The sequence below is a fragment of the Mytilus edulis genome, chromosome 11, assembly GCF_963676685.1.
Source record: "Mytilus edulis chromosome 11, xbMytEdul2.2, whole genome shotgun sequence".
Lineage (NCBI taxonomy): Eukaryota > Metazoa > Mollusca > Bivalvia > Mytilida > Mytilidae > Mytilus > Mytilus edulis.
Window position 1 is genome coordinate 31,874,519 of NC_092354.1, and position 66,026 is coordinate 31,940,544.

Below are 66,026 nucleotides of genomic sequence, written 5' to 3' on the forward strand. Positions count from 1 at the left end.
CTTTTGATTATAAAGTAATTGATTGATTGATTGTTGGTTGCTTAACGTCCAGTGGCAAATATTTCATGCATATTCAGGACGAGAACAAGTTAACAATAAATACAATAAGTAGGTTGATACGATAGAGGTCATCTGGGATGATGGTCGAGGAAATTTGGACTGCCACTGGAAATGAGGGTATATTGGATAGGGACAGAAATTTTGCCTTGCAACAGGCCACCTACGGACCCCTCAAAAGAGTTGTTGCAATGGTTCTTAACGTGCAAAGAGCGTGGCACACTCTTTACACGAGACATCGGATTTAACTTCCCCTTCTGACCGGACGTGACTGCAAACTTGATACATCCCGCACAGCCAAACGGACGCCCCACTTCCTGGGAAGAAAATTACTGCATCCGTGAAAGGATATTTAATGAATGGCTATTATTTATTTTGATTTTATTGAACCATAAAACTAATGTTTGACTCTTCACATTGAATAATAAATTTCTATCAAAAATAAGGCTCAAAGAACTTTTAATATTATTTATATTAACAAGCGTACACACATGTTGGCGTATGAATACTCAACGTCAGAGTGGGGGTGTCGCCATCAAAATTGACAATATTGAAAATAAAACTAATAATTTTAACCAATCAGAAGACAGTAATAACACTAAATTTATTTATAAAGTGATAAAATTGTAAAGTTTTAAGGTAGCACAATTCAAAGATGTTTTCACTCTCAATCATACAAATGATAAGAATGAATAATAACATACCATATAAATGCAAAGCCAGAATTAAAATAAGAGTATTCATGTACAGAAGTTGTCGTTTGTTGATGTAATATATACGTGTTTCTCGTTTTGTTTATACAGATAAGACTGTTGGTTTTTCCGTTTGAATGGTTTTACACTAGTAATTTTGGGGCCCTTTATAGCTTGTTGTTCGGTGTGAGCCAAGGCTCCGTGTTGAAGGCTGTACTTTAACCTATAATGGTTTACTTTTTAAATTGTTATTTGGATGGAGAGTTGTCTCATTGGCACTCACACCACATCTTCCTATATCTATCCACGCTGAAATGTCTAGCCTTCTTAACTAAACATTGATATTATGTTGAAAGTCCTTAATATAAAGACCCCAAGGGTGATTGGGGTAAAGAAATATGGTCACTCGGTCTTCTACCGTTTTCTACTACATGTTTATAATACCAATGAGGGTAACATTTGTGTTTTAAAACTTTATCTGGCATGGAACTATAGTCTCCCTTAGTTAGAAGACGCCAGTTTGTGGGGGAAACTATCTCGCATGATTTCAGAAAACACACGGCTATTGCCATGGGCATACACAACGTCGTGCTAGTAATCAAAAGTACCAGGATTCTAAGGTATGTTCACAATAGAACGTTTTCTCATTTAACTGTTGTGTTCCCAACTTAATTTCGTGATGCGGAGTCGTCCAACCCCAGACGGTATATCTATACGACCAACTGTAATCGTACAACTGTCGTTAACAGGTAGTTCTTCGTTACTTTGTAACATTTTGATTATTTCATCCATCACCACTGAGGAGTGCATTTTATTCAGTTCACGTAGAGAGACTACGATCGGATCTGTCAATCCGTTGTGCTCGATTATCACACGAGCGAGACTATTATTGTCTGAATCTTGACGGACCTTATTCAGAATATCATCGAACAAACAGTGAAGATCATCTGTGATTTCATACAAATTCTTATTATGTAATTGACTGGTAAATTTAGCCTGAAAAGTCTTGTCAATGGCTCCAGTTTTAGCGTATGTACGCTCCTTTATTTGACTAAATGTGTACGCAGGTTCATTGTCAATTCCAGCTCCATACTGAAATGAAGGACCTGCTTCTGTCTGGGATGAAAAACGCATTTTTTTGTTTGTAGACGATTCGTTATTGGTGATTTTTTCATTTAAAGTTCTACGTCTCGTTTTCGAGAAATTTAACTTCTCTGGCGTATGATCCATATAGTTAACGCTTGAATGTGCATCATCAAATAAACTTAAATTGAATTATTCTATTATGTCATGTTCAAGTTTGTGCAATTCGTAGTTTACGTGTGTGCTAAACGCCTTGTGGCATATCGAACATGTAAGATGAAAGGAGTTTGCTTCCCTTCTTAAATGATCTAATCTCGAGATGACGTATGTATCGTCAATTAATCCATATGTGTTGGCAAACGTCAATAATTGAAGTAAAACAATTGATGATATCCTCCAACACTGCGTTGTCGTCCATCTGCAACAGGGTAAAGGATACCAATCAAGGGTGGACATCTGAAATTGAATCATTATCCTCCAGTCTATATTCCTGATTTAAATAAACCCACAAGCTTTTTATTTTTCTTTACTCATAGTTTGGAATAAAGTCTTACCTAGCAACTTTCATTTCTGGATTCACAAATACTCTTTGGTATTTGTTGATGTGTTTCTGTGTTATGTATAAGTGTAAATAAACTTCAGTCATTATTATGTAACTGTTTTGATTATGATACCAAGATTTTCACCAAAGATGAAGAACAGCAATAAATAGTCTATTCTACTCTATGAGTATATTTACATTGGAACTGTGTATTGTATATCTACAGATCAGATATCCTGTAAACACCTTAGTATGATAAATTATTCCTATAAAATCTGTCTGCGGTGTCATTTACTTTGAAAAACAAGTGGGATAAGAGAGGGGGAAAAAAACCAAGAATCACATTTTGTATATCAAAATTCATTTATTACATAAAGAGAAAGAAAAAAAAAATGTTTATGACAGAAAAAAAACCAAAGTATATTCACATATTCATAAAAAAGAGATATCATGCTTGTAAATAAAGACATTTCCATGTCTAAATACTTTATACTGTAGTGTACTTTAATGCTATAATATCGGTAATTTGTGTAGAAATGATCCATTTTTAAACCTATTTTAAAATATTAAATAAGAATAGAAAAATATATGAAAAAACATTTTGAAATGTGTTTCTTTTATCTTATCATTCACTATTTTTAACCGATAGAACATGTTAATATACAACAACAACACATTCGATAGTGCATCGACAATAATATTTATAGAAAAAAACCTTATTATTCAAAGTACACCAGGTACTGATTCATTCATAAATAAAACAAATGTATCTACAAAAATCTGGTGAACTATGGGGGAAAATTAAAATATACAAGTTCCACAAAAAACAGAAAAAAAAACTGTTTAAATTATTAAATGGGATTAGAAAAAGCAATGAACAAAATTTGAAAATTTATACCGCAAAACATGCAACAATGAATCGACAATAACATTCATAGAAAAAAATTACACTTATCATTCAAATGTACACTAGGTACTGTATTAATATAAGGAATGACTGTAATATTTTTTCTGTCTATGAAGAAATAACATAAAAAATGTGGTGCACACTGAATAACGTGCTTAGCGGGTTATTTAGCAGTGTGCACCACATTTTTTATGTTATATCAAATAGACAGAAAAAATATTAGTCATTTCTTACAATTTAATTCTAAATTCCATTTTAAACCGTAGACAACCATGAATGGATGTTGAAGACGTCACGACCACATGACTAAATTATGTCTATGGGCTCATAACAAAATAACGTCAGCCTATCAGAAGATGTGTTACATCCAAAATTAAATTATTCATATATAAAACCAATGAAAAAAAAACCACACAAATGTATCTTCAAAAATCTGGTTAACTATGGAAGAAAATTTAAAAGATGGTTTGAATTATGTTAAACGGGAAATGAAAAACATATAAAAAAAAAATTGAAATGTGTTTTCATTATCTTTATTTTAACCATTCACAATTGATGACTGTGAGAACTTGTCATTTTACCACAAAACATTCAACTGTGCATCAACAATAATTATATTAAAAAAAATATATACTTGTCATTAAAATGTACATCAAAGATACAAAACAAGATTCACAAAAATTAAAACAAAGAAAAACATAGTTACACACAGAAAAAATTATTCAAGGTTACATTTATATGATAAGATTTCACATAATTACTACAGTAACTGTAAAACAAAGGTATTCCTAAATAAAGTCAATTGGAAAAAAGCGGTTTACACCAAGTGTACATAATAAAGATGTTGGGGTGTTGTGTGTATATTTTTTTAATTTTCTCAATGTAATAGACAGTAACTCTGTTGAAAATTTTTCTCTTACTAAAATTCATACTACATCCTATCTAAATAAATGTAACCTTAAATAAATTAATATAAGTGACACACACTTGCATAAAATACATGTATACATATATTATACAAAAAACTTCTACAATATATAAATTATATCTGTGGTTATCATAACAGGGTTTTTTTTTAAATAAAAAAAGATATTGGACATTTAATTATCTATCTCATTAACATTTGAATAGCATTATAAATATTAGGATATTACTGCACTAGGATAAATAATTCTTAAAAGGATAATCTCACTTTTTCCCTGATCTTTTTGTCTGCAATTTTACCACTATGTATGAATGTGATAAATAATTACATAGAATTATACAATGAAAGGATACAAGAAAATAAAAAAATATTTTTTCTTAAATTATAGGAAAAAATTTTCTTCAAATTGTCAACAGGCAATTTCAAACTAAACATGTCATTGACGTGCTTTGACTTAATTTTTTTACACTTAACAAGGTGCTTGTTATAAGAACCACAGATATAATTTATATTCTAAATTTACAATAAAATTTAAAGATGCCCCACATTGGGCATGGAGCCCCATTGATAACCGGGAGTTCTTTCTGGTGCCATGCCTTGGGGGGTTCGGAGAAAGGTCCTTCTTCTTCCTAGTCTTTGTCTGTTCTTCCTTCTCCTCACCCCCTCACTATCATAACTGATATGATAGTGAGCACCACACCCACCTCTACACTGGTGAGTTTTTCTAAAGAAAAAAATACTTATGATTATACACTAGTGACTACAGAGAGTTTAATGTTTAAAAAAATAAACACACAACTTTAAATAAAAAATTTCATTTTTTTTAAATGAACTTTCTATACTAATGTTTTGCATAAAATATGTTTCTTCTCCCCACCCTTTGCTTAACACTTTTAAAGCTTGTGTGTTTCTTATAAACCAAGAATATGCATTGCATGAAGGATTATTTTAACTTATCTTGTGCTACTTTGAATGGAGAGTTGTCTCATAGACATTCATACTACAAATATTTTTTATATGTAAAGTACCTTTGTTTTCACAAACCATATATATATAATCCCATAAGGAAACTTTTTCTAAAAATCTAATTTATCTCTCCATTTAAGTGTTGTCTCTACATGTTCAAACAGTGCAAAAAAATAGTATTTTCCTGATCACTATATATATATATGACTAGTTATACTAGCGAAATGAGAGTAGATGAACATTAAATTAGATCTTTAGTTTTCTCATTTGAATTGTTTTACATTGTTATTGCATGACCTGTTATAAATCACTATGTGGTATGGGTTTTACTCATTGAAGAAGGGTATATATGCTGACCTACAGTTCTTAATTTCTGTTTTATTTGGTCTCTTGTAGAGAAAATTGTCTGATAAGCAACCATACCACGTCTTTTTTCTTATTGTCTGTTGATGTTTTTTTTTAAATTCTTTTTACATTAATAACATACCAAGAATTGACTCCTCACAGTTTGCAGTGGTGGGTAGGTGCTTATCATGGTTGTCTTCATGTACCACAGGATACCATTTCACTTCTGGTTCCTCCTTCTTATCTTTTACATCATTAATCAGTTACAAAATAAATAATAGGGAGAAATTAATACATGTTTTCATGTACTCATGATACACTAGAACAACCGGATGTTTAAAATGTAATCCGCGGTAACGTTTCAAAACATATGTAATCAAGTTCATTGATAAATATTACTTCTTTAATTATTTAGTTTACTTAACGAATTTCCATTAAAAAAATTTAAAATAATAGTTTTAAGAAAACAATCTTGAATAAAATAAGTTGAATGATCGTTGATTGCACCTCCGAGCTTTTCCGAAGTTTATAGAAGCGGAGGGGGGATCATCTCAAGGTTTCATGAGGTGTTAATGTAACATGTCATCAATCTTTCGAATTTTGTTTAAAATTTTGAAAACTTTTACACACATCGGGCAGTTTTCTATCATCGCTTGTATATTTTGACAATATGCTTATAATTTGTAAGTAAGAGAAACTTTATTCCCAATTTCGAATTTGGAAAAAAATAATCACAAAATATACTGTATCCCAAGCCATCTATTAGAAATTAAAAATCGATTTCGAATAAAACCTTGAAACATAAATATTCTTTTCAACAGGTAGGGGTACAGTATGATTATATGGACAAGAAGGTGGCAGGGTGTAAAACAAAAGAAAAAGGGGGGGGGGGGGGGTTAAAAATTGATCAAAAAATAAGATACAATACATACTTGAATAAAGATAAAGATTCATAATAAGTCTTACTCCTGATCTGGCATCCTGATGTGGTAATGTCATGGCCAGGGTCCACTATCAGCCTTGTAAAGGTTGACCCACAGGTTACATGCGTGATTGGGGTTCTAATTCTGACACATTGCACCCCCTTTCCACATGTAAGAACGGTTCTCGAGCTTCTCACACAGTGCATTGACCCTCTTGGACAATCCTCATCCTGTCTAGTAGTGTTGAGAGATACAATTAGAAAAATGGTCGAGACAAAAATAGTGAGGCGCGCCATTTTCTGTGGTTTCTGTAAAATACTAGGTGGGGCCAGTTTACACGAGCCACGGGTAATAACGAAAAACCACGAGATATGTTGTTTTTTTAGCAATAGATATTTAATAAGTATTTTTTATATATATGATATGATTTTTAAAATAAAATAAGAAAAAAGGATTTGATTATAGAAAAAAACCATTCCAACTTTTTCCGACTACTTTTTTTTGCACTGAAAAAAAAATGACCCTGAATGACCAAGGTCACGTACTATAATTAAAACGCTCTAATTAAGCATGTTTTAATGCGTCTGTTTAAGATAGATTGTCACGACCTTTTAATGAGCCAAAAGACAGATTGAAAAAAAAAATGCATGACCCATAAATTAAATTTAATTTTGGTTGATGTTCTTAATCTGTCATAGATGTTTAATGACAAAGGACATGAATGACAGCCGGGTGATATAATGAGTGCATATCTAAAAAAAATTGGATTGACTATAAATACAGCTGAAAAATTACAGTATTTCAAATTAAATAAAAACTCCCTGTTCAGAGAAAAGTAAGTTCTTTACATGATGACGATATTTATTTACAATCTTAAGAATTTCTCCTTTTTTTTGCTGCAATAATTTAATTTAGTACTGACAGGATAGTTTTAATTTAAATTAATTACCTTCAGATGTGAAATAAATAACAACAACCAAAAACAGATTGTGTTTATTGATCTTCTTACGACTTCTTCGATTTTCTTATAAAATATTGTTTGTTACAATTTTCTTACTCTTTCTAATATCTGTGAATGAACCATTCGTGTTTCGATGTGTATGAATGTCTCACTGTTCGTAGTTCTGATGAATCTGACCGGTATGAATCTGTCTATTTCAGATAGAAGAAAAATGGCAGTAAATTTTAATACCTTTGATGAAGATTCCATTTCAAAGTGGAGCAAGTAAGTATCTACCTGAATTTTCCTTTGTTGAAATTATTTTGCACACATTCATTTTACTCAACCAAAAGTTTCATTAATAATTAATTTAAAATTTTGAACGATTGAAACAATTTGTCTTTTCAATATCATACAATATATTTCAATAAGTGATGAATGATTTATCTTTTTATTACTTACAGTTCACAAATGAATAGATTCCTCAAAGACATGCCAGGATTTGGTGAGGAGGAGAGAGGGGTTGAGAGTAGCCCCATTCATTTCGGGACAACTTTTCAACCCAACGTTTCGTAAGTTTCTTTTCTTTTCTTGTAATTTTATATGTCAATATGAACATCAAGTTTATTCTCGCCTGAATGAAAATGTTTCTTTTCAACATGCAACGCATTACTTCTTCTTTCGTTTCTTTTTTTTTCGTTTTCGGATGATAATAGTTATCAAAAGTACCAGGATTATAATTTTATACGCCAGACGCGCGTTTCGTCTACATAAGACTCATCAGTGACGCTCATATCAAAAGAGTTAAAAAAGCCAAATAAATATAATTTGTATTTATTATCGTAAACAAAAAACAAAAAAGGATTTGCATACATTTTATCTTATGTTTCAACATGTATGTTTTCCAATCGTAGATATTCAAAACTTCTTTTTTTAATTTTTACAGTACCGGGAAAGGGTTCTATGATAATCGGATGTTTGATGGTGAATCTTCTTCTTCTTCTTCGGCCCTGTAAGTTTTGATTTACATGATTTTTGTTTATATTGTTGATTCGGCTTGTTTAAATGATTATAATTCCTAGGTGTAAAATTCCTATAACGCTTAGATAATTAGTGTGTACGTAGCATGAACTTTCCTAATGAATACTAGTACACTGGCGAATTTAGTAATGTATTGGTGTTACTGTTCTTTTTATGGGATGGAACAGGAAATAGAAGAGTATTAAGACCTTAAAAAAAAAAACGTTTACAATTGATCCTAAGTAAAAAAAATAACAAGGTGTCTCAGATTAATATCTGTTGTAGAGTTGTTCTGACTCAGGCGTACTTAAATATATGTATATTATTTATTTATATATGTAATTCTTTTTTTAGAAAAGATGGTAAAAACAAGAAAAGAGGGAGGGAAGAAGAAGAAGAGGAAGATGGAGAAGAAGAGAAAGAGAATAAGAAAAATATGTAAGTTCTTTTCCTGAATGAATACTAAAAGATTAAAATGTTACATTAAAATACGATAAATGATCGCTATTATTTGGATAAGAGAAAGTATGGAAATTAAAATGTTTATGATACAATGCAGAATAAAATAAAACCTCTGTTTTTGACTGATAATCACGTATTATCTTTCAACGTTGTATGTTATAGAATATAAAAGAATAGACAAAAAAAAACTAAACATCAAAAGTGCTTTATTATCATCAATGATGTAAAAATAAATTTAGAGTTATCTTTCTTTCTATATGTATTTTATTTCTTTTCAGGAAAAAGTGTGATGAACACTTCAAAAGTGTAAGTCCCATGAGCTAGGGGGAAATTTCCTCCCAGATTGATAATTTGAAGAAGATAAAGTTAGAGATGGTGGAAAGTAATACGAGAATAGTAAACCTGATTGAGGGAACCATCACACAGTTGAGGAAGGAAAAGCCAAGAAGAGTGCTGTTTTCGAATGTTCTATAACTCATTAAAAGATATATAGACAACTTTGTTATTTTTTCTTTACACGCATAATATATTGCGTAAATTTTATAGTGAATGGAGAGAAAAAATCTAGACAAATTAATATTACACTTACATTATCCTCTAGGGATTTTAATATTCTTTGTATTTTTTGTGCAGAACCTTCAGCTATTTATACGGTTTTAGCATTTTAAAAATTGAGGATTAGAGGTGTTGAATCATTGAAAAGGAATGCGGTGCTTAGATGATTTATTACTTGCAGTGTCACAAGTGTTAATAGGTCACCTCACGTTTTTTTTGTGGTCTTAATGTGTGCTTTTCTATCTGTTTTCTGAAAACGTATTAAAGAGTGTTTAAATCGAGAGACCTACAGATGTTGATTGATTGAAAAAGATGTAGTGTCATGATGATTTATCACATGTCGTGCCATGATTTTAGGAGTGGTAGTTAAGAAGTTAAAACACACGTCACGTGTTTAAAGTTTTAATGTGTGCTTTTGCATAATTAAAGCCTATTGAGGAATTGTTTGTGCAGGTGTTGCGGTTTTATTATATGCTAGCTTATATTTAAGCATTCCATATTTTATGACCCCATGTAACCATCTCATTTCGTATATACCCAAGACTGTGGATGTTCACTCCAAGTAAGCTCCTATGTTTTATGACCCCACATTTGTGGGTGTTCAGTAACTATCCTATATTTTATGACCCCAAGTAAGTTTCCAGGTTTTATGACCCCACAGTTGTGGGTGTTCAGTTACTACCCCTTATTTTATGACCCCAAGTAAGTTTCCAGGTTTTATGACCCCACAGCTGTGGGGGTTCAGTAATCATATACTACTAGGGTAGTAATGCCCTTTACCATCAGGCGTCAAACGGCAATTTCAGCTACCGTTAGCATCAAATTGATTTAAACTTTGCTATTCAACTTCGTACTTTATTTGGCCTTCTTTATATTTTTGGATTCGAGCGTCACCGATGAGTCTTTTGTAGATGAAATGCGCGTCTGGCGTACATATTAAATTTAGTCCTGGTATCTTAGATGAGTTCATTTACCGTGATTCGTGAAAATATCTTTATCATGAATCGTCAGAGGTCTCAACTAATCATCAATTTCGTTATTTTTGGAAAAAATTTGACGTGATACATCATTTCATTTTTGTATTGTCTAAAAGAAAGTGCATATTTTATCATCATGCAACAAAAACTACCGTTAATGGTTATTGGCAAGAATTTCTACTGTAATTCGTCATGAATACCTACATTACCACTCTCTATCATATGCATGACATAGTGAGCAACTCTTTGTTGCGATTTGCACTTCAAGTGGTCAATGAAGGATAAAAAAACTTAATTCATATAGTCTTTTTCACCCCCTTACCCCCTCTAAACTTAATTTTTGAAAAATTGATTGACCAATATGGATATATATATAAAATCGATGGCAATTAAACAAAACTTGCTGCAATTTTGACACTCCCCCAAGCAATTTATTTGAATTAAGTTTTTTATCCTTAATTGAATTTTTGATGTCGTTCCTTATACATTGTGTTTTACAGATATGTATATATGCAATGAATGCAGTAAATCTTACAAGACTAGAAAAGGTCTTCAAAACCATGCATGTAATATATGCCAACTATGTAGAAAACCTTTCCATCAGCACAAAAATTGAAAAGACATAATTGCAAACAACAGGTGTTGAAGGAGATGCTGAAATGCCAACTTTGTAAAATGGAATATTCTACAGAGAATAGACTAAGATCTCATAAATGCTCATGTGTTCAATTCTTTTCTCAACATACCAAAAATGTTCCAATCATATCTGTCAACATGCAGGAAAAACCTTGAATACAGAAAATGAAACAAAAGATGAAGTCAAGAATAACACTAAGAAGACAGATGAAGTCAAGAATAACACTCAGAAGACAGATGAAGTCAAGAATACCACTAAGAAGACAGATGAAGTCAAGAATAACACTCTGACGACAGATGAAGTCAAGAATAACACTCAGAAGACAGATGAAGTCAACAATAACATTAAGCAGACAGATGAAGTCAAGAATAACACTAAGAAGACAGATGAAGTCAAGAATAACACTCTGAAGACACATGGAGTCAAGAATAACACTCTGAAGACAGATGACGTCAAGAATAACACTAAGAAGATAGATGAAGTCAAGAATAACACTCAGAAGACAGATAAAGTCAAGAATAACACTCAGAAGACACATGGAGTCAAGAATAACACTAAGAAGACAGATGAAGTTAAGAATAACACTCAGAAGACAGATGAAGTCAAGAATAACACTCAGAAGACAGATAAAGTCAAGAACAACACTCAGAAGACAGATGAAGTAACATTAGATAAAAATATAACAGAGAATGCGACAACTGCATCAAACAGCATACAAACAAACAAAAAAAGTGTTTCTCTATTTATAAACAACACCAAACAGATATAATCAAAACTTTTTTCACAGGAAAAACACACATGATAATTTGGAAACAAACTAAATTGAAAAAGAAATGAAAACCTTACATGTATATCATAATTCAGCTTTAACACATACAGATAACGTAAGAAGCACGGGTTCAAATCAAGATATTGCTGCAGTTGATGTTATTCATGAAATCTTCCAATTAAAACCGATAAACTTGACATGGCAAATGAAACATTGCACAAATTTAGGGTTTAAGTATGAGAAATCATCATATCCATTGTATGATTAACTGCGCCAAGCATAATTGGAAATCCTAAAGACTTACAGAAAATTATAGGTGATGGAAACTGCTTTTACAGAGCCATTGATTATGCTATTACAGGAACTGAGACAAATCATATCAAAATAAGATCTGCAATAGTTAATTATATCCATCAGTTAGGGACAAATCTTCATTCCCTTCTACAAACATGATTTTCTTATGTACTGCAAAATCAAATAAATATTCCAGGAAGTTGGGCAACAGAAGTTGCGATTTTTGTAGCATCTAATTTATTAAGAACTCACATTTTCACCTAGGTCAATACTGGCAATAACTCGTAAAAGTGGACCAAATTTGATTCAAACTACCTAAATCCAAATATTATAACAGATGAAACCGGTATTTATCTAAACCATACAAATGGTAATCATTATGATATTGTTTTGTCAACTTCAACAGTACATCAAACATTATCCTGTGGACATTTTGATGAAAAAAAGGGATCAAAGACAACCAAAAAAACAAAAATCTGAAAAAATTGGAGAAAAGAAAATAAGGAAAAAAGTATATGAGAAAATTCATGCAAATGAGAGGACCCTATACAGATTATGCAGAAAGAGAAAGAATAAGTCTTCAATATCGAAAACTAGAAAGTAAATTTAAACATTTTGAAGTAGACTACAATAAAAAGAGAAGGACTGATCGAGAGTTTGTTGCATTTGAGAAGGAGCACAACAAAAAAAGGTGGACAAATCCAGAATTTGTTGCATATCAGAAAGAGCACAATTCATTCATGATAACACGTGGTCCCACAATAAAGTGCACAGATGAATTGAATAAAAAAAGTTATAAAATTCGTGTTTTCATGATCCTAGCTAAAAAAAGTAATTATAAGTATTGAATGTTTCTTTTTGTAACCTCATAGGGTTGCAAAAGCGTTGACCGTGTGCACATTTTTAGAATGAAGCGCTTACGCTTACGCGCTTCATACAAAAAGTACTTCGGTCAACGCTTTTACACCTCAATGAATTTACAAAAAAAAAAGCATTCAATACTTAAATGCAGTTGTAAATTTTTAAAGCAAAAAGAGTTAATACTAACTTTCACTTTTTTTGGATGTTCATGTACATTTTGTATGTATTTATTTTTCTCAACTACATGCATTTTTTGGTATATTTTTAATGATATATATGAGTAGTCCAAATAATTATTACGTCTGGCAAGGCTTTTTAAATTTTATTCTGGGACACCTTCCTATGACCACAAGGCTATGTTAATTTTTTTCTGGGACGCCTTCTTAGGAAGCCTTCCTACGAACGTCTTAGGAAGGCGTCCCAGAAAAAAATAAAATAGCCTTGTCAGACGTCATTATTATTTGGACTAATACATGAGATATTGGATATTTTTATGCATTATTTAACCAGTTGAGTCTTTTACAGGATTGTTTGTTTAATGCTGTTTAAACATTACTGAAAAAAAAACACCTTAAATTTGCTAATTATTTGGCATGAAAGTTTGATTTATTGAAAGGGACTCATAGTTTTCCATTTAATTTTAATAATTGTCTAATGGTTAAAACAATAGCTTCGTTGTTTACTTTTATACACAACAACATATTCACTTTGGTTTCGTTGTTTACTTTTATACACAACAACATATTCACTTTGGTTTCGTTGTTTACCTAATATTCACTATGTACTTGGTAACAGTTATTAATTAATTGAATAGACAATATTATAATAAATATTATTGGAAGCCGAATTGACGTCAAATAGGTGCCGATTTGACTAGATGCCAATTTAACCAGGTGCCGAATTGACTTGTACGTTTCAATTCCTCTGCGATCGTTTGCGATATTTTCTTGAGAAAACCTATTTTCCATCATCAAAGAGAAGAAGAAACTGCTTGAAATGATTCCCGAACGCTTCGTGATTGTTAAAATAAGTTTAATTCACTCAAAAAACAATTTTAAAACTTGCGATGTTTAAACAGGAAGTTTCAAAAGCACGTGTAAAAGAAGATATTAACCGGTGAGAGTGGAAATCCGTACATAACATATATCACTATAGTACGACTTTTAAAGCAAAACAGTTTCATCCTTTTGTAAAACAGTCTTAAATATACCTATCACATTAATGTGTGAAGGGTCTTAAGCTTATTCAAACCATATAAGTCGGTATGAAACACCAAAACGGAATGATAATAACCGATTACGTTTTGTAGTTTACAAAATTCTGAAATGGTTCCTGTCAAACTACAACACTTTGTTCGACTGTAGTGGAATACAAACAGAAACCAGTTAGTTTGTAAACTGGTTCCTGGCTGATTACTACACAATGCTCATGCATAATGATAACACAAGCACATTCCAGTTTGTATTGAAATTAGTAAATACGAAACCAAGCGCGGTAGGCAGAGAAATCAGGTCGGCAGTTATGGAACAATGACTGCGTCATTTTCCAAAAAAACAGCAAGGTTTATTGACATGTATGTATCTTTCAGGTTGCCGGATATAACCGTTCTGTCAACAAGGGGAGATAAAACTTATAAGGGGTTTGCGAAGAATAGGTCCGTTCGCCCTTATGTCTATTCGTCCTTATATACTTGTTCGCCTCTTTTACGCTCCTTTTCGTGTCTATTCGCCTTTATTTACTCGTTTAACTATTTTTCACTCGAAAGAACATCTGAATCATTATCAGTGATGACAGTACCATGCATACGTCATTACGTTAAACAATTATTTGATGTGATAATCTTACACAGAAAACTGAACTGAGTAAGCATTGATAAACTCAAATAAAACGATGGATAAAAGAATACTAATATATTCTTATAAATTATATCTAAATTGAACATAGATGTAATGTTCCTTGGTTGACTTAATCATTGATTGTAGGTTGCTTAACGTCCATTGGCAAATATGCCATGCATGCTTAAAGCAAGTTAACAATAAATACACGAGTATTATTGATTATCAGAAGCAGTCTCTGTTAACTGACTAACTAAAGGAAGAAACCTTATTTTGCAGTCTCATTTCATGCTTCCGCCGCAGACTATGTTTATTTAATTATAAGTCAGCCGATTATGACACGGTCTTGTAATGAAGGGGAGACATGACCACGTAGAACCCATGGCAGTCCTGAAATGGTTTGAATTTCATGTATGTCTAGACAAACTGGTGACTGTGAAATTAATGAAGAAATACCGATGTTGTAAAGACGATGCATGGAAATCTTTTGACCTTATTTATTCTCTGATAGTTGTAGTCCTGAAGACGAAAAAACAAAATCTAAGCTAATTTCATGTGCAAGACTTAAAAATGCACGGAACAACATGCATATTTGTTAATAACGACTTCTGCGTTATCGCCAATTAACATTACATATTTGCCAAAAAAAAAGGTCCTTTTTTAAACAAAAAAATAAATGTTTCTTTTACACCAATATTTATGGAACTATTGATAATTAGTTTCAGTATATAGCTTTCTTCTCGTACTATTATGCAATCATGAAAGATACAATTGTTTTAATTACTGGTATATACCTCTTTATATTACTTTCTTTTATATGAAATTAAAACAAAAATTACAGACATCAGACTAATATAATAGAGGGAAATGTATTTGTGTTTACCATGTCAATATGCGAATAAAGACAAGATTTTAACCCTATAATTTCTTATGAATCTACATCACTGTCCCATGCTGATATGAATGAATATTTGCCTACAATACCTCTAAGCAAGCTAGTATCAAGTATTCACCATTTTACTTCATGTATTGATTGATTTATTGTTGTTTGCTTTACGTTCAGTGGCAAATATTTCATGCATATTCAGGACGAGAATAAGTACACAATAAATACAATAGGTAGGTTGTTACAATAAAGACGATCTGGGATGATGGTCGGGGAAATTTGGACCGCCACCAGAAAAGGAGGGTTTATTGGATAGGGACGGAAATTTTGCTTTGCAACAGGCCACCTACGGACCCCTCAAAGAGTTGTTGCAAGGGTCTTAACGTATCAGGAGCGTGACACTCACTTTACACGAGGCATAGGATTTAACCTCCACTTTCTGACCGGACATGACTGCGAACTTGATACATCCCGCACAGTCAAACGGACGCCCCACTTCGGCAAGCGTTTTAGTGCCGGTCGTGAGAAGACCAAGTGACCATATTACTATACCCCAGTTACCCTTGGGGGTCCTCATGTATTTATTGATTGTCGGTTGCTTTATCGCGGCGAGAGCTAATTCGAATATTTTTACATTTTACTGTACATTTGATTTTTTTTTTTGATAATTGTATATGATGTAACCTTAAATCGGTCATTTGATCAAGACAATTTTCTAACTTGTATTGACACATATATTTGTAGAAAAATTGAAACAACCATAGCTTTATTCAAAAATTGAAACATTTTCTAAGTATTTTTTTTTTCAGTAAGTTTGACCATATTTTTGAAATTCATTCAGATTTTATTTATATTGATGATTTTTCAATATTTAACTGTACATTTATCAACTTTTTTGTGTACACATTAATACTTCTGATTTATATTTCATTTATTAATAAGGCGATGGATAGCAAATTCAATTAGCAACAAGCATTATTTTTTTTGCATTTGGCAACATGTTGCATGGCAATTGTTTAGCATGAACACATAGATAGGAAGCTGCTTTAATTGTACATAAGTTAAACAAAATTGTTTAGGCTCAATATATTGTATTTTTGTCAATTTAGAAAGAGGAACCAGAAGAAGATATGCCAGTTCCTTTTCAATCTTCACGGTTTTCTTCTCCAATTGCATCAGGACCATCATCTTCTCCAATTCCACCAATAGTCCAGAGAATCTGAGGTTTAACCTCAAACAAATTGCAACAGAATTATTTTTTCATGAAAAACGAAGATTACAGCTATATTATTAACATATCAAAAATCGGCAAAAATCGGACCACGGCAAAGTTGTATAATTTATGAGAATTAAAAAGGTAAAATTCCACTGAATTTCATGCAACGTAATGCGCGCCATACGTCAAAAGGGAAATAACTTGTACACTGCAACTACAATATGTCAACAAGCGGCATTTGTTTTTGACTTGGATTTGACCCAGTGGAACTTAAAACTGGTGAGTAAAGCTTGACTATTATAATAAATGTATAAAAATAAATACATTTATCATGTTTTGAATCTTTAAAAAAGTATTTGTTTCCCCCCAGTTGCATTATTTTGCCGTATTCCCCCTTCACTTGTCATTTTCAATTCCATCATTTTTTACATTGATTTATTACAATAAATCATGTTTCCTAGTCTTGGAAATTGTTTTAAATGTATAATAACTGTTTACCAACGTTTTTCACTGAAAAAAAGACATTTCTAAGGGAGGTTACGTTAAAAATAAAAAAAAGTATGGAACGCCGTTTGTGACACAAAGAATGAACGAGTAAAAACAAGTATTTGTATTTTCATTCCTATAAATGCTTTTGTAGTAATCTTTGTTGTTGTTTTTAAGTATCTTATAATGACCAGCTGTACGCACTGTGGTGTTAGGCGTTCTATTATCGTTGGTTGGCCGCCAGGAGTACGGTTTATGGATCATATATAACTTATGTTTAAATTTACCATTTTTTTTAAATTTTAACAGTGTGGATAACATTGTTTTTTACTGTTTACTTTGCAAATAAAATATGAAATACCTTAATTGTTTTTAATTAATTTTAGTAAATTTGACCACTTTTTGGATAATTCATTCAGATGTTACCTTCAATTGACTATGTGTATAGGATAATTGTAAATAATACAACAGCAAACCTGTTGAAGGTATATTGATAACTTTTCGACATTTTACTGTAAATTTGACCATTTTTTTGTTAATTGTAATTGCTGTTATCTTAAAGCGGTCATTTGACCAAGACAACATTCTTATATGTATTGAGAATTGTATTAGATGTTACCTTACATCGGTCATTTGACCGAGATACTTTCTAATATGTATTGACAAATGTATTTGAAGTCAATTTGGACCAACCAAACCTTCATTATAGAATTATAACACTTTTTAGTAAATTTGACCACTTTTTTGGATAATTCATTCAGATGGTACCTTCAATTGACCATGTTTATAGGATAATTGTAAATAATACAACAGCAAACATGTTGTTGGTATATTGATAACTTTTCGACATTTTACTGTAAATTTGAATTTTTTTTTGATAATTGTAATTGATGTAACCTTAACTTCGGTCATTTGACCAAAACAGTTTTCTTATATGTATTGATAATTGTATCAGGAGTCAACTTGAACCAATCAAAACTTAACTATAAAATTTAAAAATATTTCCAATAAATTTAATCACTTTTTGGACAATTTTCTTATGTATTGATAATTGTATTTGACGTAACCTTAAATCGGTCATTTGACCAAGACAACTTTCTAATATGTATTGATAATTGTATTTGATGTTACCTTAAATCGGTCATTTGACGGAGATACTTTCTAATATGTATTGACACATGTATTTGATGTCAATTTGGACCAACCAAACCTTCATTATAGAATTATAACACTTTTTTAGGAAATTTTACCACTTTTTGGATAATTCATTCAGATGTTACCTTCAATTGACCATGTTTATAGGATAATTGTAAATAATACAACAGCAAACCTGTTGTTGGTATATTGATAACTTTTCGACATTTTACTGTAAATTTGAATTTTGTTTTGATAATTGTAATTGATGTAACCTTAACTTCGGTCATTTGACCAAAACAACTTTCTTATATGTATTGATAATTGTATCAGGAGTCAACTTGAACCAATCAAAACTTAACTATAAAATTAAAAAATATTTCCAATAAATTTTACCACTTTTTGAATTGATTGATTGATTGTTGGTTGCTTTACGCCGCATTAGCACAAAAAGGCTATATCGCGGCGAGAGCTAATTCGAATATTTTTACAATTTAAAGCATATTTTTAAAATAAGACAAAAAGTCCTTCAATATACTAAAATTCTTGACTAAAGCAAATTGAGTATATACAAATAAAAATCAACAGTAAAATAACGTGATAAAAATTAAAATCGATTTAAATATAATAACATTTTTAAATTTTATAATAAATTCCAATTTCTTTTAAAAAAGCAACAATATTTGTAAATGATAACTTTTCGACATTTAACTGTAAATTTGATTTTTTTTTTTGATAATTGTAATTGATGTAACCTTAACTTCGGTCATTTGAACAAAACAACTTTCAAATATGTATTGATAATTGTATCAGGAGTCAACTTGAACCAATCAAAACTTGACTATAAAATTTGAAAAAAAAATCCAATAAATTTTACCACTTTTTGGACAATTTTCTTATGTATTGATAATTGTATTAGATGTTACCTTAAATCGGTCATTTGACCAAGACAAACTTGGTAAACGGTATACTGGTTTCCTTGTAAAATCCTTAGAGGAAGGGGAGTTTATCCGATTAATAGGTGATACCTTGTATTTCACAGTCGGAACAAGTCATAAAACCAAAAGTCAACACAAGCATATATATATATGGTCCACATGTTTATCTCATTAGCACTCATTTCAGACCATCTCTTTTTAACCAAGCCAGTTGAGCCAGAAATTTTACTTAATCATTTGAGCAATGATAATATACTACTGAGCAAACAGGAATATCATATTATCAGACACGAAGAAATTGGATTGATAATTGACACAGCTGTTAACTTCCTTCCTAATATTGTTTTCCTCAAACAAAAGTAAATCATTAGCATATACTTCCGCTACGACAGAGGTTATTCCCCTACCCTGTTTGCCTTATAATGAAAATAATATATCAAGATGATGTGAAATCCTTGCCTGGAACCAGCAGATTCTGAATGAAGCTGGTGATGATGCAGATATACATTTTGTCATTGGAGGAGACCAAAATGCGATAATTATCTGATTGGCGATCATACCACATCTTTTTATACATATAGCCGCCGGGTGCGTGAATTTATCGCTGCATTGGAGACCTGTTGGTGACCTTCTGCGCATGTCTGTTCCATGCATGGTCGGGTTGTTGTCTCTCTGACAATTCTCCATTTCCATTTTCAATTTCGTTTGTGATAAAATTTCTCTTTTTAACAATTCTGCGGGGATTGTTATTACCGGCGTTGTCTCTGTTATTACACAGATTGTATTTTGATAATTGTTAAAAGTCCATATACATGATTGATTGATGGTTGGTTGCTTAACTTCCAGTGGCAAATTGTTATTGCATATTCAGGACGAGAACAAGTTAACAATAAATACAACAGGTAGGTTGATACGATAGAGGCCAACAAAAGAATTACAGTTACTTATTCAGATAATAAAGAAAATAACTCACCAGTATCAGGGATAAATGCATCAACACAGACCTACCTATTGTATTTGTTGTGAACTTGTTCTCGTCCTGAATATGCATGAAATATTTGCCACTGGACGTTAAGCAACCAACAATCAATAAATTATTTATCTCCTACAGGGTGGATTGCCCATAATTTTTTGTGGTGTTTTGCATAAACTAAAGAAGATAGGGATGAACGGTTAACAGAAAGAAAAAATATAAAGAAATACGAATATCTTCAGAAAGGAGATTTTTTATCATGAATTCGATTCTGGTGTATAGTTAAAATTCGATTTATGAGTTTGACTGTCCATTTGGTATCTTTTGTCCCTCTTCTCTTTCAGTCATTAATTGGTATAGTCTAGCGATTAGCTCACAAACTGAATTCTAGTCCAAATTTAAACTTTTTTTAACCCAAATATTTCATTAACGTGTATTGCAGTGCATACCAATGAAATGGGGGTAGCGATACATGACAACCATAACTTCTTTTTTATCACTTTAATATAAATTTCGATTTGCATTAATGATGTTTAATTATATCCAATGGGAAACATTTTGATTGAAAACATGGGGATTGAAGACTTTTAAGTAAAATAATTTATTGCCAACTTTTAATGTACCTACAGTTAATGAATTATTTATTAATGGTTTTTAGCGTCATCCCCCTACAAGCATTATATAGTTTCTCTCCTTCTGTAGGGAAGTCCTTTCCCAGAAACATTTTCGTTGACCTTTTTAGGGACGATTTCATTTCCAACACGTCATTTAAAGAAAGAAAAAAACGATGCATATTTGATTGTTGTTAGTTTAAAGTCCAGAGGTACATATTACATGTTTGTTTGGAGACTGATATTGTGATGACTGGAGGGTGTTTACTAGTATAGTACAAACTGTCCGTGTGTTTTTCGGTCGTTTTAACCTGTTATCAATTTCGATGTTACCTGTCAAATGAGTAGGAAACATCCTTCTGCAGAGGACCTTCAAAAGATATACAGGAAATGATTGAAACAATAATTTTGAAGACAACAATAGTTTAGACAACATTACAATGATATATCAAAAGAATTTATTCAGTAAATATTCAAAGCATAAAGAAGTCTGTAAAAATTGCTTTCATTATACCTTGCTTTTGAGTATATGCCATCTAATTCTGTCCTGAATTCAGTGGCATTTACTTATTTATGTTCTTAAAGTTGTGTTTTTCTTGCCATGCCTGTCCAAGTTATAGTTTGACCCTCTTCAATTGTTGATAATTCATCAATAAAATCATCTCTGTCAATTTTGTATTTGTCGAAATTTGCATGATGTATTTTTGGTTTGAGTTTTCCAAGATTTTCTTGCTCCTATTTTTTTTTTTGTGATCTTTCTTGCCTCTTCTTTGGTTAAGAAAAATATCATCCTCTCGCTGTCATCGCTGTTTTTTTAAAGAATATACATTGCTGCTTTCATTCGATTTGACCCATCTGCTTAAAACTTGGGCTTCAATAACGTAGTTATCTTTTTAAGAGTGATTGGTGTAGGTGGAATTGGTGTAAACAAGTGAACAAACGAGGGTAAACTTCTTACTAACTGAAAACAAAAAACAAGAAAGTAAATCGGTGAAAAGTATAATTGTATAATTAAATTTAAAATACAAAGAAGCACAGAGTCTATATCCTGAAGAATAACAATTCCTTCAACAACTATATGAACGTTATTATTTGTAGAGTGAAGTTTACCTATAATTACTATTATTGGCGTTCTTTGGTATGAACTTCTTCAATCCTCAAGCTTTATGTCATTCTGAAAAAAATCAAATATATTCAAATGCATTTTGACAAAATATTGTATACACTATTGTTGCACAAAATTGGTACAATGCTGAAAATGATCAATATGGCCTACAAAAGAAATATATTGACAAATCCCTATTTTGTTTGTTATTTTATTACAATTTACCATGTTCATTCAAGGCTGCCTGCCTTGGGCCCAAAAATGAGCGTGTAAAAACTGTTCCCAAATAGAAACCGGATTGTTTATAGAAAAAAAAATGGCAAAATCAAAACCACATAGGACTATGAATCAAAATATGCTAATGCTAATGTACTTGAATCAAAATATGCTAATGCTAATGTACTAAGTTTGAGTTGATTAGACTTCGGCTTCATTAAAAACTACCTTCAACAAAAAATTTAACCAGCATCAAAAACTACCTTCACCAAAAACTTTAACCTGAAGTTAGATGAACGAACGGATGAACAGACAAAAAAACATAATGCCCCTCTACTATCGTAGGTGGCGCATACCAATCACATATTTTCCTTGATATTCCTAAGGATCTCAGCCTGGTGTTGCACCCAAAAGTCATTAACAACAGGAATCTTGTGGAATGTGGTACTTCTCACAAGAGGCTTCTTTAGGAAATTGGCCAGCAACTGTATCTTCTGGTAGTTGTTCCCAGATAGTAGAACGCAGCTGATATGAGAAGACAAAACAATACACAATAGGATTAAACAGTATTATGTACATGAAATGCATGCCTGCTACCTACATGACTTGTTTATTAACTGTCTGTTATTCCCCATATATTTTTCAAATTTTAAGATCTTCCATCCCAAAATTGGTTACTGTTCTCTTACTTTAGTTTGCCTCAAACAAATATTATGAAACATATTCACGATACTTATAACCACAAAACACAGATCAAGTTTGATTTCTGGTGGAGCCACTTTTACCATTGTTTACAGATCTTGAGTTATGTCCTTTTATAAAGTAATATACAAGCGGTGCATCATCTGTGTCCCATGGTCCCATTTATTTCTTACATGTCATAAAACTCACCCACATCAAGTACACTGCTGAACCAATGATGTGATAAGACACAGCTACATCACCCCACAGTCTTCTGTTGAACAAACTCTTGCAATATTAGTGCTGGCCAATTCCAAAATACACTGGTAATAATACTCACCCACTTCAAGTACACTGCTGAACCATTGATGTGATAAGACACATCTACATCACCCCAGTCTTTTGTTGAACAAACTCTTGCAATTTTAGTGCTGGCCAATTCCAAAATACACTGGTAATAAGTTAAAAAGAAATTGATTACTTCAAACTGTCATCAACATCATCAATTCGGATAACGCAGGACCCATTGTCCATTTCTGGCTGCGCAATGTCATGTATCAAGTTCGCAGTCACGTCCGGTCAGAAGGGGGACGTGAAATCCGGTGCCTCGTGTAAAGAGAGTGCCACGCTCTTTGCACGTTACGAACCCTTGCAACAACTCTTTGAGGGGTCCGTAGGTGGCCTGTTGCAAGGCAAAATTTCTGTCCCTATCCAATATACCCTCATTTTCCAGTGGCAGTCCAAATTTCCCCGATCGTCATCCCAGATGGCCTCTCTTGTATCAACCTACCTATTGTATTTATTGTGAACTTGTTCTCGTCCTGAATATGCATGAAATATTTGCCACTGGACGTTAAGCAACCAACAATCAATCAAACTTAAAGAAGAAATCGCTGAGGAGGCAGTGCAAAGTAGTACAGAACTCAGTAAGAGAAGATATCCTCTTTAAACAATGAAAACTGTGTGTTGGAGTTCCAAAAGAAACACTCCATTAAATCTGGAATAATATCAATGGAAATGTTGGACCAAGGACCAACAAAGCATTGACACCTGCAATAGTCAATTTTCAGGTTTCTATAATACAAGTGCTGAAAGAACATATTAATAAACTGAATGTGATGCTAAGTGATGCATATACTGAAACAATAGAATCCATTGGTCTAACTACGGACAAAAAGTGGTGACGCAAGAAATATGTTAAATAGAAAGTCTAGGGAAATAAATGATGAGAGAAAAACGCTTAAGAAACTATTCAAAAAGCTTGAAATATGAAACTAGAAAGAATACTGCCAGCAGAAGGAAACCCGAAACTTGGAAGAATGGAAGTGGACAAGTATTGAATGAATAAATGAATTACATGCATAAAGTGAAAAGTAATTATGAATAAACAAGAAAATTTATCATTCCTATAGGTATGGATGTACCATACCTATTCCAAAACAGGAAAAACAATACCTTTGCAAATCAAACAGGTTAAACAGTTTTTTCTGCCTCGGACTGTGACCCTGATAACCTGACAGTCGTCTTTGAAGACACCTGCTGAAAAATGGTGTCTACTCCCTCAAATATGTATTTCAGCTTTTTTTCAGCATTATATATATCATTTACTTTATTATCTCCTAATCTTCTGTTCTTATCCTCGGGATCCGTTGTCATGTAGGTAGGAGGAGAAAATATTGATGTTTAAAATTATGTTCATGAAATTTACAACTGTGTAACACTCTTAAGTATGAGCTTAATATCCACCCCCCCCCCCCCCCCCCAAAAAAAAAAAATAAATAAAAATAAAATTGCATGTATTTATAAAAGGTCTCGCCTTTTAATGTTGAGAAACAGCACGTTTAGTAATTTATTGCGTCTTGATCGCTTTTCTGGATTTACCTTCATCAGGAACGCTCACAACCAAGCATTTTCAGTCCGAAGATGTCAAAAATACCTAGAATAAATTGTCAAATTCATTCAATAAAGCCCAAGGGAGTTGAAACCTTTCCTATTGTGTTTCTGTCTCGATGGACAAGGCCTGGTAACTACCTTTGGGTGTTTAGCATGGTGGAATGTTGTGTTAAGTGGGGAAACAGGTCTCTCCTTGAAGTAGGCATGTATGCCGAATAGTTCCTCTGGAGAGGCATGACGTGTATATTTGGGGTATAATGCTTAAACTTAAAACTCTTCTGTTGCAATTACTTTAAGGGTATCACCGGCCCAGTAGTCAGCACTTTTGTGCTGACCTGAATTATCATTGATATGGTTATATTATAATTTTGAATTTTGAAATACTAAGGCTTTTCTACCTCAATACAAAGTTATTCTACAAGTATTTGTTGTACAAAATGTAGCAGCATTTTTCTATTACTTTATTTATCTTTTTTAGTTGTGTTTCAGCAAAACAGTTCAGTAAGCTGCACGAGGAAGTGAGGCAACTACGGAAACGATTGGACTTACACATTAGTTCTGTAACTTCATGTTAAACTAGTTTGAAACAAGAAGCACAACCACAGGAATCTTCATCTTTGCATGTAGCTCCAAAGACACCAAATATGAAATTTACATTAAGCATGTAAAGTAACACCCCTGACATGTGCCAGAGTGCAGCTTCTAGTTATACCAGTAACTTTAGATCACAGTTGGCCTTTATTTATCTCACATATTGATACATTATATGCAGCTGTAAAAACACTAGTACTTCAATTGTTCCCAGAACCAAATATTTTATCACATTCAGTTCCTGGAAAGGCTGACGACACCAGTTTGATTCCAGACTATATGGAGTTTTACTTACGGAAAATCAAAGTGCTGGATAGCACCTCTGGAAAGTTTGCAACTGAAGCTGCATATTATTCCAAAAAGATAATAGACGGTGTATTATTTCAAAAATGTATTTCATCACAGCTTTCATGTTTTAAACGATACCATTGTCTCGTCAGTAATTATCAAACATCACTTTTTTATGTTTGTCATAAAGTTTTGATACATTTCTATTGCAACCTTAAACTGTAGATCTAAAATAATGACATATACATGCAGAAAGCTCTGTTAATTTCTTTAAGTACCCATGCAATGTCAACTTCAAGGACCTGTGAATTAGTATTTTTGTATTTGTTTAGGTCCTTCATATTTGCTTTTAGAAAATGAACACGTAAGTTTCACATGTTTCATATCGGGGCTTTTTATAGCTTTCTACGTGTATATGGTACAAATATTTCTCATTATTGACGATCTTATTGTGGCCTGTAGTTAATTAATTAATCTATTAATACATGTTCCTTCTTTGAACTCTTTTGGATAGAATTTGTTCTTTACAAAAAATACAGCCTCCTTTTTTAATAAATAAGACAGTTACAGTAACTTAACTCAATACAACTGTAAAGAAAATGAATTTATATTAAAGGCTTTTATCAAATATAGGGAACATGTCCATGGGACACAACTGATGCCCTCGCTAGCATACACGTTATAAAGGGTCACAACTCAAGAACTGTAAATGTGACCTATATGTTGTCAAAATTTGATCGCAATCCAAATTCAGAGCTGTATCAAGCTTGAATGTTGTGGTGCCATTTGTAACAAAGCACAAACCTAGAGCAATAAAAATGATTCAACCAAAATTAAAACTTGATCTTGGTTTTACGGTTAAAATTATTATGTATAAGTTTCATTACATTTGATTAAGACACACTAAAGTTAGATAACTGAAACGAAAATATACAAAAAAATGTTAAGGGGCATAACTCTAAAACGGTATAACTATCGCCACCAAAATTCAAACTTGATCAGTATTTGTGGTAATGAGAATTGTGTATAAAAGAGGGACGAAAGATACCAAAGGGACAGTCAAACTCGTAATTCCAAAACAAACTGACAACGCCATGGCTAAAAATGAAAAAGACAAACAGAAAAACAATAGTACACATGACACAACACAGAAAACGAAAGAATAAACAACACGAACCCCACCAAAAACTAGGGGTGATCTCAGGTGCTCCGGAAGGGTAAGTTTCATAACATTTGATTAAGACAAACTAAAGTGAGAACAGAAACTAAAATTTCCAGCAACTTTTCTATTTGTAAAGTAGCATAAAACGCTAGAATGGTAAAAGTGACGCAGCTAAAAATCAATCTTGACTTGTGAATTGTGGTAATATGAATTGCGTATAAGTTTCATACAATTTGGTTTAGGCGAACTAAGGCCTTTTTTTTTAATTAGTTGGTTTACGGATCCGCCGACCCGATTTTGTTTAAAAGTGAAATAAAATTAAAATTTTGATTTCGTGTTGTTTTTTATTCCGCCGACCCGATTTTTCGAGTGCTGTGAATAAAAAAATCCGAGGCGTTCCAAAACGTTTTGTCTGTGTCAATAAAGCGTTTGTAGTGAACGGCGTATTTTGAAAAGCTTCGAAATGACGCAGACGAATTCAAAAACCCAACGAGGGAGGACCATGGAGTCTGACGGCTTCATCTACTTTCAGTTGAATATTAACTTTGATGGTCAACGTACTGAGAGCACTTTTATCAAATGCAAACCTAAGCAAACAATCGGCGATGCCATATTCGACAATATGGCCGATGAAAATGTTGCCATTGTCAAGGTACAAACAGTTTCGCCACCAAACAAAACTAGGGCAGACACCCCTACCAGTACACCCGTAGAAGTGCTTGCGTCCTTTGGGGCAAAAATTATATTTGTTGATGTAAATGAAGGAGCACCTCCAGAAAAAAGTGCAAAGCTGAACATGGATGATAAAGTTAATGCTTTTTCAATCCTACTCAAAGCACAGAAAAAATACGACGCATTGCCAACTCAAAGGTATATACAACACGTTAAAAATAAAAAAGGGAAAATAAATAATTCCCGTTTTGGTCAAGTTTTGATATTTCCAACTCAATGAGTGCTGAAACATTGTGTATTAGATTTTTTTTCATTTAGATATGCGTATTGATTTCACGGTCCAACAGGAAAATTAAATACAAAAATTATCATCAATGCAAACAAAATTATCAAGTTATCATTTTATATGTACGAGAGTTGTGATACTCAAATACGATTACTTTAATTTACATCTCCTCTTTATAAGTGTCTTATCTAAAGAGTATTGACGCTCTTTGTCATATGCGGTTCCTGTATGTCTTGACTTCCAGAGTACTGTCTAGTACTATACGTAACAAGTATAATACCACAGAGTATCGCCACTCTTAGGTTATAGCTCTTTTTGCTAAAGAGTATAACAATATTTTGCAAATATATTTTCTACAGTAGCGATACTCAATTAAGCATTGTCTACCTCCAGCCTTAGAATATTCCGGTAAAAAAGTTTTATGGTCCATGAGAAGCAGTATTTTAGAAGCATTTTTTTAACATCTACACTTTAAATAAGTTTATTTTTGACGGAGTATCGATACTCTTTGAAACTGTTTTCTACCTCAAGAGAATCAATATTCTGTTAAACAGGTTACATTGAGTGTGTTGAACATGTTGAGAGTATCGATACTCTTAAAAGCGGTTTTCTACTTTGAGAGTATCGACAGTTTTCAACGTTGAGAGTACCAATATTTTTTAAAACAGTTATCTCCCATGGATGTATCGATACTCTTAAAGCAGCTTTTTTTTTTACCTTGAGTGTTTTTATACCTTTTTAAACAGTTTTCTACCTTAAGAGTATCGATACTCTTATTAATGGTTTTCTATCTGGAGAGTATCGATATTCATTTAAACAGGTTTCTACTTGGAGAGTATCGATACTCATTTAAACAGGTTTCTATCTTGAGAGTATCGATACTCATTTGAAAAGGTTTCTACCTTGAGAGTATTGATACTCCTTGAAATTTTTTGTGACCTAGTTCATTCTTGAAGACCGTATGGTCATGATGGTGGCCTATAATTGTTAATTTCTGTGTCAATCGGTCTTTTGTAGCGAGGTTGGTCTCATTTACAATCATACTTCATCATCTGAGCGTTAATGAAGTTGAGCTACTAATTGTTTTCTTCGATCCATAGATGAGAATGGAATACACTAACGAGTCTTAAAGCTTAACCAGTTGAACTTTGAAGTACTGCTTAAAAAATAAAAAAAAGGACAGCTTTATATATTTGGGGAACAGGAAGTTGATAAGTGATGGATGTATATAAGGCTCACATAAAACACCATTAAAAATTTCGAAGACCTTGATGTGTGATTTCTGGGAAGAATGCAACAAAAATTCCTACAGAACCATTATTATTAAGAATTAACCAGTAGTAAGAAAAGTTGAGGAGCATTGAATTTTTTAAGTGCATGACAGTGTATAAATTGATGAAATGCGGCTTGATATCACATTTTAAAAATTAATTGAGAGAAGTTTCTGAAATAAATGAAACTCATGTTCTCCTCCATTCGGAACAGGGGAATACAAACATATAACAAAAGTAAATAAATATATACACATTTTTTTTATTAACATTTTATATGGATTTTGACAGCAAAAGTATCATCTTTTTCCAGTCTTCTTCTTTTTTATGTCCTTTTGCTTGAGAACTCTCTCTACTCCATCAAGTACAAATTTAACAAAGTATCCTGTAAAAAAAATAAACATTAGAATTATGATTTTATTATATAAGTTATTTAGATTCTTTTAATTGATAACGTTACTAAATCAAAGAAAATTGAGAGAAGAACTTCATTCTATAATCTACGATATTGGACTTTAACGGCTATGCAGGTGAAAAAAATGTTTATATAATTTTCAATTTTAAACGAATACCGTGTGTATTCTAATTTCTAAATATTTTTTTACTTAGAATATCGATCAAAGGTAAATTGATACTGTTGGTGATGTATTATTTGTTGTCTAGAACTAAAAGTTGGTTGTATTGAAGACAACACCCACCTTTACTCCTTTTTTCTATGATATTAGTTTCATACCACTTCTGGTCCTGCTTCCAAAAGCATAAAACCTTTTCTCCGTTCTTGTACTCTGTGTTTTCCTAATAAAACAACACAAAATGAACATAGTTAATTGCCAGGCAACTGACTTCTATGTAAAAGGTATTACTTGGTTTTTTCTTTCATAAAATAAACTCCAAAATGTCTATAAAATATATGAACAAAGTATTTTTTATAACATAAAACGTATTAATTATAAGAAAAAGTTTTGTGTATCCAATATTCTGCACAGTCAGCGTGAGATTATAAAAAAGCATAAAGGCATGATGAGAGAACTGATATTTATCAACCAAATATATAGTTTAATAGACTAAACAAGAAGTAATTAATTGTAATCTTTAAATTTTACAGATAGCAACATGTTAACATATGATTAGAACAGAAATCGACGTTGTGATATATGCATTTAATCTTTAGAAAACATGACAGTAGGTGCTGATTATTTTAAGTGATATCCAGTATATAGGGATTTGTTTGTACATTAAGCAAGACCGAGTCAACACAAAAACTTCAAATATACCTCATTCATTTGACCTTTCCTTTTCCCATCATGTTTCTCTGTTTTATTTTCTGTACATAGTTTTTTTCTTGGGGATGGATTAAGATCTACAGAGATATTACTGGCACAAAAATCTGCAAAGAAATTATTTATAGTACATGTTTCCAGTTTGAAATTACAAGGGAAGAAACTTCTTAAAAAAATTCTCAGAGATACATGAAGTATGACTTTAATAAGCCATATACATATTGAACATATAATTTCCTCACAGATGAACGACTTAAACCATAGTTATAGTGAACATGTAATTTCCTCAGAAATAACATGACTTAAACAATTAAGGCATATTGAACATATATGTATAATTTGATAAAAGATATAGAGACAAAAACCATGCAATGACATATGAAACATATATCTTTTTCAGAGATAGAATTACTCAACCATGCATAGACATATTGAATATTCATTTATACTTGATATATACATTTTTGTACACCAAATCTTCTTTCGTCATAATTAAGGAAATAAAATGTCACTTAAGAGTACTAAAAATTGCAATTCATACCTGTCACGGATGCCAACTTCCGTTTGTTTATGTCTTCTTTCAATTCTTTGTTTTCTTTGAAGATATTACCTAATTTCTTCTACAAAAGATAAATAAGTATTACATATTTGTTTACTCAAGTCTAACGAGAAAAGGAAATACTGTATTTTCAGAGAAACATCTTTAAAGTTAAATTGTGTCTCATTATTTGAGCATGCTTAATTAAACCATTCATTGTTTAAACATTGCTAATTGCGTTCAATGCATGCTATGGAAACTATATTCTTTAATTGAATGATATCCAGGCAGCTGCATATAGATAAAAAAAAACTTATTTGAGACTGGACTGGCTTCAATGGTTCCTAGAACTGTAATACTGATGGGAGATTTGTCTAGCTATAAATCTAGTAGTTGGCAAATTTTGTTTATACTTTTTTTATTATTGATTATCCTTTCTTTGAAAATACTGTCCAATGCCGATAATTCTCCGCGAATCTGTATGTTAAGAAAATCAACTTAATATCAAATTTACCTTCAGATCACTAACTTCTTTTTTAAGCGTATCAGCTTCACATTTACAATTTTGGCTACTCAACTTTTCTTGTTCGAAACTATTTTTAAGTTCTGTATATTTTTGCTTCATCGATGTGTTTTCTTTGTGTAGTATATTGATTTTCTTTAAGCTGTCATCCAAATGGGTCTACAAAAATATGGAGTATAAAATTCTATCAACAGAAACAGTAGCATGAATAATTTGACACTATACTTTTAATTGGTTTATACAATATAAGATCAATATGAAAAAATATATCAAACTTTTGTTTAAGACTTAGAAACTTAGGAAGGGGTCAGTTCACCGACTTCTTCAACAGTTTTGTGCCAAATACAATAAGGTGACATTCTTCCGACAGTTAATGCTTGTCCTAAATATGGCCACACTTAAGTAGTTGAAAATGTTAAAAAAAAAAGAATTAAAGATATTTGCCGTCCATAAACGAGTCCCAAATTCCAATGACTTGTGAGATGATATGAAATTGAAACCATACGAAATATAATTTTGTAACTGTGTTTAGAAGATAAGGACAACAAGCAGTTTTCCAACTGCTGAGAAAGTGTATAGAGGATTCTAACCATGAAATTTATGTTCCTTGGCGATAGACCAATACGATATATTTATTCAAAACAACACAAATTAATGTAAAGTTGTGTATATATAAATGTTGAAATTCTTACTGAACGGGGTTTCAATTGAAAAAAAATTAGAAAGTTTCAAGTTGTATTTGTTTTGAAGATCTAAAGTACATGTTATCGGGGTTGTTGGATGAGCCATGTGTTGGTATTTAAACATTGTTAAGTTGATGACAGCTTATATATGCTAGCTTTATATTTGTAAATAAAAAAAAAATCAGTATTCGGTTGCACTCTTCAAAAGTACAGAGATACTATGGTTTACTACTTGCCTTATTCTTTAAGTACAGAAGTTTATACTCGTCTCTTTCAGATGCATCACTTGGACTTTCACTAACCACATCTTCTTCAGTAATAGTGATAGTTTTTTCTTCACCATCCTAGACAACAGTTTTTTTATTATTTAATTTTGTTCATGAAACTCCAGTGGTTATGACTTAATTACATAGATAATAAAAATTCGCAAAATTGAAAGTTAACTGTATGAAAATAATATACAATTACCAAAAATATTTCTGTACAATAATGTCTTTATAAAGAGAGGTGCAAGTTTTAATTTGTTAATTTCTTAATTTTGTGTTGGTGTTTTGAACTTTATTAAAACATTTTTATTCTAGGTATACACTTTATTGTTACTGCACATAATTGTTTTTCATTCATTGTTTCATTGGAGATTTCAAATAGTATCATTGGCAATCATACCACATCTTCTATGAATTGCTATTTTGTTTCAAATATTAACGGAAGAAAATGATAAGTGATGTCTTACGGGTTCAGTTGTTTCTTCTTCAGTTACAGCATTTTTTAATGTGGCCTTGTGCTTCCCTTTTGATGTCCTAAAATAAACATGTAATAGTTTGCAAGATTTTTTGAAAAAAAATATAAAAAATATAGTTTGCAGATATTTTTTTTTGTTGAAGAATTATAAAATTATACCAAGCAATTTAGTATTCTGACATATTCATTTATATTTTGTAATTCATTATGGATGTTAAGAAGAGTTGTAAAAGTAAAAGACAAGGTGTACTAGTACTTCCATGTTCTATAACGGACACTAAAATTTATTAATTTATTAATTTACAAAGTAACATATGTGTCTAGATTACATGTATTTGAGCTATAGTATTTATTCAAACTTAGCTTTAGATATATAAGCTTAAATTAAATCTGACTTTTTTTTTTATAACGGCACCAGTACACGGTAAATTTGAAAAAAGGTTTGAAACAATTTTACCTTAGTGATAATGACCATTCATTGCCTTCAGTGGGTGTATCTGAATGCTTATATCTTAATTAATTATCGATCTTTGATTGATTATATGGGTTCTCCTTTTCATGTTGTTCAGGAAACAACTGGAACAGTTTAAAAAAAAGTGATTTTGAATTGAAACATCATTATCTAGCCAGATATAATAACAAGAAATATCTTCGAACATCAAGCATGTCTTTTTGACATCAATATAGCCAAATCTGCCAAAGGGCGTACACAGCGCTTGTGCTGTTACATAGTTCACAACCAGACAGAGGTTAAAAAATGGACAAAACTAAAATACATAGAATTCAATTTTACTGCAAGATTGTAGCAAGACAATAAAAATAAATAGTTTTTCTATTTGGTGTGGGGAATTCCGACCATAACAAAAATCGCAATAATTTTTAATATAAGAAACGTAATCGTATATACATACACTGACGATGACTTTGATTTATGTTCGTCACACATGGCTTTGAATTTGCAGAAGTCAACATGCTGGTAGTTGTTCTTCTGAAGAAGGTCGAAAATAGTCTTTTCCTTTAACCCATCTAAGCACCGTAACTGTCTTCCACTTATCTTATTTTTTTGTTTACGTTTGCTACCTTTAAAGTTATCAATAAAGGTTCTCAGTTGTAACCAGCATGGTGTTGAAAACTGGGCCACAAACAATTCGAAACGAAATTTATTATTCAGTTTCTTCCTCTGTAAAAAATAATTAAGCAATTATTTAGAACACGTGCATATCTGAATATTCATTTTTTACAAAGATTTAGTTAGTAATATTTTAAATGATTGTAAACAAATGTCAAATTAGTTGTAATACGTAAGGTCAACTACAACAATTAGTATAAAGTTTATTAAAATTCTGTTTAATATTCAACGATAATGATAATTTATAACTTACATTTTCGACTCCTGTTATCATCTCTAAGTCGTTTTTCCATTCATTCAGTAAATTTTTGTCTACTGGTGTTTCTTTAGTTTTGGTGTCTGATTTTTTATTGAATCCAGTCCTTTGAAACAAGGCTGAACGAAAACACTCAATTCTTGCAAAGATATCTATATCCTTTCCAAATCTGTGAATTGTATTGTGCTCCAGTCCAACTCGCTTGGCTTCTTGTGGTGTTAGAGAGCAGTATACGGCACACAAGCGTTCCTCGTATTTTTTTCGTTCTTCTGAACTCAATTCTTTGTCTTTCAATATGTTTTTCAAGGCTATTCTTGAATGGTTACCACCTATGGTCTCCAATTTACAAGTTTGTATATTATCTGGAATATCAGATAATCCAGGTATGTTTACTACCATAAGTGTGTAGTAGTTGAAAGGTTTTCTCCTAAATTCCTTTTCTAACTGCTTAGTATGGGATTCATCTGGAACTCTAACGAGATTTGTAGATGAAGGCTCTTTGAGGTTTCCTACCGGCAATGGCAAATATCCTAAAGTATTCAATTAAAATTGGGTCAATTCAGTCAACCTGTTGCATGTCTAAATTTAAGAAATATGTGTTCTTTACAAGAAAATATTCAAATGAATATAATTAAGCGATGTATTGACACCAGTTCAAGCTTCTGAAATCCGTTTGTTAGAAACTAGTTGTAAGTAATTCGTTGAGTATACTGTGTATTTGAATGTTAGGTTTGATTGAGATTAAAAAAATATATATATATAGACACCACTCTGGGTCCCCTGTTTTGATAGTACAATTTTGTGTATAATGTGATGTCTGTTTTGGTTGGAGGGATATATAAATCCAATGGTAGTAATTTTCACACTCTTCCTCACGATTGAACTCTATCATACACACATGTAACTTTCCTATTGCTTCTTTCCAGGGACAATAGAAACCTAAAACTGTTCTTTATACCTTGGATTTACAATTAGTTACAAAAATATATCCACATAATGTTAGAAGCATCTAAAAGTTCTTTACCTTAATTTCAACAATAAAGCAAATAATTTATAAGATACCCGCACAAAAGATGTGCATTTACTAAAATACACATTATAGACTATAACACTTTTTTATCATTTTTGTATGAATGTATTTATAATAATTCCGAAAAATGACCTTTTCTCAAGTTTTTACTTTATTAATTGTACTTTGGTTTGTTAACAGTCAAACATCTGAAACAAATTGTTACTTTACGTAACAGACATAATTGCATGCAAACTCTACATACCTTTGGATTTTCTTTGTATTCGTTCTTCGAAGCTAAGTTCCTTTTCTGGTGTGTCACCTATAAAGTATTGCATATATTGTTTTAGCTACATGTAGCATGTTGTCAGGCGGTAAAATATTTTAGCTCCTGTATCTATTCACTAAATTAAATATGAGATGGTATAGAGCAGACAATGACTTAAAATAAATCTACATGTACATGTATCTTACTTTCAGTGTCTGTCTCTTCTGTCTTTTGTTCTAAGTCACATGTATCTGAAGACTCTTTTTGGTAATCTCTTTCTGAAATAATGAAACAATAATTTGCTATTAGATAAAATATATTGAATGCATGATACTTCATGCATTACTAATGAAAGATATTCTATTACCATTTTTACATTATTGAAATTTGGATCCAAAGACTTTGTACCAAGCCACATGCTTGTTCATGCACTTGAAGTTGCAGGTAGTTCACTTACTAAATTGTTCAAAATGTTACCGTTTCATGTACACAATATCTAAGTTCGATCCTTAATTAAAACATACCTTTAGGCTCAATTGCGTCATTTTTTATATTCTCTTCGTTGTTATCTGTTTCATCTGTTCTATTCTTCTTCTCTGCGAAATATTTTTTCATTATAAAAAAAAATATCCTCTTATTTATTCGTACATAAAGACGTGAAATGTGTCTACTGTTACTAATTAATAGGTTGAATGTTAACTTTGCATGAAATCTCGTAATGTGATTTGTACCTAGCTATCCTAAATTATACAAGTAAGAAGATGTGGAATAATTACCAATGAGAAACCTCTCCACAAGAGACCAAATGACATAGACGTTAACAACTATATGTCACTGTATGACCTTCAGTAATGAGCATGCCCATACAGCAAAGTCAGCTCTAAGAGGCCCAAAAACGATATAAGGGGATAGGAATAAACAGCAAAAAACAAAAGAACATCAATATGATGAAATATGTAGACAGTTCTCTCACAAGACAAACCCCTTACTGTTAACAAGTATAAGGTCATACACTTTAAACAAGAACTTGGACACGTTCTACTGCAATTTGTAATAAAAATAATTGGTTTTTGATTTCGAAATTTCTATATTAATAGAAAATTCCATTCGCTTTTCAGAAATTTCTTGTATTAAAGTCAACCTACAATGATCTACAATTTGAGCTTCCACTGCTATTATATAAGTACCTGTTTGTTCCTTTGCATTTGTTGCTCTATTTTTTTCTGCGTCGATATCAATTTGGTCTTTTTTCTTTTTTTCTGTTAAATAAAATAAACAACAGGTTGTAAAACGTGTCAAGCCTCTTCGATCCAACATTTACGATAAAAGTGAAAATGCAAGGAATTTAAACAGTTAAGCAGACTTATCAGTTTTATATGTGAAAATCTGAGAGTTTTTTATGTGATGCATTGTATCAGAGACATATACTACTATATTATTGCATAATATGTCTCTAATTGTATTTTTGTAAGTGATATAATTCGAACTTTCGTATTAACTTACACTCTAGACGAATAACCTTTTACATTGCAATTACACATAAATATTTGTATCATATCTCGTGCATGACACATACTGCTTTCAGTACAATTTCAGTTTCCACTTATAGATGTGATTCTGATATACCTTAATTATCATTACAATAGAATGTCTGTTGTTATTATTTTTTGTTTGTTTTTGTTATGTTTTCCTTAAATATTGTCTTAAAGGTCCGCTATTAAAAGTACCTGTTTGCTCCTTTGCATCGGTTGCTTTATTTTTTCCTCCGCTGTCAGCAATTTTGTCTTCTTTGTTCTTATTTTCTGTTATAATAAAATAAAGCACTAGTTAGACAATAAATATACTGACTTGTCTCTGGAATATTTCTTTTTTGCCATAGAATATGAATTTACAACTTACAAATCAGTTTTCTCGACTAACATTAAGGTAAGGGTAGATGATAGATATAAAATATTACACGATTAAATAATTAATCGATTTATCAAAGTAATTGCAAGCCACATCTTTAAATTTTTACATGTACATGTAAATCAAAAGAAACAGTTTGAGCTTTCTAAAAAGCTGAGAACTGCTTCGCTCTATCTTAATTTAAGGGAATATGTGTGCATGTGGTAGTTGGCTGAGTATTGGAAATGAGATATTTTTAGATTTATCGATTGATATAAACTGAATTTATTTTAATAAAGGGTGTGCGATATACACCCATTCTTTAAAAAAAATGTTCACTTTAATATTTACTTGTTGAAAAGTAAAACATTTACGAAAAGACACGACGCTTATCTGAAGGTGTGCCTATATTGGCAGAAGTTGTATTTCAGCCGCATCATAAAGCAACCAATCAGAATTCATCTGTGATAAGTAATTAAAAATAATAACAAGAAGGCGTGTGTGTCGACGGAAACTAATAGCTCCGCATCGTGATGCAAAGCAAACATTCTGTGACTCGTTCATTTTTAAATAAATATTCAAAATCACTCGGGTTTGTTTTTCAAATTCACAATAAATATTAGGTCATTAAACAAACTTACCGGAATGAAGACATTTCCACATCTCCACAAAGCTTGATCTACTGTTTAAACAACTTTTAAATCTAGTTGAAAATTGTGTGCATTTACTGTCAAATTTTTCTAGACTATGAATTTTTGTTTCTTCTAAAGTATGTATCTGAAATAAAAGTAAAATAATGATAGAATGTAAGAATTTTCTAGTCTTTTCAAAAATAACTTTGTTTAAATATAACTATACAGCTTCATCGATGTATCAACAAGAAAGACATTTTGTTATCAAAACATCTAAAGCTGTGGACACACCTTACCGGATAGCACGAACGGACGCCTAACGGATGAATATAAAAACGTCCGATAGAACTCAAGTTCACATTCTTTCAGCATCCGTTTTGTCCGTTAAACGTCTGGTAGAAGTCCGTTGGTGAATTTGTCCTCCAGACCTCCAACGGATGTATAACGGCCAAGTAACGGATATAAAACGAAAACGAGACGGACGACGGTACCGTACAAAACAGACGACTACCGGATGTTTAACGGACACTTCAAGTTTTGAACATGCTCAAAATTTTCCACCGAATAGAATGAATAAATCGTACGCTAATCGGACATGAAACGGATATGGACGGACGTCTAACGAATAAGAACGGACGTCTAACAGACATGAATGGATTGAAAAATAGTTATCCTTTGGGCAACCATTCGAGCTATCCGTTTAGGTGTGACCGAAGTTTAAGATTTGAAATTTCGACTATGAAAAAAAAAGTTTAATCATTATGCCTATTTTTATTTTTTTTTGCAACATCACTAAAACGCTTCCGTAGAAATGATCCCTGGCTATTTAGTTTTTGAATATTTTTTCTTTAAATATTAATAATGATAATTGATATATATATATATATATATATATATATATATATATATATATATATATATATATATATATATATATATATAAGTCTGAAAATTACACCAAACAGTGTTAGAGTTAGATTTTATACTGACAAATTTTTGTCCGTCCCTCAGCGGGATTCGAACTCACACCTTTGATACACTACAGCACCAATCGCTTAGCCTCATGTCCAGCGCTCTAGACCACTCGACCACATCCGCTATATAAAAATATAACTTCAATAGTCGTAGTGTTACCTTGTCACGGAAGGTGAATCTAGAGATAGACATGAGACACGTGTTTTTTAAGCGTGTGTAGATGTTATATTATTATTTTCATACACAATGTATTTATTATTTGTCAGCAATCTAACTCAACAATTTTTATATATCATATAGGATAATGATTCATTTCATTATACAGTCACTAGAAATAAGTATATTTTACAAACAAGTATAAACAAGTGACAAACCATACAATATACATGTCCACTGGATCTAAGAGTGATATAGATACAAGGTTAATGCAAATATTTATATAAGTCTGAAAATTACACCAAACAGTGTTAGAGTTAGATTTTATACTGACAAATTTTTGTCCGTCCCTCAGCGGGATTCGAACTCACACCTTTGATACACTACAGCACCAATCGCTTAGCCTCATGTCCAGCGCTCTAGACCACTCGACCACATCCGCTATATAAAAATATAACTTCAATAGTCTTATATATATATATACAATTCACTATGTATGCTTACTATGAAATAATCTAGGTAATATTATAGGGGCTTCTGGTAAATTCCATACATCACATATGGAACTATCAAAACAAGAGGCTCTCAAGAGCCTGAATCGCTTACCTTAATTCTTTTGGTTAAATCTGTCATCAATGATTATTTTGGCTTTTCAATTTATTTAAATGTTCTTTGGATCCTCCTATTTTCTTCAAAAGCCAAAAAAAAATATATTCATTTTCTCCTGTTCTATTTTAGCCATAGGAGCTATGTTTCTTGACATACAAGGAAATAAAATATAAAATTTATACTAGATACTCTGAAACTCATTTAGCCTAAGTTTGGCTGAAATTGATACAGCAGTTTCAAAGGTGAAGATTTTTTAAAGTAAGTCAACATGATGAACAAATTGTGAAAAAAGTTTTTAAAGTACAATAACTCCTTAAGGGATCAATTGACAATTTTGGTCAAATTGACAAATTTGAAGATCTTACTTTGCTGAACATTATTGCTGTTTACAGTTTATCTCTAACTATAATAATATTCAAGATAATAAACAAAAACAGCAAAATTTCCGTAAAATTATCAATTCAGGGGCAGCAACCCAACAACAGGTTGTCTGATTCATCTGAAGATTTAGGGCAGATAGATCTTGACTTGATAAACAATGATACCCATGTCAGATTTGCTCTAAATGCTTTGGTTTTTGAGTTATAAGCCAAAAACTGCATTTGACCCCTATGTTCTATTTTTAGCAATGGCGACCATGTTTGTTGATAGATCAAAACTTCGGATACAATTTATAAACTAGATACCCTAAGGAACATTCAGTTAAAGTTTGGAAGTATTTGGCCCAGTAGTTTCAGAGGAGAAGATTTTTGTAAAAGATTACTAAGATTTACGAAAAATGGTTAAAAATTGACTATAAAGGGCAATAACTCCTACAGGGGTCAACTGACCATTTCGGTCATGTTGACTTATTTGTAAATCTGACTTTGCTGAACATTATTGCTGTTTACAGTTTATCTCTATCTATAATAATATTCAAGATAATAACCAAAAACAGTAAAATTTCCTTAAAATTACCAATTCAGGGGCAACAATCCAACAACGGGTTGTCTGATTCATCTGAAAATTTCAGGGCAGATAGATCTTGACCTGATAAACAATATCACCCCATGTCAGATTTGCTCTAAATGCTTTGGTTTTTGAGTTATAAGCCAAGAACTGCATTTGCCCCCTATGTTCTATTTTTAGCAATGGCGACCATGTTTGTTAATAGATCAAAACTTCGGATACAATTTATAAACTAGATACCCTAAGAAACATTCAGTTAAAGTTTGGAAGTATTAAAGAATGGTTTTATTGTATTATTTAGGTTATATATTTTCAAACCCGGCGGGTTCTAAAACGGTGTCTACATCGCGATTTTCATTTTTTTTATTTTCCAAACATACTAGGGAAAAGCAAGGATTTGTATAGTAAGAACAAGGATTTGTTTAGCTATACAAATCCTTGTTTTCATCATAAAATTCTTTGAAAAAATCTTATCATAATCAAGAACATTCTCTATATATTCCTGTCACAATCGAAGCCTATCAAATTTTAATAAAAAGAAGACTAATTTTGGATATTTTAAACAACACAAAATAAAATTTTAGTAAGATTTATACGACACTCTTTATTTCGTGAAAAAAAACTATTCTAGTCTATGAAGAGTACAAAAATCCAATGGTGGTCAATAATTTTTAGTAAAATGAAGAAACATTTGCATTTTAGACAACGCATACAAAAATTAGATATTTTTTTCCTTAAAGTAGGTATATTTTATGAAGAACAGTCAATCCTGATGTACAAAAAGTACTCAAATGATATGACGGTTACTTATGTGTATCAAAATAAATCAATAACTGCATTCTTATTCCACAAAAATAAAAGTTTAAGTATTTTAATTCTCATTATATTTCAATTCTGATTAGAAGACTTGTCTCAAGATGGTAAAAAATAACTGATTTCAAATAAAATAGCATCATTCTTAATAAAAAGAAGACTAATTTTGGTTATTTTAAACAACACGAATAAAATTTAAGTATGATTTCTCTGACACAGTTTTAATTTCATGAAAAAAAAATCTATTCTAATCTATAAAAAGTAAAAAATCTGATGGCATTCAATAATTTTCAATAAAATGAAGAAATATTTGCATTTTAGGCAACGGGTACAAAAATTCAATATTTTTTTCCTTAATGTAGGCATATTTTATGAAGAACAGCCAATCCTGATGTACAAAAAGTATTGAAATGATATCACAGTTAATAATGTGTATCAAAATAAATCAGTTACTGCATTCTTATTCCACAAAAATAAAAATTTAATATTTAATTCTCATTGTATCTCATTTCTGATTAGAAGGCTTGTCTCAAGATGGTAAAAATAACTGATTTCAAATAAAATAGCATCATTTCTAATAAAAAGAAGACTAATTTTGGTTATTTTTAACAATGCGAATAAAATTTTAGTATGATTTCTCTGACTCTTAATTTCATCAAAAAAACTATTCTAATCTATAAAAAGTACAAAAAATCCAATTACGGTCAATAATTATTATACAATTACTGAAAAATATTTCAAGTTGACTTCAAATACAATTGTCAATACATCTTAGAAAACATCTTGATCATATGACTGATTAAAGGTTACATCAAATACAATTATCAATACATATAATAAATTTGTCTTAATCAAATGACCGATTTAAGGTAACATCAAATACAATTATCAATACATATAATAAATTTGTTTTGTTGAAATGACCGATTTTAAGTAACACCAAATGTCAATATATATTATAAAATTATCTTGATCAATTGACCGATGAAGGTTACATCAAATACAATTATCAAAAAATGTCTAATTTACACTACAATGCATGAAAATGATCAATATATCAAAAAATGGTTTACTGTTACATTATGTACAATTATACACTTACTGAAACACATTACAATGTTATAATGAAGGTTTCGTTGGTTTAAATTGACTTCAAATATAATTGTCAATTCATCTTAGAAAACATCTTGATCATATGACCAATTTAAGTTAACATCAAATACAATTATCAATACATATAATAAATTTGTCTTAATCAAATGACCGATTTAAGGTAACATCAAATACAATTATCAATACATATAATAAATTTGTCTTGATCAAATGACCGATTTTAGGTAACACCAAATGTCAATATATATTATAAAATTTTCTTGATCAATTGACCGATGAAGGTTACATCAAATACAATTATCAAAAAATGTCAAATTTACACTACAATGCATGAAAATGATCAATATAGCAAAAACAAAGTTTACTGTTAAATTATGTACAATAAGTATACAATTACTGAAAAATATTACAATTTTATAATGAAGGTTTCGTTGGTTCAAGTTGACTTCGAATATAATTGTCAATACATCTTAGAAAACATCTTGATCATATAACCGATTTAAGTTAACATCAAATACAATTATCAATACATGTAATAAATTTGTCTTGATCAAATGACCGATTTAAGGTAACATCAAATACAATTATCAATACATGTAATAAATTTGTCTTGATCAAATGACCGATTTAAGGTAACATCAAATACAATTATCAATACATATAATAAATTTGTCTTGATCAAATGACCGATTTTAGGTAACATCAAATGTCAATACATGTTATAAAATTATCTTGATCAATTGACCGATGAAGGTTTCATCTTATACAAATATAAAAAAAATGCCAAATTTAGACTAAAATGCATGAAAATGACCAATATACCAAAAATGGTTTACTGTTACATTATGTACAATTATACACTTACTGAAACACATTACAATTTATAATGAAGGTTTCGTTGGTTCAAGTTGACTTCAAATATAATTGTCAATTCATTTTAGAAAACATCTTGATCATATGACCAATTTAAGTTAACATCAAATACAATTATTAATACATGTAATAAATTTGTCTTGATCAAATGACCGATTTAAGGTAACATCAAATACAAATATCCCAAAAAATGTCAAATTTACAGTTAAATGCATGAAAATGATCAATATACCAAAAACAGGTTTGCTGTTACATTATATACAATTATTATACAATTACTGAAAAATATTTCAAGTTGACTTAAAATACAATTGTCAATACATCTTAGAAAACATCTTGATCATATGACTGATTAAAGGTTACATCGAATACAATTATCAATACATATACTAAATTTGTCTTAATCAAATGACCGATTTAAGGTAACATCAAATACATTGTACAATTATCAATACATATAATAAATTTGTTTTGTTGAAATGACCGATTTTAAGTGACACCAAATGTCAATATATATTATAAAATTATCTTTATCAATTGACCGATGAAGGTTACATCAAATACAATTATCAAAAAATGTCTAATTTACACTACAATGCATGAAAATGATCAATATACCACAAAATGGTTTACTGTTACATTATGTACAATTATACACTTACTGTAACACATTACAATGTTATAATGAAGGTTTCGTTGGTTTAAATTGACTTCAAATATAATTGTCAATTCATCTTAGAAAACATCTTGATCATATGACCAATTTAAGTTAACATCAAATACAATTATCAATACATATAATAAATTTGTCTTAATCAAATGACCGATTTAAGGTAACATCAAATGCGATTATCAATACATATAATAAATTTGTCTTGATCAAATGGCCGATTTTAGGTAACACCAAATGTCAATATATATTATAAAATTATCTTAATCAATTGACCGATGAAGGTTACATCAAATACAATTATCAAAAAATGTCAAATTTACACTACAATGCATGAAAATGATCAATATAGCAAAAACAAAGTTTACTGTTAAATTATGTACAATAAGTATACAATTACTGAAAAATATTACAATTTTATAATGAAGGTTTCGTTGGTTCAAGTTGACTTCGAATATAATTGTCAATACATCTTAGAAAACATCTTGATCATATAACCGATTTAAGTTAACATCAAATACAATTATCAATACATGTAATAAATTTGTCTTGATCAAATGACCGATTTAAGGTAACATCAAATACAATTATCAATACATGTAATAAATTTGTCTTGATCAAATGACCGATTTAAGGTAGCATCACATACAATTATCAATACATATAATAAATTTGTCTTGATCAAATGACCGATTTTGGGTAACATCAAATGTCAATACATGTTATAAAATTATCTTGATCAATTGACCGATGAAGGTTTCATCTTATACAAATATATAAAAAAAATGCCAAATTTAGACTAAAATGCATGAAAATGACCAATATACCAAAAAATGGTTTACTGTTACATTATGTACAATTATACACTTACTGAAACACATTACAATTTATAATGAAGGTTTCGTTGGTTCAAGTTGACTTCAAATATAATTGTCAATTCATTTTAGAAAACATCTTGATCATATGACCAATTTAAGTTAACATCAAATACAATTATTAATACATGTAATAAATTTGTCTTGATCAAATGACCGATTTAAGGTAACATCAAATACAATTAGCAATACATATAATAAATTTGTCTTGATCAAATGACCGATTTAAGGTAACATCAAATACAATTATCAATACATATAATAAATTTGTCTTCATCAAATGACCGATTTAAGTGACATCAAATACAATTATCAATACATATAATAAATTTGTCTTGAACAAATGACCGATTTTAGGTAACATCAAATGTCAATACATATTATAAAATTATCTTGATCAATTGACCGATGAAGGTTTCATCTTATACAATTATCAAAAAATGCCAAATTTACACTAAAATGCATGAAAATGATCAATATTCCAAAAAATGGTTTACTGTTACATTATGTACAATTATACAATTACTGAAACACATTACAATTTTATAATGAAGGAAACGTTTCGTTGGTTCAAGTTGACTTCAGATATAATTGTCAATTCATCTTAGAAAACATCTTGATCATATGACCAATTTAGGTTAACATCAAATACAATTATCAATACATGTAATAAATTTGTCTTGATCAAATGACCGATTTAAGGTAACATCAAATACAAATATCCAAAAAATGTCAAATTTACAGTTAAATGCATGAAAATGATCAATATACCAAAAACAGGTTTGCTGTTACATTATGTACAATTATTATACAATTACTGAAAAATATTTCAAGTTGACTTCAAATACAATTGTCAATACATCTTAGAAAACATCTTGATCATATGACCGATTAAAGTTATCATCAAATACAATTATCAATACATGTAATAAATTTGCCTTGATCAAATGACCGATTTAAGGTAACATCAAATACAATTATCAATACATATAATAAATTTGTCTTGATCAAATGACCGATTTTGGGTAACATCAAATGTCAATATCTATTATCAAAGTATCTTACTCAATTGACCGATGCAGGTTACATCAAATACAATTATCAAAAAATGTCTAATTTACACTAAAATGCATGAAAATGATCAATATAGGAAAAACAAAGTTTACTGTTAAATTATGTAGAATTATAATACAATTACTAAAAAATATTACAATTCTATAATGAAGGTTTTGTTGGTTCAAGTTGACTTCAAATACAATTGTCAATACATCTTAGAAAACATCTTGATCATATGACCGATTAAAGGTTACATCAAATACAATTATCAATACATATAATAAATTTGTCTTGATCAAATGACCGATTTAAGGTAACATCAAATACAATTATCAATACATATAATAAATTTGTCTTGATCAAATGACCGATTTTAGGTAACACCAAATGTCAATATATATTATAAAATTATCTTGATCAATTGACCGATGAAGGTTACATCAAGTACAATTATCAAAAAATGTATAATTTACACTACAATGCATGAAAATGATCAATATAGCAAAACAAAATTTAATGTTACATTATGTACAATTATTATACAATTACTGAACAATATTACAATTTTATAATGAAGGTTTCGTTGGTTCGAGTTGACTTAGAATATAATTGTCAATACATCTTAGAAAACATCTTGATCATATGACCGATTTAAGTTGTCTTCAAATACAATTATCAATACATGTAATAAATTTGCCTTGTACAAATGACCGATTTAAGGTAACATCAAATACAATTATCAATACATATAATAAATTTGTCTTGATCAAATGACCGATTTTAGGTAACACCAAATGTCAATATATATTATCAAATTATCTTGATCAATTGACCGATGAAGGTTACATCAAATACAATTATCAAAAAATGTTTAATTTACAATAAAATGCATGAAAATGACCAATATACCAAAAAAAAGTTTACTGTTACATTATGTACAATTATTATACAATTAAATAAAAATATTACGATTTTATAATGAAGGTTTCGTTGGTTCAAGTTGACTTCGAATATAATTGTCAATACATCTTAGAAAACATCTTGATCATATGACCGATTTAAGTTAACATCAAATCCAATTATCAATACATGTAATAAATTTGTCTTGATCAAATGACCGATTCTAAGTAACATCACATGTAGATACATATTATGAAATTATCTTGATCAATCGACCGATGAAGGTTTTATCAAATACAATTATAAAAAATGTAAAATTTACACAAAAATGCATGAAAATGATTATTATACAAAAAAAAGGTTTACTGTAACATTATGTACAATTATTATACAATTACTGCAAAATATTACAATTATATAATAAAGGTTTCGTTGGCTCAAGTTGACTTCAAATACAATTGTCAATACATCTTAGAAAACATCTTGATCATATGACAGATTAAAGGTAACATCAAATACAATTATCACTACATATAATAAATTTGTCTTGATCAAATGACCGATTTAAGTTAACATCAAATTTAATAATCAATACATATAGTAAATTTGTCTTGATCAAATGACCGATTTCAGGTAACATCAAATGTCAATACATATTATAAAATTATCTTGATCAATTGACCGATGAAGGTTTTATCAAATACAATTATAAAAAAATGTAAAATTTACACAAAAATGCATGAAAATGATCATTATACAAAAAAGGTTTACTGTTACATTATGTACAACAATTATACAATTACTGAAAAATATTACAATTTTATAATAAAGGTTTCGTTGGTTCAAGTTCACTTCAAATACAATTATCAATACATCTTAGAAAACATCTTGATTATATGACCGATTAAAGGTAACATCAAATACAGTTATCAATACATATAATAAATTTGTCTTGATCAAATGACCGATTTTAGGTAGCATCAAATACAATTATCACTATGCATAATAAAATTATCTTAATCATTTGACTGATAAAGGTTACATCAAATACAATTATAAAAAAATGTCAAAGTGACAGTAAAAAGCACGAAAATGATCAATATACAAAAAACAGGTTTGCTGTTACATTATGTACAATTATTATACAATTACTGAAAAATATTACATTTTTATATTAAAGATTTCGTTGGTTCAAGTTGACTTCAAATACAATTGTCAATACATATAATAATTTGTCTTGATCAATTGACCGATTTAAGTTACCATCATAAACAATTATCCAAAAAAATGTCCAATTTACAGTAAAATGCATGAAAATTATCAATATACCAAAAACAGGTTTGCTGTTACATTATGTACAATTATTATACAATTACTGAAAAATATTACATTTTTATAATAAAAGTTTCATTGGTTCAAGTTGACTTCAAATACAATTGTCAATACATCTAAGAAAACATCTTGATCATATGACCGTTTTAAGGTAACATCAAATACAATTATCAATCCATATAATAATTTGTCTTGATCAATTGACCGATTTAAGTTAACATCATAAACAATTATCCAAAAACATGTCAAATTTACAGTAAAATGCATGAAAATTATCATTATACCAAAAACAGGTTTGCTGTTACGGTATGTACAATTATTATACAATTACTGAAAAATATTACATTTTTATTATAAAAGTTTCGTTGGTTCAATTTGACTTCAAATACAATTGTCAATACATCTTAGAAAACATCTTGATCATATGACCGATTAAAGGTAACATCAAATACAATTATCAATACATATAATAAATTTGTCTTGATCAAATGACCGATTTAAGCTAGCATCAAATACAATTATCAATACATATAATAAATTTGTCTTGATCAAATGACCGATCTTAGGTAACTTCAAATGTCAATACATATTATAAAATTATCTTGATCAATTGACCGATGAAGGTTACATCAAATACAATTATGAAAAAAAATGTCAAATTTACAATAAAATGCATGAAAATGACCAATATACCAAAAACAGGTTTGCTGTTACATTATGTACAATTATTATACAATTACTGAAACATATTACATTTTTATATAAAAGGTTTCGTTGGTTCAAGTCGACTTCAAATACAATTGTCAAGTCATCTTAGAAAATATCTTGATCATATGACCGATTATAGGTATCATCAAATACAATTATCAATACATATAATAAAATTATCTTGATCGATTGACCGATGAAGGTTACATCAAATACAATCATAAAAAAAAATCAAATTTACAATAAAATGCATGAAAATGAACAATATACTAGAAACAAGTTTGCTGTTACATTATGTACAATTATTATACAATTACTGAAAAATATTACATTTTTATAATAAAGGTGTCGTTGGTTCAAGTAATCTTGATCATATGACCGTTTTAAGGTACCATCAATTACAATTGTATCTGAAGTAAACTTGAACCAACTTAATTTCTTTTAACAATATTATATTTTTTAATAAATTCTCCACCTTTTTCATAATTCATTCTGATATTACATTATATCAACCATATTTTAAAGATAGTTGTATAGAATATATTACCAAACCTGTCAATGGTTTTCATCACGATTTTTTTTTAATTTCACTGTTAATTTGACAACTTTTTCGATAATTGTAATAGATGATACCTTAAATAGGTCATTTGATCAGGATAAGTTAATAATATGTAATGACATTAGTATCTGAAGTAAACTTGAACCAACTTAATTTCTTTTAACAATATTATATTTTTTATTAAATTTTACCCCTTTTTCATAATTCATTCTGATATGACATTATATCGACCATATTCTAAAGATAGTTGGACAGAATATATTACCAAACCTGTCAATGGTTTTAATCACGATTTTTTAAAATTTCACTGTAAATTTGACAACTTTTTCGATAATTGTAATAGATGATACTTTAAATCGGTCATTTGATCAAGTTAAATTTATAATATGTAATGACAATTGTATCTGAAGTAAACTTGAACCAACTTAATTCCTTTTAACAATATTATATTTTTAGTAAAGTCTACCACTTTTTCATAATTCATTCTGATATTACATTATATCAACTATATTTTAAAGATAGTTGTATAGAATATATAATCAAACCTGTCAACAGTTTTAATCACGATTTTTTTAAATTTCACTGTAAATTTGACAACTTTTTCATTAATTTTAATAGATGATACCTTAAATAGGTCATTTGATCAAGATAAATTTATACTATGTAATGACAATTGTATCTGAAGTAAACTTGAACCAACATAATTTCTTTTAACAATATTATATTTTTTATCAAATTCTACCCCTTTTTGATAATTCATTCTGATATTACATTATATCGACCATATTCTAAAGATAGTTGGACAGAATATATTACCAAACCTGTCAATGGTTTTAATCACGATTTTTTTTAAATTTCACTGTAAATTTGACAACTTTTTCATTAATTTTAATAGATGATACCTTAAATAGGTCATTTGATCAAGATAAATTTATACTATGTAATGACAATTGTATCTGAAGTAAACTTGAACCAACATAATTTCTTTTAACAATATTATATTTTTTATCAAATTCTACCCCTTTTTGATAATTCATTCTGATATTACATTATATCGACCATATTCTAAAGATAGTTGGACAGAATATATTACCAAACCTGCCAACGGTTTTAATCAAGATTCACTGTAAATTTTACAACTTTTTCGATAATTGTAATAGATGATACCTTAAATCGGTCATTTGATCAGGTTAAATTAATAATATATAATGACAATTGTATCTGAAGTAAACTTGAACCAACTTAATTTCTTTTAACAATATTACATTTTTTATCAAATTCTACCCCTTTTTGATAATTCATTTCACTGTTGACTTGACAAATTTTTCGATAATTGTAATAGATGATATCTTACATCGGCCATTTGATCAAGATACATTTATAATATGTAATGACAATTGTATCTGAAGTAAACTTGAACCAACTTAATTTCTTTTAACAATATTATATTTTTTTATCAAATTCTACCCCTTTTTGATAATTCATTCTGATATGAAATTATATCGATTATATTCTAAAGATAGTTGTATAGAATATATTACCAAACCTGCCAACGGTTTTAATCAAGATTTAAAAAAAAAAAAATCACTGTAAATTTGACAACTTTTTCGATAATTGTAATAGATGAAACCTTAAATCGGTCATTTGATCAAGATAAATTTATAATATGTAATGACAATTATATCTGAAGTAAACTTGAACCAACTTGATTTCTTTTAACAATATTATATTTTTCAATAAATTCTACCACTTTTTCATAATTCATTCTGATATTACATTATATAGACCATATTCCAAAGATAATTGTATAGAATATAATACCAAACCTGTCAACGGTTTTAATCTCGATTTTTTTTTAAATTTCAATGTTAATTTGACAACTTTATCGATAATTGTAATAGATGATACCTTAAATAGGTCATTTGATCAGGATAAATTAATAATATGTAATGACATTAGTATCTGAAGTAAACTTGAACCAACTTAATTTCTTTTAACAATATTATATTTTTTATCAAATTCTTCCCCTTTTTGATAATTCATTTTACTGTTAACTTGACAAATTTTTCGATAATTGTAATAGATGATATATTAAATCGGTCATTTGATCAAGATACATTTATAATATGTAATGACAATTGTATCTGAAGTAAACTTGAACCAACTTAATTTCTTTTAACAGTATTATATTTTTTTATCAAATTCTACCCCTTTTTGATAATTCATTCTGATATAAAATTATATCGATCATATTCTTAAGATAGTGGTATAGAATATATTGCCAAACCTGTGAACGGTTTTAATCAAGATTTAAAAAAAATTTCACTGTAAATTTGACAACTTTTTCGATAATTGTAATAGATGATACCTTAAATAGGTCATTTGATCAGAATAAATTAATAATATGTAATGACATTAGTATCTGAAGTAAACTTGAACCAACTAAATTTCTTTTAACAATATTATATTTTTTAGAAAATTTTACCACTTTTTCATAATTCATTCTGATATTACATTATATCAACCATATTCCAAAGATAGTTGTATAGAATATATTACAAAACCTGTCAACGGTTTTAATCAAGATTTTTTTAAATTTCACTTTAAATTTGACATCTTTTTCAATAATTTTAATAGATGATACCTTAAATCGGTCGTTTGATCAAGATATATTTATAAAATGTAATGACAATTGTATCTGAAGTAAACTTGAACCAACTTAATTTCTTTTAACAGTATTATATTTTTTATCAAATTCTACCCCTTTTTGATAATTCATTCAGATATGAAATTATATCGATCATATTCTAAAGATAGTTGTATAGAATATATTACCAAACCTGCCAATGGTTTAAACATGATTTTTTAAAATTTCACTGTAAACTTGACAATGTTTTCGATAATTGTAATAGATGATATCTTAAATCGGTCATTTGATCAAGATAAATTTATAATATATAATGTCAATTGTATCTGAAGTGAACTTGAACCAACTTAATTTCTTTTAACAATATTATATTTTTCAGTAAAATCTACCACTTTTTCATAATTCATACTGATATTACATTATATCGACCATATTCTAAAGATAGTTGTACAGAATATATATTACCAAACCGGTCAACGGTTTTAATCACGATTTTTTTAAATTTCATTGTTAATTTGACAACTTTTTCGATAATTGTAATAGATGATACCTTAAGTCGGTCATTTGATCAAGATAAATTTATAATATATAATGACAATTGTATCTGAAGTAAACTTGAACCAACTTAAGTTCTTTCAACAATATTATATTTTTTAATAAATTCTCCCCCTTTTTCATAATTCATTCTGATATTACATTATATCAACCATATTCTAAAGACATTTGTATAGAATATATTACCAACCCTGCCAACGGTTTTCATCAAGATTTAAAAAAAAATTCACTGTAAATTTGACAACTTTTTCGATAATTGTAATAGATGATACCTTAAATCGGTCATTTGATCAGGTTAAATTAATAATATATAATGACAATTGTATCTGAAATAAACTTCAACCAACTTAATTTCTTTTAACTATATTATCTTATTTATCAAATTCTATCACTTTTTCATAATTCATTCTGATATTACATTATATCGACCATATTCTAAAGATAGTTGTATAGAATATATTACTAAACCGGTCAACGGTTTTAATCACAATTTTTTAAAATTTCACTGTAAATTTGACAACTTTTTCGATAATTGTGAGAGAGTGATACCTTAAATCGGTCATTTGATCAAGTTAAATTGTTAATATGTAATGTCATTAGTATCTGAAGTTAACTTGAACCAACTTAATTTCTTTTAACAATATTATATTTTTTAGAAAATTTTACCACTTTTTCATAATTCATTCTGATATTACATTATATCAACCATATTCTAAAGATAAATGTATAGAATATATTACCAAACCTGTCAACGGTTTTAATCTCGATTTTTTTAAATTTCACTGTAAATTTGACATCTTTTTCAATAATTTTAATAGATGATACCTTAAATCGGTCATTTGATCAAGATAAATTCATAAAATGTAATGACAATTGTATCTGAAGTAAACTTGAACCAACTTAATTTCTTTTAACAATATTATATTTTTTTTATCAAATTCTACCCCTTTTTGATAATTCATTCTGATATAAAATTATATCGATCATATTCTAAAGATAGTTGTATAGAATATATTACCAAACCTGCCAACGGTTTTAATCAAGATTTAAAAAAAAAAATTCACTTTAAATTTGACAACTTTTTCGATAATTGTAATAGATGATACCTTAAATCGGTCATTTGATCAAGTTAAATTGTTAATATGTAATGTCAATTGTATCTGAAGTTAACTTGAACCAACTTAATTTTTTTTAACAATATTATATTTTTTAGAAAATTTTACCACTTTTTCATAATTCATTCTGATATTACATTATATCAACCATATTCTAAACATAGTTGTATAGAATATATTACAAAACCTGTCAACGGTTTTAATCACGATTTTTTTCAATTTCACTTTAAATTTGACATCTTTTTCAATAATTTTAATAGATGATACCTTAAATCGGTCATTTGATCATGATATATTTATAAAATGTAATGACAATTGTATCTGAAGTAAACTTGAACCAACTTAATTTCTTTTAACAGTATTATATTTTTTATCAAATTCTACCCCTTTTTGATAATTCATTCAGATATGAAATTATATCGATCATATTCTAAAGATAGTTGTATAGAATATATTACCAAACCTGCCAACGGTTTTAATCAAGATTCACTGTAAATTTGACAACTTTTTCGATAATTGTAATAGATGATACCTTAAATCGGTCATTTGCTCAAGTTAAATTAATAATATATAATGTCAATTGTATCTGAAGTAAACTTGAACCAACTTAATAACTTTTAACTATATTATCTTATTTATCAAATTCTACCAATTTTTCATAATTCATTCTGATATGACATTATATCGACCATATTCTGAAGATAGTTGTACAGAATATATTACCAAACCTGTCAATGGTTTAAACATGATTTTTTAAAATTTCACTGTAAACTTGACAATTTTTTCGATAATTGTAATAGATGATATCTTAAATCGGTCATTTGATCAAGATAAATTCATAAAATGTAATGACAATTGTATCTGAAGTAAACTTGAACCAACTTAATTTCTTTTAACAATATTATATTTTTTGATGAAATTCTACCCCTTTTTGATAATTCATTCTGATATGAAATTATATCGATCATATTCTAAAGATAGTTGTATAGAATATATTACCAAACCTGCCAACGGTTTTAATCAAGATTTAAAAAAAAAAATCACTTTAAATTTGACAACTTTTTCGATAATTGTAATAGATTAATATGTAATGACATTAGTATCTGAAGTAAACTTGAACCAACTTAATTTCTTTTAACAATACTATATTTTTTTTCAAATTCTTCCCCTTTTTGATAATTCATTTCACTGTTAACTTGACAAATTTTTCGATAATTGTAATAGATGATATGTTAAATCGGTCATTTGATCAAGATACATTTATAATATGTAATGACAATTGTATCTGAAGTAAACTTGAACCAACTTAATTTCTTTTAACAATATTATATTTTTTTATCAAATTCTACCCCTTTTTGATAATTCATTCTGATATGAAATTATATCGATCATATTCTAAAGATAGTTGGATAGAATATATTACCAAACCTGCCAACGGTTTTAATCAAGATTTAAATAAAAAAATTCACTTTAAATTTGACAACTTTTTCGATAATTGTAATAGATGAAACCTTAAATAGGTTATTTGATCAAGATAAATTTATAATATGCAATGACAATTGTATCTGAAGTAACCTTGAACCAACTTAATTTCTTTTAACAATATTATATTTTTCAGTAAATTCTACCAATTTTTCATAATTCATTCTGATATTACATTATATCGACCATATTCCAAAGATAATTGTATAGAATATAATACCAAACCTGTAAACGGTTTTAATCACGATTTTTATAAAATTTCACTGTAAATTTGACAACTTTTTCGATAATTGTAATAGATGAAACCTTAAATCGGTCATTTGATCAAAATAAATTTATAATATGTAATGACAATTGTATCTGAAGTAAACTTGAACCAACTTAATTTCTTTTAACAATATTATATTTTTCAGTAAATTCTATCACTTTTTCATAATTCATTTTGATATTACATTATATCGACCATATTCCAAAGATAATTGTATAGAATATAATACCAAACCTGTCAACGGTTTTAATCACGATCTTTTTTAAATTTTACTGTAAATTTGACAACTTTTTCGATAATTGTAATAGATGAAACCTTAAATCGGTCATTTGATCAAAATAAATTTATAATATGTAATGACAATTGTATCTGAAGTAAACCTGAACCAACTTAATTTCTTTTAACAATATTATATTTTTCAGTAAATTCTACCACTTTTTCATAATTCATTCTGATATTACATTATATCGACCATATTCCAAAGATAATTGTATAGAATATAATACCAAACCTGTCAACGGTTTTAATCTCGATTTTTTTTTAAATTTCACTGTTAATTTGAAAACTTTATCGATAATTGTAATAGATGATACCTTAAATAGGTGATTTGATAAGGATAAATTAATAATATGTAATGACATTAGTATCTGAAGTAAACTTGAACCAACTTAATTTCTTTTAACAATATTATATTTTTAAGTAATTTTTACCACTTTTTCATAATTCATTCTGATATTACATTATATCGACCATATTCTAAAGATAGTTGTATAGATATAATACCAAACCTGTCAACGGTTTTAATCACGATTTTTTTTAAATTTCACTGTAAATTTGACAACTTTTTCGATAATTGTAATAGATGAAACCTTAAATCGGTCATTTGATCAAGATAAATTTATAATACGTAATGTCAATTGTATCTGAAGTTAACTTGAACCAACTTAATTTCTTTTAACAATATTATATTTTTTAGAAAATTTTACCACTTTTTCATAATTCATTTCGATATTACATTATATCAACCATATTCTAAAGATCGTTGTATAGAATATATTACAAAACCTGTCAACGGTTTTAATCACGATTTTTTTAAATTTCACTTTAAATTTGACATCTTTTTCAATAATTTTAATAGATGATACCTTAAATCGGTCATTTGATCAAGATATATTTATAAAATGTAATGACAATTGTATCTGAAGTAAACTTGAACCAACTTAATTTCTTTTAACAGTATTATATTTTTCATCAAATTCTACCCCTTTTTGATAATTCATTCAGATATGAAATTATATCGATCATATTCTAAAGATAGTTGTATAGAATATATTACCAAACCTGCCAACGGTTTTAATCAAGATTCACTGTAAATTTGACAACTTTTTCGATAATTGTAAAAGATGATACCTTTAATCGGTCATTTGCTCAGGTTAAATTAATAATATATAATGTCAATTGTATCTGAAGTAAACTTGAACCAACTTAATAACTTTTAACTATATTATCTTATTTTTCAAATTCTACCAATTTTTCATAATTCATTCTGTTATGACATTATATCGACCATATTCTAAAGATAGTTGTACAGAATATATTACCAAACCTGTCAATGGTTTAAACATGATTTTTTAAAATTTCACTGTAAACTTGACAATTTTTTCGATAATTGTAATAGATGATATCTTAAATCGGTCATTTGATCAAGATAAATTCATAATATGTAATGACAATTGTATCTGAAATAAACTTGAACCAACTTAATTTTTTTTAACAATATTATATTTTTTTATGAAATTCTACCCCTTTTTGATAATTTATTCTGATATGAAATTATATCGATCATATTCTAAAGATAGTTGTATAGAATATATTACCAAACCTGCCAACGGTTTTAATCAAGATTTAAAAAAAAAAACTTCACTTTAAATTTGACAACTTTTTCGATAATTGTAATAGATGAAACCTTAAATAGGTCATTTGATCAAGATACATTTATAATATGCAATGACAATTGTATCTGAAGTAAACTTGAACCAACTTAATTTCTTTTAACAATATTATATTTTTCAGTAAATTCTACCACTTTTTCATAATTCATTTTGATATTACATGATATCGACCATATTCCAAAGATAATTGTATAGAATATAATACCAAACCTGTCAACGGTTTTAATCTCGATCTTTTTTAAATTTCACTGTTAATTTGACAATTTTATCGATAATTGTAATAGATGATACCTTAAATAGGTCATTTGATCAGGATAAATTAATAATATGTAATGACATTAGTATCTGAAGTAAACTTGAACCAACTTATTTTCTTTTAACAATATTATATTTTTAAGTAATTTTTACTACTTTTTCATAATTCATTCTGATCTTACATTATATCGACCATATTCTAAAGATAGTTGTATAGAATATAATACCAAACCTGTCAACGGTTTTAATCACGATTTTTTTAAAATTTCACTGTAAATTTGACAACTTTTTCGATAATTGTAATAGATGAAACCTTAAATCGGTCATTTGATCAAGATAAATTTATAATATGTAATGACAATTGTATCTGAAGTAAACTTGAACCAACTTAATTTCTTTTAACAATATTATATTTTTCAGTAAATTCTACCACTTTTTCATAATTCATTCTGATATTACATTATATCGACCATATTCCAAAGATAATTGTATAGAATATAATACCAAACCTGTCAACGGTTTTAATCACGATTTTTTTTAAATTCCACTGTTAATTTGACAACTTTTTCGATAATTGTAATAGATCATACCTTAAATCCGTCATTTGATCATGATAAATTTATAATATGTAATGACAGTTGTATCTGAAGTAAACTTGAACTAACTTATTTTCTTTTAACAATATTATATTTTTCAGTAAATTCTACCCCTTTTTCATAATTCATACTGATATTACATTATATCGACCATATTCTAAAGATAGTTGTACAGAATATATTACCAAGCCTGTCAATGGTTTTAATCATGATTTTTTAAAATTTCACTGTAAATTTGACAACTTTTTCGAAAATTGTAATAGATGAAACCTTAAATAGGTCATTTGATCAAGATAAATTTATAATATGCAATGACAATTGTATCTGAAGTAAATTTGAACCAACTTAATTTCTTTTAACAATATTATATTTTTAAGTAATTTTTACCAATTTTTCATAATTCATTCTGATATAACATTATATCGACCATATTCCAAAGATAATTGTATAGAATATAATATTAAACCTGTCAACGGTTTTAATCTCGATCTTTTTTAAATTTCACTGTTAATTTGACAACTTTATCGATAATTGTAATAGATGATACCTTAAATAGATCATTTGATCAGGATAAATTAATAATATGTAATGACATTAGTATCTGAAGTAAAGTTGTACCAACTTAATTTCTTTTAACAATATTATATTTTTCAGTAAATTCTACCACTTTTTCATAATTCATTCTGATATTACATTATATCGACCATATTCCAAAGATAATTGTATAGAATATAATATTAAACCTGTCAACGGTTTTAATCTCGATCTTTTTTAAATTTCACTGTTAATTTGACAACTTTATCGATAATTGTAATAGATGATACCTTAAATAGGTCATTTGATCAGGATAAATTAATAATATGTAATGACATTAGTATCTGAAGTAAACTTGAACCAACTTAATTTCTTTTAACAATATTATATTTTTCAGTAAATTCTACCACTTTTTCATAATTCATTCTGATATTACATTATATCGACCATATTCCAAAGATAATTGTATAGAATATAATACCAAACCTGTCAACGGTTTTAATCACGATTTATTTTTAATTCCACTGTTAATTTGACAACTTTTTCATTAATTGTAATAGATCATACCTTAAATCCGTCATTTGATCAAGATAAATTTATAATATGTAATGACAATTGTATCTGAAGTAAACATGAACCAACTTATTTTCTTTTAACAATATTATATTTTCAGTAAATTCTACCCCTTTTTCATAATTCATACTGATATTACATTATATCGACCATATTCTAAAGATAGTTGTACAGAATATATTACCAAACCTGTCAATGGTTTTAATCATGATTTTTTAAATTTCACTGTAAATTTGACATTTTTTTCGATAATTGTAATAGATGAAACCTTAAATAGGTCATTTGATCAAGATAAATTTATAATATGCAATGACAATTGTATCTGAAGTAAACTTGAACCAACTTAATTTCTTTTAACAATATTATATTTTTAAGTAATTTTTACCAATTTTTCATAATTCATTCTGATATTACATTATATCGACCATATTCCAAAGATAATTGTATAGAATATAATATTAAACCTGTCAACGGTTTTAATCTCGATCTTTTTTAAATTTCACTGTTAATTTGACAACTTTATCGATAATTGTAATAGATGATACCTTAAATAGGTCATTTGATCAGGATAAATTAATAATATGTAATGACATTAGTATCTGAAGTAAACTTGAACCAACTTAATTTCTTTTAACAATTTTATATTTTTCAGTAAATTCTACCACTTTTTCATAATTCATTCTGATATTACATTATATCGACCATATTCCAAAGATAATTCTATAGAATATAATACCAAACCTGTCAACGGTTTTAATCACGTTTTTTTTTAATTCCACTGTTAATTTGACAACTTTTTCGATAATTGTAATAGATCATACCTTAAATCCGTCATTTGATCAAGATAAATTTATAATATGTAATGACAATTGTATCTGAAGTAAACTTGAACCAACTTATTTTCTTTTAACAATATTATATTTTTCAGTAAATTCTACCCCTTTTTCATAATTCATACTGATATTACATTATATCGACCATATTCTAAAGATAGTTGTACAAAATATATTACCAAACCTGTCAATGGTTTTAATCATGATTTTTTAAAATTTCACTGTAAATTTGACAACTTTTTCGATAATTGTAATAGATGAAACCTTAAATAGGTCATTTGATCAAGATAAATTTATAATATGTAATGACAATTGTATCTGAAGTAAACTTGAACCAACTTAATTTCTTTTAACAATATTATATTTTTCAGTAAATTCTACCACTTTTTCATAATTAAGGTCTTTCCTTTTTCTAAAGGGAAAGACCTTACTGTATTTCTTCTGTTTATTAATATTAAGGTCTTTCCTTTTTCAAAAGGGAAAGACCTTACTGTATTTCTTCTGTTTATTATTATTATTATTATTATTCTTTTTCCGCCAAACTTTGACGAAGTTAGCAGCCTTAACCGTAAGACGTGTCGCTTTCATGTTCACACTTTGTATCGGTGTCATGAATACCTATCCGGAACTCACCCTGTTAGTCGAAATATTTTGTGGGTTCGGAGTAATCCCTCCGAAACTCAAAAACCTTGTTATCGTTCCAACACCGTAACCGTAATAGGTAGAAAAAAAACAAAGGGTGAAATTTGTTCAAGACCAGACCCCGGTTCTTCGTTACATTTGGATCGAAAAGATTCAACGACTCATTGGTAGGGTTATGCCCCTATGAAAATTAACCGGTGTCGGTTGGCCACCAAAACTCAGAAACCATAAGTGGTAGACACCTAGGATCTTCACCATTCATCATCAATTCATGTGACTTTGAAAAATACCCCAAGGTCAAATTTGTATGTTGACCTTGACCTTTGACCTAACACTTTGTTATGGGATAATCTCAGAAACCATTATACTTACAGAAGTTTTGAATAGTGGAAAATGTTTGGGTCATTAAGGCGCAACTTTGTTACATTTTGACCGAAGAGATTTGACCTTTCTGTAAGGGGCATAACCCATGATTTAGGTTTCTGAAAAGACAAAATCAGCCTTTACTATATAACCAAAGGTCCTAGACCCATGGGATCTTCAGCAATGACATTGGGGACTAATGACCTTGAGAAAGGTCAAAAGGTCAAAGGTCAAGGTCATGTCCCAGATAGCGAATTTAGTGTTTTTAACCTTATATTAAGGATTTTTAGTTTCAGGTTTCTGAAAAGACAAAATCAGCTTTTACTATATAACCAAAGGTCCTAGACCCATGGGTCTTCAGCAATTACATTGTGGACTAATGACCTTGACAAAGGTCACAAGGTCAAAGGTCAAGGTCATGTCCCAGATAGCGAATTGTGTTTTTGATCTTATTTTAAGTATTTTTAGTGTGTTTTAAATGTTTTTAAGGTTGACCTTGACCTTTGACCTTTCAACTTTTTAGTTGATATCTCAAAAGCGGTTAATCTTACAGAAATAGTAAACAGTGAAAAATGTTAAGGTGACTGAGGCACAACTTTTTTACATTTTGACCGAAAGGATTTGACATATTCTTATGGGGCATAACCGCCGTTAACGGTTTCTGAAAAGGTAAAATTAGCTTTAACTCTTGAACGAAAAGTCCTAGACCCATGGGGTCTTTTACAATGACATTGTGGACCAATGACCTTCACAAAGGTTACAAGGTCAAAAGTCAAGGTCATGTCCAAATAATCGAATTTGTTGTTTTTGTCATTTTTTAACGGTTTTATGTGTGTTTGAGAGCATTTCAATGCATTCTTCGCCTATTGGAACATTTACTTCACATTTCGAAAAGGAAAGACCTTTCAATTGTTCAAGAACAATTGACATTTTAATTCATTCTGATATTACATTATATCGACCATATTCCAAAGATAATTGTATAGAATATAATACCAAACCTGTCAACGGTTTTAATCACCATTTTTTTTTAATTTCACTGTAAATTTGACAACTTTTTCGATAATTGTAATAGATGATACCTTAAATCGGTCATATGATCAGGTTAAATTAATAATGTATAATGACAATTGTATCTGAAGTAAACTTGAACCAACTTAATTTCTTTTAACATTATTATATTTTTTATCAAATTCTACCCCTTTTTGATAATTCATTTCACTGTTAACATGACAAATTTTTCGATAATTGTAATAGATGATATCTTACATCGGTCATTTGATCAAGATACATTGATAATATGTAATGACAATTGTATCTGAAGTAAGCTTGAACCAACTTAAATTTCTTTTAACAATATTATATTTTTTTAATCAAATTCTACCCCTTTTTGATAATTCATTCTGATATTACATTATATCAACCACATTCTAAAGATAGTTGTATAGAATATATTACCAAACCTGCCAACGGTTTTAATCAAGATTTAAAAAAAAAATTCACTGTTAATTTGACAACTTTTTCGATAATTGTAATAGATGATACCTTAAATCGGTCATTTGATCAGGTTAGATTAATAATATATAATGACAAATTGCATCTGAAGTAAACTTGAACCAACTTAATTTCTTTTAACAATATTATATTTTTAAGTAATTTTTACCACTTTTTCATAATTCATTCTGATATTACATTATGTCGACCATATTCTAAAGATAGTTGTATAGAATATAATACCAAACCTGTCAACGGTTTTAATCACGATTTTTTTAAAATTTCACTGTAAATTTGACAACTTTTTCGATAATTGAAATAGATGATATCTTAAATCGGTCATTTGATTAAGATAAATTTATAATATGTAATGACAATTGTATCTGAAGTAAACTTGAACCAACTTCATTTCTTTAACAATATTATATTTTTCAGTAAATTCTACCACTTTTTCATAATTCATACTTATATAACATTATATCGACCATATTTTAAAGATAGTTGTATAGAATATATTACCAAACCTGTCAACGGTTTTAATCACGATTTTTTTTTAATTTCACTGTAAATTTGACAACTTTTTCGATAATTGTAATAGATGATACCTTAAATCGGTCATATGATCAGGTTAAATTAATAATATATAATGACAATTGTATCTGAAGTAAACTTGAACCAACTTAATTTCTTTTAACATTATTATATTTTTTATCAAATTCTACCCCTTTTTGATAATTCATTTCACTGTTAACATGACAAATTTTTCGATAATTGTAATAGATGATATATTACATCGGTCATTTGATCAAGATACATTGATAATATGTAATGACAATTGTATCTGAAGTAAGCTTGAACCAACTTAATTTCTTTTAACAATATTATATTTTTTTATCAAATTCTACCCCTTTTTGATAATTCATTCTGATATTACATTATATCAACCACATTCTAAAGATAGTTGTATAGAATATATTACCAAACCTGCCAACGGTTTAATCAAGATTTAAAAAAAAAAACTCACTGTTAATTTGACAACTTTTTCGATAATTGTAATAGATGATACCTTAAATCGGTCATTTGATCAGGTTAGATTAATAATATATAATGACAATTGCATCTGAAGTAAACTTGAACCAACTTAATTTCTTTTAACAATATTATATTTTTAAGTAATTTTTACCACTTTTTCATAATTCATTCTGATATTACATTATGTCGACCATATTCTAAAGATAGTTGTATAGAATATAATACCAAACCTGTCAACGGTTTTAATCACGATTTTTTTTAAATTTCACTGTAAATTGACAACTTTTTCGATAATTGAAATAGATGATATCTTAAATCGGTCATTTGATTAAGATAAATTTATAATATGTAATGACAATTGTATCTGAAGTAAACTTGAACCAACTTCATTTCTTTTAACAATATCATATTTTTCAGTAAATTCTACCACTTTTTCATAATTCATACTTATATAACATTATATCGACCATATTTTAAAGATAGTTGTATAGAATATATTACCAAACCTGTTAACGGTTTTAATCACGATTTTTTTTTAATTTCACTGTAAATTTGACAACTTTTTCGATAATTGTAATAGATGATACCTTAAATCGGTCATATGATCAGGTTAAATTAATAATATATAATGACAATTGTATCTGAAGTAAACTTGAACCAACTTAATTTCTTTTAACATTATTATATTTTTTATCAAATTCTACCCTTTTTGATAATTCATTTCACTGTTAACATGACAAATTTTTCGATAATTGTAATAGATGATATCTTACATCGGTCATTTGATCAAGATACATTGATAATATGTAATGACAATTGTATCTGAAGTAAGCTTGAACCAACTTAATTTCTTTTAACAATATTATATTTTTTATCAAATTCTACCCCTTTTTGATAATTCATTCTGATATTACATTATATCAACCACATTCTAAAGATAGTTGTATAGAATATATTACCAAACCTGCCAACGGTTTTAATCAAGATTTAAAAAAAAACTCACTGTTAATTTGACAACTTTTTCGATATTGTAATAGATGATACCTTAAATCGGTCATTTGATCAGGTTAGATTAATAATATATAATGACAATTGCATCTGAAGTAAACTTGAACCAACTTAATTTCTTTTAACAATATTATATTTTTAAGTAATTTTTACCACTTTTTCATAATTCATTCTGATATTACATTATGTCGACCATATTCTAAAGATAGTTGTATAGAATATAATACCAAACCTGTCAACGGTTTTAATCACGATTTTTTTAAAATTTCACTGTAAATTTGACAACTTTTCGATAATTGAAATAGATGATATCTTAAATCGGTCATTTGATTAAGATAAATTTATAATATGTAATGACAATTGTATCTGAAGTAAACTTGAACCAACTTCATTTCTTTTAACAATATCATATTTTTCAGTAAATTCTACCACTTTTTCATAATTCATACTTATATAACATTATATCGACCATATTTAAAGATAGTTGTATAGAATATATTACCAAACCTGTCAACGGTTTTAATCTCGATTCTTTTTAAATTTCACTGTTTACTTGACAACTTTTTCGATAATTGTAATAGATGATACCTTAAATAGGTATTTGATCAGGATACATTAATAATATGTAATGAAATTAGTATCTGAAGTAAACTTGAACCAACTTAATTTCTTTTAACAATATTATATTTTTTAGTAATTTTTACCACTTTTTCATAATTCATTCTGATATAACATTATATCGACCATATTCTAAAGATAGTTGTATAGAATATATTACCAAACTGTCAACGGTTTTAATCACATTTTTTTTAAATTTAACTGTAAATTAGACAACTTTTTCGATAATTGTAAGAGAGTGATACCTTAAATCGGCCATTTGATCAAGTTAGATTTATAATATGTAATGACATTGTATCTGAAGTTAACTTGAACCAACTTAATTTCT

General features: G+C 29.1%; 3 protein-coding genes across 3 annotated transcripts; 1 reads left to right on the plus strand and 2 right to left on the minus strand.

Annotated features, from left to right (window-relative positions):
- Positions 1-11,106: 11,106 nt before the first annotated feature.
- Positions 11,107-16,898, plus strand: LOC139494183 (rhoptry surface protein CERLI2-like). Its single transcript, XM_071282358.1, has 2 exons — positions 11,107-11,691; positions 16,785-16,898. Exons 1-2 carry the CDS (start codon positions 11,107-11,109, stop codon positions 16,896-16,898), a joined length of 699 nt encoding a protein of 232 aa, XP_071138459.1.
- Positions 16,899-29,440: 12,542 nt separating this feature from the next.
- Positions 29,441-31,991, minus strand: LOC139495485 (uncharacterized). The gene is made up of 5 exons (XM_071283761.1): positions 31,531-31,991; positions 31,020-31,098; positions 30,473-30,585; positions 29,897-29,993; positions 29,441-29,583 (listed from the first exon to the last, which is right to left on the minus strand). Exons 1-5 carry the CDS (start codon positions 31,639-31,641, stop codon positions 29,498-29,500), a joined length of 486 nt encoding a protein of 161 aa, XP_071139862.1. The 5' UTR covers positions 31,642-31,991; the 3' UTR covers positions 29,441-29,497.
- Positions 31,992-32,440: 449 nt separating this feature from the next.
- On the minus strand, positions 32,441-38,349 carry LOC139494184 (myb-like protein X). Its single transcript, XM_071282360.1, has 10 exons — positions 38,154-38,349; positions 37,353-37,427; positions 36,813-36,884; positions 36,150-36,221; positions 35,832-35,903; positions 35,623-35,679; positions 34,346-34,857; positions 33,875-34,143; positions 32,956-33,022; positions 32,441-32,566 (listed from the first exon to the last, which is right to left on the minus strand). Exons 1-10 carry the CDS (start codon positions 38,173-38,175, stop codon positions 32,441-32,443), a joined length of 1,344 nt encoding a protein of 447 aa, XP_071138461.1. The 5' UTR covers positions 38,176-38,349.
- Positions 38,350-66,026: the final 27,677 nt, after the last annotated feature.

What these genes read in the sequence shown, in the direction of transcription:
- LOC139494184 (XM_071282360.1), bottom strand. Translation starts at nt 38,175, where the DNA reads ATGTGGAAATGTCTTCATTCCG. An exon ending in AAATGCAAAGGAACAAACAG is followed by an intron (nt 36,222 to 36,812) that starts GTACTTATATAA and finishes AATATTTCGCAG; the next exon opens with AGAAGAAGAATAGAACAGAT. An exon ending in TGATAACAGGAGTCGAAAAT is followed by an intron (nt 34,144 to 34,345) that starts GTAAGTTATAAA and finishes TATTTTTTACAG; the next exon opens with AGGAAGAAACTGAATAATAA.
- LOC139495485 (XM_071283761.1), bottom strand. Translation starts at nt 31,641, where the DNA reads ATGAAGCAAAAATATACAGAACTTAAAAATAGTTTCGAACAAGAAAAG. An exon ending in AAGAAGTTAGTGATCTGAAG is followed by an intron (nt 31,099 to 31,530) that starts GTAAATTTGATA and finishes TATCTTTTGTAG; the next exon opens with AAGAAATTAGGTAATATCTT. An exon ending in CATAGAAAAAAGGAGTAAAG is followed by an intron (nt 29,584 to 29,896) that starts GTGGGTGTTGTC and finishes TTTTTTTTACAG; the next exon opens with GATACTTTGTTAAATTTGTA.
- LOC139494183 (XM_071282358.1), top strand. Translation starts at nt 11,107, where the DNA reads ATGCTCATGTGTTCAATTCTTTTCTCAACATACCAAAAATGTTCCAAT. An exon ending in ACACTCAGAAGACAGATGAA is followed by an intron (nt 11,692 to 16,784) that starts GTAACATTAGAT and finishes TTGTCAATTTAG; the next exon opens with AAAGAGGAACCAGAAGAAGA.